The sequence below is a fragment of the Ammodytes marinus genome, assembly GCF_949987685.1.
Source record: "Ammodytes marinus genome assembly, chromosome: 19".
Lineage (NCBI taxonomy): Eukaryota > Metazoa > Chordata > Actinopteri > Uranoscopiformes > Ammodytidae > Ammodytes > Ammodytes marinus.
In genome coordinates this window covers 2,627,326-2,699,414 of record NC_137223.1, presented here as the reverse complement: position 1 = coordinate 2,699,414, position 72,089 = coordinate 2,627,326, and positions in this window count along the sequence as shown.

Sequence of the window (72,089 nt, the reverse complement as noted above, 5' to 3'; positions counted from 1 at the left end):
TCAGAATTCTCAAACCGCCATATTCTGTATTGGAGCCTGGAGCACACAGTTTACTACATGCTTCAAATACTGATTCTCTCTTAATAATGCATCCACACATGGATGCACCTTTGCTTTTCTTTTCTTGGAATGCCACTCAAGACTGAATGAAATATTTATCAACTCTGGCAGTTTGTGCAACTGCAAAGAGAACCAAGCGCTCACTGCCTGGCTGCACTGTGGCTACCTGACCCTGGAACAGTTTCTCAACTATTTTTCTAAATAGTACGCATGTGTACAGTATATTATGAGTGGAGTTCTTTCCTGTCTGTACTTTGTTTAACTAAGGATTATATTATCTTTAAGAGACGTTAGCATACAAGAGCTCATTTGGTAGAAGAGGGTAATAAATCTGTAGCCTGGCACCGCCCGCCTACCTACCTCCACTCAATTTTAATTTCACTTCAGTAGGCAGTCTGGGGCTGCGGTGTATTCATGGGTTCCTGCTCAGCCAGATTTTTGGCGGTCCAATCAGCGACAAAGGGAGTGGCTGAGAGCGATGACGTCGAAGTCGCACCCCAGTTTCAGTTGAAGTCAGAAGCCGGTGCATGACATACGTCACAACCAAACGTTATGCGATTGGTTGACCGATCCAGAGTGGCACTGGGCAGATCCAAAAGTTTTAAACTTCAATAGATACCAGCCTCCAAGTGAGTGAACGTTTGTCAATTGAGCAATTCCAGACCTTCTGTACAAATGAAATGAAGTACAATGGTCTGGTGTTTGCTTCTGCCCTGCCTATGCTCTGAGCCCTACTTAACTTGGACAAAAGGTATAGGTCCCTCTCTTAGGGGGCTTTCACATCTACCATGTTTGGTCGGACTTTTCCGTTTGATCAGAACTTAAATTCCAGGTGTGAAACCTCCTGTGGACCTCGGTCATGACTAAAATGATGGACCTTGATCGACCTAAAGAGGTGGACTCCATCCGGATTGTACTGAACCACTGGTCAGTGTCCAGTGCGAGGGCAGTTCTGGATGGTTCATCCTTTCAGACCAGTTACAGTAAGTCCTGACCGGCTATCTCCAGTCACAGAGAGGAGAAATGAGCCACTGATCGGGGGAACTGTAGGAGAGGGGGCGGGGTGTTACTGACGGGAGACGGGCGATTTTTTATCATTTGTAAATACAACTGCAATCAAAGCGGGAGGTGTGCGTTGTCTAGACGGCCGCCTGAACTATACAGCATTGCAGGAAATGAGACTATTCACAATTTTCTTCTTTCATTCATTCAAACTGATGAAGGCTATAGGCCTATTTATAAAGCACAATTTAGACACAAGGTCATTCAAAGTGCGTTACAGGGGCAATATTAAAATACATAATACACATTATAAAGCAAATGAATAGAAATAGAACATTTAAAGAAAATAAAAATGACAGGTTAAAATGGAAACAGAAAAGTCTTCAGACTTGATTTAAAAGAGCTGAGAGTTGCAGCAGACCTAAAGTTTTCTGGGAGTTTGTTCCAGAGATCAGGGGCCGTATTCACAAAACATTTTAAGGCTAAGAGTAGGTCCTAACGTGCTGATTTAGGAGTAACTCTCAAAAATAAGGGGCGTTTCACTCCTAATTTTAGGACTCCTAACTTTTTAAGATAAGTTTAATTCACAAAGCATTTTAGCGCTAAAACTAGCTCCTAAATCTATAAAAAGCTAAGAGTCCTCGAGAGGACTCCTAAGTCACTAAGAGTAATTCACAGACAACCATTTGATGGCATTTTGGAGAGATTTAATGATAGTGAGCTTAACAAAAGGTACCTTTAATAACTGTGAGGGTTTAATGATCTTAGTGAAGTTATATTTAGAAAGTATAGACACATTTATATGTATTATATTCATATAATTCATATATATATTTATTAAGTTCCTTTTCCTGCAGTTGCTTTGGGTTTACGATGCGCTGAAAGTTACTGTTGGTGTCACGTTTGGGTTTAATTTCGTACTAGAGTAGGCCTATAGCCTATGTGGCGCTTCGCAGCATCTCCTCCGTTCCACAGGTCCGCTGTCTGTATAGGTGCGCGTCTCGCCTTTTTCCTTCCGCATGCACTTTACGATTTCGCCGGCTGTTGTTTCCAAATTGTGAATTTCCTGGTTTGTCGCTGTCTGACTATTGCTGCATAGTCGCCGTTGAGAGAAATACAGTGAGAGTGCATGGCGTGCAGCTGTTCAATGAGGATATTTGTCCCGATTCAAATCATTGTAAAATGTAAAATGAATAGACCTATGTGGCGCTATTGTAGCCTATAGGTTAATAGTGAACGAATGTGTGGGAAACCCTGCAGTATCTTGGTTTCATGTTAAATCAGTGTCACTTGTCATTAATTGTATTAAAAACTCTTAACTTTAATACAGCGACACGATATGGATATCTCCCACAGTGTTTCTATCATAAATTCACTCTTAGCTCTCATTCCCTTTCAGCCAATCACTGTGGGCATAGAAGGTATGAACATGACGTCATCCATAGCAACAGGGTCAACCCCGCCCCCTTATTTTAGCTTAGTAGTCCCTCCCATTCCTTAGTAAAAGTTGGTCTTATCAGCTTTGTGAATAGGTTTTAAGAAATGACTCCTTACTAAGAACTTTTAGTGCTCCTTAGGAGTACTCTTAGCGCTAAGATAAAATGTTTTGTGAATACGGCCCCTGGTGCATAAAAAATAAAAGCTGCTTCGCCTACCACTGAGTAGAAATGCAGACGTCAAACGCACGACCATCAATAAACCAATCAATGTCCAGTATAGGGTGTAGGTGATGAACACAGACGTGGGTATGTCATGGAAAGTTCTTTAGTGCAACTGCAATGTGATGTCAAACCTGCGTGGATCAAATCCATACATGGGATTTAAAAGATAGTCCTTAGGTCAGACCTTGATGCGGACATTTAGGTGTCAAAGCCACCTTTATTAGACCTTCACATGACTAAAGCATTTATTCTAATTGACAATAAGGGAGGGGAGAAGAATACATTTATCTTACGAGGAATACACAAAGAGACGAGTAGTGTTGAAGGAGACATGGTGTCACATTTAAAAGAGGTTCACAAACTTGCATTGGCTGCAGCTGCTCCACACACGGGACCAAATAACCTTTGTACTCTTAAAAAGCCTTCTTGTGGCCCTTACTCAAACACTTCATAGGATTATAATGCACGGGTCGGAAGGGGGAATCCATTTAAAATACTCCAGATAGCACAGAGCTAAACGTTGGTCTAGAGAGGTCTAGACTAGAGTCTCAGAGGAAACAAAGGTGTTAGCTGTGTTATAAATGGGCTCGGTCTGTCTCGCACACGTTTGCCATTTCTGTAATAATGTCACAGAGCAGTGAAGGAGGACGCAATAAAACACAGAGCCTGGAAGCTCCACTTATTACAATTAATAATTCATGGGTCTGCATTAACCAGGCGACGTGGAGTGTGAGTAAGTGTGTGTCAGTGTGTGTGTGTGTGTTTGGGCGCACGCACACACACACACACACACACACACACACACACACACACACAGAACATGGTTCAGCTACATGTAGGCTGGTTTTAATCTCCAAAGTATCACTTAAAATACAGAAGTTTGACACAATGACAGATGCATCACCGCTTCAAAAAAAAACACAACATAGCACATTGTTCCCTTTTTTGTGCTGAATACTGAAATCTCATTATCCTCCCTAGTGATGTAGAGACTATTTGTTCAGACGGGCCAGGGATTCACGAAGCAAACTTGAAAGCGGTTATTTAAAGATCCCCTCCATGACATGTTTTGAGACACAAAAATGCTTTTCTCGGAATAATATTGTCTGTCTGATATGGTTTAAACAAAGAAAAACAGAATAATTTCCATTGTGGAGGTTGAGAATGACAATTCACTCCCTGCGATTCGGAACGAAGGGAGTGAGTAGATATTAGCTGATTTTGACTAAAAGTGTTCTAGATTGGATTACCTAGTATGCCTTATGTATAGTAAGAAACAGAGGAGATGAGAGCTGTCTATACTGGCCCCAGTTCAAAAGAAGCAGCAGCAGTTGAGGTAAATGAGAAAGGCCAACACAGCATCAGCCAGTTTGATGATGCAGTCATGAACACGACGACTACACACCGGACCAGCGTTAAGTGCTGCAAAGTGACACAGAGCACAGCTGGAAATGGGAATTCAAAGCAGCCAGTCTGAGACACGCAGCATCTCTCCAATTTCGACTGTAATCACATTTCAAAGCCACCTGCAGTTTAAAATGTAGCTTTAATCTGATCTGACCAAAAGTGCTTTAAAAGTTTCCTAAGCAAATCAAGTTTTATTTTCCTTCTTGAGAATGTATCAAACCGTTTCAAATGCGTTAAATTGGATTGAAATCATATAATTTCTCAGAAAAATATCTTTTAAAGTTGTAATCCTGCATTTTTGATGGCCGTAAATGTAGTTATAGGCACTTCCAGGGCAGAGTTTCTTTCGAAAGCGAACATTATTGACTCTATGAAGTCAGTAGATTGGCAGTTCTTACCTGCGTAACGCTTTCTCTGTGTGTTCTGATCCAACATTGTGACCCTGAAGTTAAGAGGAGTTCAGACGGAGCGAGTCTGTATCGCTTACAGCAGTTGGAACTGCGCAGTGAGAACACTCGCCCAGACATGTACTGTATGCTGCGTTCGATTGCACATGGAACATCTTTAAGTTCAGACACGGCAGCACAAACAGTGAGCAGAAAGACCTTTCTCACACACACACACACACACACACACACACACACACACACACACACACACACACACACACACACACACACACACACACACACACACACACACACACACACACACTTGTTCAGTGCGCACTGTGATGTTTATGGATGCCAGTGACATAAGTAGCCCACTATGACAGATTACAGTCAACCATGCTCCACCTGTCTTAATGCACCTGATCCTAGAAATAGAGTCAGATCACCATGTGATGCAGAGTGCACAATGCAAACGCAAGGAGAACAAAGATATACTGTCTTTCGCTCTGGGAGCGTGTGAATATTTCGATTAAACTGGGCCTTTTTTTCTCCTAACTACACTATTTTCTCGAGGAGTCATGTTGTCAGCACAACACAGCCTCAAAATCAGCATGGCCCAAAACAATTAATGTTGCTGAAGAATGATGGTTGAGGCGCCGGTAATGTGTCCCCATGCCCGGCAGGTGTTCTGGGGTAATGCAGCAGTTACCCTTCACCAAGCGCACACACACAGCACGAGGTGAGCTTGATGTAATTCCACATTTTACTCTCTCTCTCTCTCTCCTTTGTCCCTGTGAGTACATCTTAAGTGGTGACAATGCCATTATGCCAAAGCACGCAAGTCAAGGGCTTGTGTTGAAGGGTAGTGGTTTATGTGTCTGTTTTGTTCCCTGTCTCGCCCGGGGTAGCAGCAGTTTGTCAAGTGTACAGAGAAGGTGAATGCAGTTCCACCGGTGTGTCATCCAGGCTCAGATGACCCTCTCATGACTTAACGCATCTCTCCTGTCTTTTAATATCAACTTCAATCACGCTCTCTGATTCCAGATGCTTGTCGGTGTTGCCCGGCAGCAATATGCAACAATGAAAAAAAAAGGCCACAGAGCCTGAGGCTATAGCCCTGGATATTGCTTTTGTGTGTGCCTTTGATCACCGTTTTTTTTTCAGCCATTTATTGAACAACTTGTGAATCATCTGTCCTATAATAGCTAGCCTATAAAACCAAATATGAATGAATCATTGGAAAGGATGAAATAGATATATGGATGACAGTTAGTGGTACTATCTAATATAATGTGTGAAGTTAAAGATTGAAAATCATATTGTGTAATATGAAAAGGTGTTACATGGTGCGGGACATCCCCCATAATTATCATCCAACTGGGCAGCTTGCCAGCGCTGTAGGGAGCATTTTTAGCTTCTTCAAAAGCATACATTTGGTTCTACACTCACACATGACTTTGATTCTGAGCTGGTTCAGAACCCACCAACACTGTGGTGTGGCAGCTCTGTGTGTGCCCATTAGAAATCTAACCTTGGACAAAGTGGGTACACTATTTGGAGTGCAGTACTCTTCCACCACTATTATTTAAACTCTATATGCCATATCCACACCAACATATTGTTGACAAAACACAAAATAATTGATGACACCCCAACACGGTGTATTGACGAGATTAACCTCTGGATGTCACATACCATTTAATCACTTACCAAACAGTTGTGGTCGACCCACAACTGCAGGGTCGGTGGTTCGATCGCCCGTCTCCCCGCCACATGTCCAAGTGTCCCTGGGCAAGCCACTGAACCCTAAATTGCTTCCGATAGTTAGCTTGCACCCTGCGTGGTAGCTGCTGCTATCGGTGTACACTGCTCAAGTTGTAGGTCGCTTTGGATAAAAGCGTCTGCTAAATGACATGTAATGTAATGTTAAGTAATGACAAAAGCTGATCTCAGTTTTTAGTCTCTGGAGAGAGAAAGTGACGCCAGAAATCGGGACGTAACCATAGAAAAGCAATCTGACTATTAATCTACACTCAGCACTCTTAAAAGTGTGTAACAAACGTAGTCTTAATTTGTGTTCATCCATAAAGACAGAAGAAACACAAAACAAAATAAAAAAACGATTCTGCTACATTTGGCGCAATCACTTAATACAGTGTCAATGTATTGACACAAAACAACTCCCAAAAAGGACTACTTGATCAGAGATAACTAATCACTGAGCTTAAAACTACAGCACGTTGTGTGGAAAATGACAAGCTTGAGCCAAAGGGTGTGTCAAACTGTGAGAAACACCAACATAAACACATTGCACTAGCTGCAGTCATTCCCGCTATACATCCAGCACTTACAGCACTTTGGGGTCATCGTTAGCCGAGTATACAGGGAATGCACTCCATGCATTAGGACTAAACCAGGGCCAGAAGACACAGCACCCTGCAGCAGAAAAGCACCTCACAGCTGGCAAAACTCAGAGGAAGATAGGCTTACACAAGAAAAACACAGACATAACCTACATTGGGACAGACTCTAACCTATATTCATGCTGGCTGTTACACGTGGTGATATATGTTTAATTACTGAAGCCCTGTATTGGGGGGCTGTTCTCATTGCATCGCACTGGGAGCAAGCTATTGATTTCAGGTTGTCTTTGGCCCTTATTAGACCGTGGCAAAGCTCTGGCCCTGCAAGCTAAAAAGGAACAGCATCAATCCATAAATAAGCCAACAACACGATATATCTTCTATTGTGTTAGGGGCTGTGATAGAAGTGAATATGCAGCCTTTTATAGTTACTCTGGGAACATTCAACCACAACAGGGCAGTCATCTTTGATACCCTGGGACTGATGGAGAGTTGTGGGGTCTGAGGTTGGCAAAGGTGCAACATTTGCATTGAATTAGATGTAATTGTGTCCATTACAGTTATTACAGCTCGCTCATGTGGCCCATACAGTGAAGAGAGACAGCCAGGATGAGAATGATGATTCCTGGGAGGACGGGCGCTATTGATCTGCTTTCAACTGCAGGACTGCTGAGAGAAAGATGCAAAAGTCACTCCTTCACCACACAGCAGAGACCAAAGACCTGGCTGCTCCTGTAGGCTTCATTAGGGATTACTAATATGGCTGAATGAAATGTAAAGGGATAATGACTTCCATTTTTCGCAAAACCCATTTTTTGGCAAACCAGTCATTTTTGTCACAAGACAAGGCACAAATGGAATGTACAATAGATGTGTGACAGTGCTTTGACTTCAATCCGACATTATAATGGAGGTATCAAGGTACTAAAAAGTGAATACTAGTCTGTATACAAGAACATTCAAGTTAAATGATCATGAACCTTCGCTTCACCTGACTACACTAACAGTGAGATGGAACCAAATCCCTGTGATCTCTTAAAAGGGAAATGAGATGATCATTGATGGTTAGGCCATCCTTGCCTGTACTTTACGATGGATGACGGTGAAAGGAAGGGGTGGGTGGTTGATTTCAGTGGCACATCTGAACATTTAAATTCCAGCCCCTTGAGATAGCAGGCAAAATTTGTGCTGACGGGTGATCATTTTAACACAGCTAGTGGAACAGCTGGTCCCAGAGCTGTATCTTCCATTTGAGGTGATGAGTGTCCATGTGTACATGTGTATTATCTCCAGCCCATATGTGTGAAGCTTGTCATATTTCCCTTCAATCAGTTCTATCCGCTCACAACATTTGGCTTCATGCCTTCATGCGAGTCAGTCCCAGAAGCCAGGAGCCGCTGATGGTTTTTCACAGGGATATTTTCTTCTCCCTCACTTACTTTAAAAACCTTCAAAACGTTCTGTGACTTTCAACTAAAGACGTCTATTTCCTTCCAGAGCTCCAGACAGACACCATCCTTGAATTGAATGAATCGTGTCCAGAAGTTGACGCTGTTGTTAAAGTATACCGAAATAAATAAACACATTTTTACATGTGTACTTATTTGGGCCAATTAGTGTGTATTTTTGCATCTGAACATTTGATTGGTGGAATGCTGTATGTGGCCACTTAAAATCACTTAAATTGCAACAGCTGCAACATGCAGTTAGCCAGCTGACAACACCTCATAGTTTACCCAGGGCGTTGATGTATTTTAGTAGTCAACAACAGTTGAATCTTAGCTACTGTATGCTTACACTTACCAGTCAGTCAACTGACTAACTAGTGTACTCAATGGACCATAAACGCCCCATAAATCTTTTGGAGAATGGCTTATTTTACCCTTTTGTGATTTAATCGTGTTAAAATATTTAGCTGATTTAGCTCGTACCACTGAAACGGCAGAGGCTATTGAGATCTAGCGAATGCCTGTGTGTATTTGTGACCTACACTAAAACAAATGATTTATGTGATTTATGAATACACATTTTTCAACCATATCAAAACATCCCAAATATCATCAATAAAACAAGTCGGCAGCTGCAAGAGATGACTAATGTAGAATCAGCTTGAAACAGCTCAACCTCTCAGTGTTACAGGGTCAACAAAGTTTTAATAGGAGAGTGGGGCATCACCCTCCCTTTATGATTCATGGCTTTCCCTGTATATTAGCGTTGTTTACACATGCCGCAGGTCTTAATTTGGTGATATTTCAGAGCGGAATTGTCACTTCATTTCAGTATAAGCCTATAAAGCAGCGAAGGTGCTGACACATGGGAAGAGATCTGGGGAGCTGGGGATTAATCATGTGCCACCCAACGTGTACGAGGAGGGACGTAGCTCAGGCAGAGAGAGAACAGCGACATGGGGGAAGGAATGGAAGAGCGCAACATGGATTTACTGCTCTGCCTACCTTACACTCAACTCACCATCCCAGCAGAGGTTGGTACTAAACTAACGGCACGTGCCAGGCCCAGGCAGCACAGGCACACACATGGGCAAAGTCAAAAGACAGGGTCAGATAGGGAAGAACTTCATTCACCCACTCTTTACCAGCCAGAGACCATGCTAGAACAAATGCATTAGTCTAGAGCTGTCCACCGTTCGATCTGAGGTGCATTTTAGCAGTCTTCCCTGAATATTTCACAAAGTAATATTAAAACGTATTGTTTGCCCAGCTGTTCATTAGCAAGCTTGGTTGTTCATTCATGAAATTGGAAACAGCTGCTGACATGGACATGGCACTATCTCCACTTCCATGGCAACAGTGTAGACCTTGTCACTTGATGTGTCACCTGACAAATCCCGCTTCAAGACATGACAAGAATCATAATAGCCTTGTTTGAGAAGGAGCCGTCTTGCTAAGACCGGCGCAATTATGACACTCGTCTTGCACACAGCATTATGGTTAGACTTTTTGTCCGACTTGCACCTGCGGTGGGCTGCGGCTCGGCTGCATGAGACTTTGAAGTCCCGCGGGATCAAGACGGACACAGACACTGGAGCAAGTCGCTGCAGTTTCTCCCCACGGGCTGCGGGAGCGAAATGTTTCATGGGGAACGGCTTGCTGACAGGCGGAGCTGAGCGCTAATTGGGAGTAGAAACCCCGTGCCTTTGATGCGTTTCCCCAATTGGTTACGCAAAAGTCTGACATCACCGCTCAAAATTTAATTACGATCCATTCTTTTTGATTTTAATTTATGTTTAATCATTAGGCCTACTCCAGTGTATGCATTTAAGCAGAAATATACTTAATCAGAGTTAAACCTCCACTGGTCTGAACCCTTGACAGAGAAATAATTTGGAAAGCAATAATTAGCATGCAGCTTTAACTCTTCTGTATAGATTTATTTAAACGTGAACCCAAACTTGAGTCACATTAATTTGTGGTGAAGTGATATCTTTATACTATTAAGATTAAATCATAGCCTTATTTCCAGTGATCTAAATGGTCTGGGAATTGTTACACATCTTAATAAAGTTCATCATATCTCTACAATAATAATAAGGGATCTTTTATTATTTTATTCTTTAACTTTATTTAGGCCGATCATCTTCGTTATGTGAAGGGAGAAATACTAAACCTCCTTTATTTGGATTTGTAAATAATTTATCACTTTTTTAGTAAAATAACAAGAAAGATAAAGATGTGTGGGGAATGGGGATATATCTCGTTTCTTGTTTTGAAAATGACCCTCGTTTTTAATTATCTGGGCTTGGGCATGGAGACTACAATTAAATCACAAAAAGCCTTGAGTTATAAAGTGCAATACTTAATCACTGGATTAACCTTTTAAATTGGTCACAAAGATGGCGTAACATTTATAGGTTAGATACAAACATTGTGAATAAACAATTATAGAGAAATTGCACAGTGTTTTAAAAAACCCTGCACTCACGTGCTGAGTAATTATATGTGACCTCTAATGTTAAATCATTGGTGTTACATTTGGATATACTCTATATCGACTGAAACACCATTAGTTTCTGATCTCACAGTTAATTGATCAGTTGCTTAAAAGATGCCCATCACAATGGTCCGGAGCAGAGTGCGACATCTTTAGATTGCTCAGTGAAATGCTTGTTTAGCGTAATGTTTCTTCCCTTGTCAAAAGCCACACACAAACAGTACATACAATGTCGTTAAGTGTCCAGAGAGTATACCGCCGGTCAGGACATTTTTACACATCATTCTAGATTCTGATGGCCTTTACATTTTAAAGAGATTGATTGTGATTGATTGATTGATTGATTGATTGATTGATTGATTGATTGATTGATTGATTGATTGATTGATTGATTACATTTATTTCAGACATATCAAAAATACATAAAATGAAAAGCATGAAAATACAATAAACAAAAAAGATGTTTAAATTATTTTACAAAAAAGAAACAACATACCAATTTACATACAGTATATTGATATGATATGCCTGAAAAGGAGTAGGAAGAAGAATGAACTTATTTAATCCTACCCCTATTATTATATTGGTTGTTTACCTCTCAAGCCAGGGGGAAAATGAGTGAGTGGTAATGGTCTTGAGTGAATGCGAGATGACCATACATACCCTCTATTCCTCATGACCGCCAGAGGTGGTGATTTGCACCTGGATTCTTTTTTTTTCATGCACACACGCAGGTCCAGTATCTGTAATAAGACAGGGATTTACATTCAGTCAAGAGCAATCAGATGGACAATCACTCAAATTTTTTCGAAATACATTCTACAAATAATAAGAACTTTGGTGAAGAGTACTAAGAGCGGAAATCTAAATGAAAAAAAAAGTCCCATCTCCGCCGTCTGAACAGACCCCACTGATTGATTCTCAGCTCCCAGCTCATCCAGTTTCTAGTTTGCATGAGAAATGGAATGCAGTGTCTGGCATCTAGTTTGGGAGAGTGCTTCCTCTGTTAAAATATACCCACAGATGAGCATAGCAAGTCATACTCATTGGTGTTTCATTCCGGTAACACTTTAGTTCGATAGTCCACAGTTGACACTCAACAAGCCATCAGTTGATACACAGTTGCATGTCAACAGTGAATGAGTTTACATATCTCAACAGATAAGTAACTTCAACTAACTGTAAGTTAACTATAAGTTGCACTATTAGTAGATGATTAGTTGATATTCAACAGAGCTTGTTCAACAGATAAAAAAACAAGGATTCAACTAACTGTCTGTTAACTATAGGTTGCACTATTAGTAGATGTTTAGTTGATATTCAACAGTGAGTAAGTTGATACATATTTAGAATGCATTCAACTGTCAGTTAACTATAAGTTGCATGTTTAGTAGATGTTGTTTTGTACACGTAGCATGCATTCAACTAACTGTCAGTTAACTATTAGTTGCATTATTAGTAGATGGTTAGTTGATATTAAACAGTGAGTTAGTTGATACTTAACAAAGCTTGTCATCAAATATGTAACATGCATTCAACTAAGTGTTAGTTAACTATACGATCATTTTATTTTGTTAATTTATTTTTACAAATACAGTCTGCAACAGACATTGTACTTTTTATTACATGTTCTTTACAAATATTCAACTATCAGTTGAGTGTCAACTTCTAGTAAGTTGACTATCAACTGCTGTTATCAACCAATTCTCAACTTACGTTTCATATGGATCAACTTTCCCCCACTCACAAGGAACACATCTAATGAATGAACATTCAACCCTCTGTTGATCATATATCTTCATTGTAAAATAAAGATGAGAATGTTTTATCAATCAATAGGCACCCTGTGTAGGTGACTACCTGTTGATTGTCATATGACTGTCGACAAACTATCAGTCAATATTCAACTTAGCATAAGTAGACAGGTCTTGGGACTGTCAAATTAAAGTGAAAACAGTTTAGTGTCTACACACTATTAACAGAGCAAAACAGAGAAAATAGTTGATTCTCAACAAACTATCAGTCGACGTTCAACTAAGCATTAGTAGAGAGGTCTTAGGACTGTCAAATTAAAGTGAAAACAGTTTAGTGTCTGTAGACACTCTACAAACTGGTAACAGTAGAAAATAGAGACAAGTTTTGCTCAACTGATGAGTAACACTGGATGACCCCAAAGTAAAGTTAAAAAATATATAGGCAGCATATCTGAACAGGAAAGAACATTTATTTGAAGTAAATTTAACTTTTTTCAGTAGTTACACAACATGTAGGTACACAGCAAGTACCATCAATACCTCTAAAAAAGACAATAAAACTAATGCATGTATTTATTTAGGTGTCACTTAGGCAATTGTTTAACGACAGATCGTCCAAAAATTGACATTCAAAAAGCTCAGTAAAGTGTACCATAACACCCAGTACCACTAGTTATGATACTGAGCAAACATATGTAATATATAACATCAGTTCTCATGAAACGCTTTGTTATGGTAAGAAAAAGATATATAATTTTGTTATGGACCAGAATATCTGAAGCTCCTAGTAGCTCGGGAGAAAATGGATTAACAGCAATGGTGAAACAAGACACACTGATTCAGCAGTTAGGTTTGACAAGTAAATGTAAAATACTTATTTTCTACTCTCTCTTCCTTGAAGTGTATGTCATTGTTGATTCTCAGTAAAACATAAAAAAAACACAACAGTGTCATTTTTTTCATTATGGACTCAAGATAAAACAACTTAATTATCACTCTCCTGTGACCAACCACTAGTTTAACCTGGTCCTGCCACTGTTATTTGACTGAGCACATTTGAATAATTTTTCGCTCTCTTTAGATCCTGTTGTTGGGTTACTAGCCACTCCAGGCCTGCTGTACTCCTCTTCAATTTAAGCAGTCGGGCTGAAGAATCCAGGAATCTTGTCCTATCACCCAGTTGATGAACATAGAAAGAAATGATCTGAGAATTACCACAAAATAGTTCAAATGCATTTTGATTTCCTTTATCTAAATCATTATAGCATTGTGGTTCCACATTAAAACACATAATGCTTTATATTGCTTTAATAAAATATATTTGGTACCCTAATCAAATAAAATTCTCACTGAACCTTGTCATCATCATCATCATCATCATCATCATCAACCGCTTATCCGAAATCGGGTCGCGGGGGCAGCAGCTTGAGCAGGGAACCCCAAACTTCTCTTTCCCGGGCCACATCAACCAGCTCTGACTGGGGGATCCCGAGGCGTTCCCAGGCCAGTGTGGAGATATAATCTCTCCACCTAGTCCTGGGTCTTCCCCGAGGCCTCCTTCCAGCTGGACGCTCCTGGAACACCTCCCTAGGGAGGCGCCCTGGGGGCATCCTTACCAGATGCCCGAACCACCTCAACTGGCTCCTTTCAACGCAAAGGAGTAGCGGCTCTGCCCCGAGTTCCTCACGAATGACTGAGCTTCTCACCCTATCTCTAAGGGAGACGCCAGCCACTCTCCTGAGAAAGCCCATTTCGGCCGCTTGTACCCGCGATCTCGTTCTTTCGGTCATTACCCAGCCTTCATGACCATAGGTGAGGGTAGGAACAAAGATCGCCCGGTAGATCGAAAGCTTTGCCTTACGACTCAGCTCTCTTTTCGTCACAACAGTGCGGTAAAGCGAGTGCAAAACCGCCCCTGCTGCTCCGATTCTACGGCCAATCTCACGCTCCATTGTTCCCTCACTCGCAAACAAGACCCCGAGGTACTTGAACTCCTTCACTTGGGGTAAGGACTCATTCCCTACCTGTAGTAGACAATCCATCGGTTTCCTGCTGAGCACCATGGCCTCAGATTTAGAGGTACTGATCCTCATCCCAACCGCTTCACACTCGGCTGCAAACCGATCCAATGAGAGCTGAAGGTCACAGGCCGATGATGCCATCAGAACCACATCATCCGCAAACAGCAGAGATGAGATCTTCAGCCCACCAAACTGCAACCCCTCCCCACCACGACTACGCCTTGATATCCTGTCCATGAATATCACAAACAGGATTGGTGATAAAGCGCAGCCCTGGCGGAGGCCAACCCCCACCGGAAACGGGTCTGACTTACTACCGAGAACCCGTACACAGCTCTCGCTTTGAGCGTACAGAGATTGGATGGCCCTCAGAAGAGACACCCTCACCCCATACTCCCGCAGCACCCCCCACAGTATCTCCCGGGGAACCCGGTCATAAGCCTTCTCCAGATCTACAAAACACATGTAGACTGGATGAGCAAACTCCCAAGCTCCCTCTAGGATCCTTGCGAGAGTGAAGAGCTGGTCCGTTGTTCCACGGCCAGGACGGAATCCGCATTGTTCCTCTTCAATCTGAGGTTCGACTATCGGCCGAACCCTCCTTTCCAGCACCTTGGAGTAGACTTTGCCGGGAAGGCTGAGAAGTGTGATACCCCGGTAGTTGGAACACACTCTCTGGTCCCCCTTTTTGAAAATAGGAACCACCACCCCGGTCTGCCACTCCTTCGGCACTGTACCCGACTTCCACGCAATGTTGAAGAGGCGTGTCATCCAAGACAGCCCCTCCACACCCATTGCTTTCAGCATTTCTGGACGGATCTCATCAACCCCCGGGGCTTTGCCACTGTGGAGTTGTTTGACTACCTCAGTGACTTCCACCTGAACCTTGTACAGATTGAAATTATTTTTTAATTAAAGAAACATGTAATCTCTATGACCATTCTACACAACACCACATGCATAGACTCAGTTTTTGCTCACTTTAGACTGAAATAGCAATGTGCACTTTGAATGTGGAACATGCAAACATTTATTCAAATACAGTTTAGTGTCTATAAACACACTTTATTTATACAGATACTTGTGAAGCTAGGCAGCGCTAGGCTCATGCTAACGTTGCTAATATAGCTAGCGCGCTAGGCGCGGCGCTAATGCTAACGTAGCTATGCTAGCGGGAGGCCGCGTCGCTAATATATATGACATTATTGTTACATACACAAAACGATATCTCACAAATACCTCAGTTAACTCACCAATTATTCCCTTTGGCTAATGGCAGCATACTTGTGACCACCACGGGTCTTCAGTGTGAGATGGATTGGTTGGTCAAGCGGTCTTTAGCATATAGCTGCTGCTTTTACTGACCAGACACACAACCTTCTCTATAGCTGCCAGTAAAGAACGAGACCTCTCGCTTAAACAGCCCTTACCAACCAAGCTGGGGGAGTTCAAGTGCTTGAAAAAAGTGGGAAATCGTAATGTCGATACAGTTAGAAATGAAATATGTTTCCTAAATAAAGTCTCTCCAAACATATTTTCACCTTCCCAAAGTTTAAAATACACATTAATAGATCAATATATATTTTTTTCATATAATTTCTGCTCACAATATTATCAATAATGTCCTACAGGTTATAGTTGTTATTTATCAGTAACCACTATACGTTCTCATTGTATTGCACACCACTCTATGTAGGCCTATTTAGGTCCTCTAATCTTGAGAGGTTTATACAGCCATTGCTGATATTAACAATTATATAAAAAAAACTATCTATCTATCTATAAATATGTATTTAAACTTTGGGAAGGTGATAATATGTTTGGAGTCTGGATTTTCGAATATTATCGACATTACGATTACCCACCTTTTTCAAGCACTTGAACTGCCCCAGCGTGGTTAGGGCTTTTTCGAGACAGAGAGGGCTCGTTTTACTGACCTGGGAAGCTAAAAAATGGATGTGTGCCTGGACAATAAAGCTATGTGCTAAAAGCCAGCTTGACCAACCAATCCATCTCACACTGAAGACCCGTGGTGGTCACAAGTATGCTGCCATTAGCCAAAGGGAATAATTGGTGAGTTAACTGAGGTATTTGTGAGATATCGTTTTGTGTATGTAACAATAATGTCATATATATTAGCGACGCGGCCTCCCGCTAGCATAGAGACAGTGCATGAAATAGGCCACGCCCATGGCCACGCCCATCGTGGGGGAAAACATTGAACAGCGTTCCATTCACTTTGTATTGAAGGAGACCTGTCTTCTGCAAACACACGTAATTAAAACTTAATCAAACATCCATTTAACAAAAAAAACTTTACTTTCTTGAAAGCCACGACTCTTGTCTGTCCATACGAGCTGTTTTTGTGAAAAATAATTGAGTAATTTTCAATATTGAGGTGTTTTTGTCCGGTCGGACCCATCGTGGGGGAAACCGTTGAACACCGTTACATTCACTTTGTATTGAAGGAGACCCGTCTTCTGCAAACAAACTTAATTAAAACTTATTCAAACATCCATTTTACAAAAAACGTTACTTTCTTTAAAGCCACGACTCTTGTCTGTCCATACGAGCTGTTTTGTGAAAAATAATTGAGTAATTTTCAATATTGAGGTGTTTTTTCCCGTCCGTGAGGGTTAGCCGACAGCAGAAGGCTAACATTAGCCTAGCATACAGCATACATTAGTTAAGAGTTTTGTCTCGATATTGAAAATTACTCAATACTTTTTCACAAAAACAGCTCGTATAGACAGACAAGAGTCGTGGCTTTAAAGAAAGTAACGTGTATTTGTGAAAGGCATGTCGTATTACGTTTTTATTAAGTTTGTTTGCCGAATACGGGTGTCATTCAATATAAAGTGGATGGAGCGCTGTGTATTGTTTTCCCCCACGATGGGCGTGGCCTCAGATTATGACGCGTTATGCACTGTCTCTATAGCCACGTTAGCATTAGCGCCGCGCCTAGCGCGCTAGCTATATTAGCAACGTTAGCATGAGCCTAGCGCTGCCTAGCTTCACAAGTATCTGTCTAAATAAAGTGTGTTTATAGACACTAAACTGTATATGAATAAATGTTTGCATGTTCCACATTCAAAGTGCACATTGCTATTTCAGTCTAAAGTGAGCAAAAACTGAGTCTATGCATGTGGTGTTGTGTAGAATGGTCATAGAGATTACATGTTTCTTTAATTAAAAAATAATTTCAATCTGTACAAGGTTCAGTGAGAATTTTATTTGATTAGGGTACCAAATATATTTTATTAAAGCAATATAAAGCATTATGTGTTTTAATGTGGAACCACAATGCTATAATGATTTAGATAAAGGAAATCAAAATGCATTTGAACTACTTTGTGGTAATTCTCAGATCATTTCTTTCTATGTTCATCAACTGGGTGATAGGACAAGATTCCTGGATTCTTCAGCCCGACTGCTTAAATTGAAGAGGAGTACAGCAGGCCTGGAGTGGCTAGTAACCCAACAACTGGATCTAAAGAGAGCGAAAAATTATTCAAATGTGCTCATTCAAATAACAGTGGCAGGACCAGGTTAAACTAGTGGTTGGTCACAGGAGAGTGATAATTAAGTTGTTTTATCTTGAGTCCATAATGAAAAAAATGGCACTGTTGTGTTTTTTTTATGTTTTACTGATAATCAACAATGACATACACTTCAAGGAAGAGAGAGTAGAAAATAAGTATTTTACATTTACTTGTCAAACCTAACTGCTGAATCAGTGTGTCTTGTTTCACCATTGCTGTTAATCCATTTTCTCCCGAGCTACTAGGAGCTTCAGATATTCTGGTCCATAACAAAATTATATATCTTTTTCTTACCATAACAAAGCGTTTCATGAGAACTGATGTTATATATTACATATGTTTGCTCAGTATCATAACTAGTGGTACTGGGTGTTATGGTACACTTTACTGAGCTTTTTGAATGTCAATTTTTGGACGATCTGTCGTTAAACAATTGCCTAAGTGACACCTAAATAAATACATGCATTAGTTTTATTGTCTTTTTTAGAGGTATTGATGTTACTTGCTGTGTACCTACATGTTGTGTAACTACTGAAAAAAGTTAAATTTACTTCAAATAAATGTTCTTTCCTGTTCAGATATGCTGCCTATATATTTTTTAACTTTACTTTGGGGTCATCCAGTGTTACTCATCAGTTGAGCAAAACTTGTCTCTATTTTCTACTGTTACCAGTTTGTAGAGTGTCTACAGACACTAAACTGTTTTCACTTTAATTTGACAGTCCTAAGACCTCTCTACTAATGCTTAGTTGAACGTCGACTGATAGTTTGTTGAGAATCAACTATTTTCTCTGTTTTGCTCTGTTAATAGTGTGTAGACACTAAACTGTTTTCACTTTAATTTGACAGTCCCAAGACCTGTCTACTTATGCTAAGTTGAATATTGACTGATAGTTTGTCGACAGTTATATGACAATCAACAGGTAGTCACCTACACAGGGTGCCTATTGATTGATAAAACATTCTCATCTTTATTTTACAATGAAGATATATGATCAACAGAGGGTTGAATGTTCATTCATTAGATGTGTTCCTTGTGAGTGGGGGAAAGTTGATCCATATGAAACGTAAGTTGAGAATTGGTTGATAACAGCAGTTGATAGTCAACTTACTAGAAGTTGACACTCAACTGATAGTTGAATATTTGTAAAGAACATGTAATAAAAAGTACAATGTCTGTTGCAGACTGTATTTGTAAAAATAAATTAACAAAATAAAATGATCGTATAGTTAACTAACACTTAGTTGAATGCATGTTACATATTTGATGACAAGCTTTGTTAAGTATCAACTAACTCATTGTTTAATATCAACTAACCATCTACTAATAATGCAACTAATAGTTAACTGACAGTTAGTTGAATGCATGCTACGTGTACAAAACAACATCTACTAAACATGCAACTTATAGTTAACTGACAGTTGAATGCATTCTAAATATGTATCAACTTACTCACTGTTGAATATCAACTAAACATCTACTAATAGTGCAACCTATAGTTAACAGACAGTTAGTTGAATCCTTGTTTTTTTATCTGTTGAACAAGCTCTGTTGAATATCAACTAATCATCTACTAATAGTGCAACTTATAGTTAACTTACAGTTAGTTGAATTCATGTTACTTATCTGTTGAGATATGTAAACTCATTCACTGTTGACATGCAACTGCGTATCAACTGATGGCTTGTTGAGTGTCAACTGTGGACTATCGAACTAAAGTGTTCCTCTTCTCAGTAAATTAAAACCAGCCCAAGCAAAGTGCATGGACATTTTGCGAGTAGAGCAGTTTCATAATTGTAAGTTATGTAGCCCACCGCTGAAATAAAGGTTAACATGAAAAACACCGACCTCAAATTACGGTCACCTCCAGGTTTGGAAAACGATAGTAGATTCACCTCTGTTATAGAGAATAAAGTGTTCCAAAGAGCTGAATGAGGGCAACTCAACTAGAACTGCAAAGGTTAGGAGGTCAGTTCCCACTGGGGTCGGTGATGCTATAAACTGGCCTCCGCATAGTGCTGCAAACACTGTGCACTTTGCATAATAGAATGCAGCCAGAGACGCGTGCAGACAGGAAGGAAACACCTTCTAGGCATCGAAGCCTAACGGCCTCCACACACATCCTGCGTCTACCTCTAGAGCACGTCGCCTATTGAGTCTAATATTGAGTCTCCACAGTACCCGCACGCCCCATTGCCTTATTTATTTTTTATTTTTTTTACACATTTTCGCTTGTAGGAAGTTTTATTTTGAAAGGGACACACCAGGAAATGGTGAAACTGACTCTCAGCAGAGTATTTCTCTATCAGTTAAAGCAGAGAGACCCGAGAGAGACGCGCGGCTCTCAGAAAAAAAATAGGCGAGCCTCCTGAGGTAAAGTGTAGCGTCGCTGCAGACGTGCCTCAGACGGGCATCAGCAGTGCGTCTAGGGTTGGATGTGTGGTCGCTCTAGGTTGATTACACGGTCGGTGACAAAAAGGCAGACGCAGACGCGCAGTAGAGATAGGAGCTGTATCCCGTTACAGAGACCGCCTCCTTGGTAGGACGCGGTCTATGAAGGCTATAGCCTATGAAGGCCGATTCAAAGGCCGAACCAAGGCCGAACGAGCGTTGTTAAATGAGACGGTCTCCGCAGGTCTCCGTTTACGAGCATTTCCGGTTTGCGTAACAAGCCGTTACCTTGCGTGATGACTCGCCGCTCCTGTGCTGCCTAGCAACCCTGATTGCTGCCAACGTAGACAGCCTTGTCAACGGAGGAAAAAATAAAAAGAAGTTGCCTACCAGACGAAAAGAAAAAAAAGTACAAGAAAAAAAGAAAGGAAGATAAAAGTTAAGAAGATGGAGCAACACGTTGCTGTTTTGTTATTTTTTATTTTATTTTATGCCATCTCTGAAAAAAACGCAATGAATCTTGGGATATGTTGGGCCGCGAAGGAGACATCTGATGCAGCCTTCAAAACCGTGAAACGAAGGCTGCATTTCTCGGCCGCATATGAGGAGCCTTGCAAGGAGCCTTGCAAATGGAACAACCTTTGCGCGCCGCTATGACGCGATCGGTCTTCAAATGCAGCCTTCGTAGACCGCAACCCCTGTATTGAGATCCACCGATGTGTGTGGAGGCCGTTAATGGTGGGCTATTATTTATGGCTCATATTAGCGTATAATACAAATATGAGTGCCCATGTTCATAAATGCCAAAGATATGTTTAAGGTTATTAGACACAGGAAACACTAGAAACCCCTACCCCAACCCTAACCCTAGTGTTTCCACCCAAAGACTATTTTCACACTGTAAAATGTCTCACTCATTTCATATCCTGGGCCACAAATCTTCTTCAACTTCAGCACACATCTTTGCTTTTTCCACAAGTGCTAACACTAGAAATCAGGTGGTACTGATGCTTGGTTATTTGGTGTTATTTGAAGTCAATGCACATAGCAATCAAAAAGAGTTATATTGTGGTTCAGTTCATTTCCTCTGGGCCAGGACGTAGAGCTGAAGATAGCAGCCAGTGTGTGTTGGGGTTATAACGCTGAAGGCTAACCAAATGAGGTCAAAGGCTGCAGGGTCAAATCCCACCGGCTGAGGTGCCCAGGAGGACCATGGAGCACTTTAATCATGTGAAAGAGTGACTGCATTGGGAGGGAATCCAGTAAATCACACTTGATAGGGCCATACATAAGGCAGTGAACCTGTGGAGACTACTGCTTCCTGTAAGACAACAGACTCTGCCAAATCATGGCTTACACATTGCGGTGACGGTGAGTGTGTTTGCCAAGCGTTGCAGTACAAATTATGATGAACCAAATGAATGGAGTCAATTTTAATTATTAAAATGAGACAGCTCTGTGTGCAACAGATTGTTCTGCTGGTGAATCGGTGGCGTCTTACACCTTATTTTCTAATTATTAACAGCAACGTTGTACTTGGATGAAACAAAACAGAAGCGGGAGAGAGAGCAAGATTCCCTGTGGCTGGCACACAATGGAAGTGTACCGGTGTTGATTTCTGGGTCTTTTTCCCATCACTGTCAGTCTTTCTTTATCTAAAACTCCCATTGGTGCACAGGCAAGCTTGAATTTTTTTTATCTTGAGTCTTATTTTGCTAGTTTTTAGCCATAATTTGCATTTGTTATGATATCATTGTACAAATCAACATCATTACTAAATCATGGGAACACAATAACATTTCTGACACAGAATAGAGTTTGGTGAAACTCCTTTTGAGGAGAAGAAACATGTTTAGTAACATAAAAAGATTAATCAATCAATATACCGGCCCAATTTCTGGTGACCTCACTTTAGTTTTTTTCCTAAAATGAGATGATAAAAGTGATTGTCTGTCTTCTCTAGTTGAATTATATTATGACATTACATTCAGTTAGCTGACACTTTTTTCCATAGTGTCTTAGAATAAATTAATTCAAACGTGTGGGTCCTAAACATTTTTTTTTCCAACATTGTGGAGCCTTGATAGCAAATATTTGGGATTTTGACAAGAGGACGCTGGGGCCCATTCATAGGCAGGGAGTAGCACTGCTGGTGCAGGGTGCGAAAGAGCGATGTAGTGTAGGAGATCTATGGCAGATAAAACTGCATTCTGTCTGGATTAGCCTAGACCAGGGGTTCTCAAACTTTTGATAGCTGAGGGCCAATTTAGGAACCCAACATTGGACCGAGGGCCGCCGAAGGAAAAAAAATTATAAAACTGAAATAATTTCAATGGCCAGCGTCTTTGCGTCTTTACAGTTTACATGTATTGGTCAGCATCCAATACTGTGTAATTAACACATTTAAAGTAATAAATGAAGGGCTAGGTCTCATTTCAACATTGGGGAACACACATTAAAAGCGGGGGTCTGGGGGTTGTCCCCCAGAAAAATTTGAGGTTCGAACACTTCATTTTGTGCATTTTGGTTAATTTTTATGCAGTAATTTTATCTATGGTGGAAATGTTAAGGAAAAGACAACTCGCTCCCATTGACACACATCTAATGGAATATAAATCAAGGCACTGAGGCATTCTGTATTGCATTCAAATATTTATTCTACTTTATTGTTCAAAACTTTCTACACATTGAAAACGTATCACCTTTTGGAGTGTTTTTTTGTAGGACTCACTACTCATGATGCAGCAGCAGTGTTAACTATTATGACACTATACATTGGAAATAAACAGGGTGGGCTATCAGTAGTCAACTAGGCAGATAGTTCCATGGCTATCAGCAGCTAGCTAACGTTAGTTTGTTAGCTAAACTTTAGGCAAAAGAGTTAGAAACCAGATAATGTTAGCATCCATCCTTAGACACTTGACCTAATCTAATTCACCTTGAAGGTGAGAAAGTGCATCGTATTGGGCTTAACAAGCTCACTAATTTACAACTTACATTGGGACCACTACACTGCCTGCTGCACTGCGGGAGGCTGACCAGCCGTCTGCAACGAGAGGCAGAGGCCAGCCAAACTTCGCAAGTTTAATAAGTGGGGAATGAATACAAACAATTAGGAGGGATATTCAAGTGTTTCGACCCCTGTACTGTTTTTACTGTTACGGGGGACGCATCCCCTTTTCAATAAAAAAAATAATAAAAAATGATTTTTTTTTTTTTTTTTTTTTTTAATAATTCATAATTCAATGCGGGCCGCGGGCCACACTTTGAGAACCACTGGCCTAGACTGAATGGTCAACCGGCTCATGACAGGAACCTGGAACATATCCCAGACTAGACGGATTCTCTGGATGTTAGGGAGAAGGTATCTGCAGGACAGCTAATCATCCATTGTCACACTTACTGTAGGTGGTCTAAGTAGAGGACACAACTGAGTTTTCGATGATAATGGAGAGTATGTATAAACTAAAGAGCACCTGGGGCCTCATTCATAAAGCTTGCGGCGCACAAAAACCTTGCGTAAACGGGCAGAAATGTGCGGTGGCAAATGTTGGTATTTATAAAAACATTCTTTGCGGAGAAGTGTGCGTATTCCTAAGCCAACTTTCGACCAATGCGTCGAGCTACCGCAAGGTTTTCCTGACTCGGGGAATCAGCAACACTCAATGGCAACACCACGAAATAAAGCTCAGTCATCAGAAAAACACACATACAGCCACGGAAAAAAAATAAGAGACCACTTCAAATGTTCAGTGTCTCTTGTTTTACTCTTTATAGGCATATGTTTGAGTAGAATGGACATTTTGATTTTATAATGCAAACTACTGACAACATTTCTACCAAATTCACAATAAAAATATTGTCATTTAGAAAATTTTCAATAAGGAATGTAGAGATCAAGATTTAAGAAAAATCCAGACTGGTCTCTTAATTTTTTTCGCGGCTGTATAGTATATAAAAACAGTGAAAAAACACAAACATTAACTATAAAATAATTGGCAGCAAATGTATTTCACACTGTATAAAGCCAAGTTGTAGTTGTGGATAGGCTATACTATAGGCCTATAATGTTGTGACACATTTAAGATGCAGTTTGAATTATTTATCAAGTCTACATGTTTTTATTAACACGTTTTATAGAATTTTATAAATGCATATGTCGGCAGGTGTGTCCGCTTGGCCGACTTTGTGAAAAAGTTGTGTCCAAAGATATGGCCAACAATTATGAATTGAAAAGGTGAATTTCGTTATGTCCAATAATTTTTTTAAATTTAGGAAGTGATTACATTCACCTCTCTTCAGTAAGATTTGACCCTGGTGAGTTTTTAAACTAGTTGATGTGTGGATCTCAGGTGTCGCAAATACTGCCTAAAGTAGGCTATCAATATGAGCTAAACTTCCTTACAAATAATAACTACTAATTATAAGATTGCCACCAGCTTGTGTGTGTTAATTTTGGTAGCGCACAGGCTATAAATAGGACTCATGGCAAAGCATGATTGTGCTACAATATGGCAGATTTAGTGTTACTTGAAGATTTGACCAGAAGGCTGAGAAGAGAACGAATATTCAAGGACCACGAGGACCCATTCGCGCATGGAGACGACTGGCTAATAACCCGTTTTCGACTTCCCAGAGCAATTCTCTTGGATTTGTGTGATATAATGGGCCCTGCCTTGGAGCGAACAACTGTGAGGAACCGGTCCATCCCTGTGCAGGTACAGGTATGTGCCACTCTGGGCTTCCTTGCCACTGGGACCTTCCAGCGCGAGATAGCTGATAGGGCAGGTGTATCCCAGTCGTCACTGAGCGCGCTCATGCCAGCCGTCTGGGATAGCCTAATTGACTTAACCCTTGTGTGGTGTTCGGGTCTGTGGGACCCATTTTCTTTTTTATCAAAAGAAAACTGATACTATTTATTATGATTTCAAACTGAGACTCATTGGCCTTGGCTCATTTACTGGGAAGAACATATATCAGAAAAAAAAATGTGGTCAACACACGCTGTACACCCCCTCTACACATTTATATTACATTCAGGATGTTCGGGTCTACTGGACCCAGGGCTAATACAAGTGTAGAAATTGTAGGTTTTGGAAGAGAGAGAAGCTTTTAAAGATGATGTAGAGTTAGAGGGTTCAGAATGTGAGGATCACTCACTCTCTCATGATCATTACTCATCATAAACTGCTTATTAGGGGTTGGGTCTCGGGGCCAGCAGCTTGAGCAGGGGACCCCAAACTTCTCCTTCCCGGGCCACAGTAACTAGCTCGGACTGGGGGATCCAGAGGTGTTCCCAGGTCAGGGTGGAGATATAATCTCTCCACCTAGTCCTGGGTCTTCCCCGAGGCCTCCTTCCAGCTGGATGTGACGGGAACACCTCCCTAGGGAGGCGCCCTGGGGGCATCCTTACCAGATCCCCGAACCACCTCAACTTGCTCCTTTTTACACGTAGGAGTAGCGTCTGTACTACAAAATCTCTCAGGATGACTGAGCTGCTCACCCTATCTCTCAGGGAGATGCCAGACACCATGCTGAGAAAACCCATTTTCTTGGATCATGACCAAGCCTTTATGACCAGGTGAGAGTACGAACCAAGATCGATCTGTAGATCGAGAGCTTTGCCTTCCAACTCAGCTCTCTTTATGTCACAACGTTGCGATAAAGCAAGTGCAATACCATCCCCACTGCTCTGATTCTCCGGCCATACTGAGGCTCCATTGTCCCCTCCCTCGCAAACAAGACTCCAAGGTACTTGAACTCCTTCACTTGGGGTTAGGACTCATTCCCTATATCTGGAGTAGACAATCCATAGGTTTCCTACTGAGAACCATGGCCTCAGATTTAGAGGTACTGATCCTCATCCCAACTGCTTCACACTCGGCTGTGAACCGATCCAGTGAGAGCTGAAGGTCACAGACCGATGATGTCATCAGGACCACATCATCTGCATAAAGCAGTGATGAGCTCACAGTGAGGATCACATTTCTGAAATTTCAGAGTCTGACAGTGACTTTGAAGAGGAGAATGAGATTGAGCATCAGCTAGTTCCAAAACGAAGACACAGGACCAGCCTTCAGCAGCCAGCCCTAGGACCAGCCCATTAGTTTTGTAGTGTAAACTGACCTGAATGGGTTAAATTTCCAATTAAGTTCAAATTAATTAAAATCAAAAGTTGTGAAAAACCCTGCTTCATTTGTAAATTTGTTGAATTTATTCCCCTAATATCTTTTTTATAATTGTTTTTCTTGTTTTATTAAATTTTATTCAAGAACAGACAAAAAACGAGTGGTACTTTAATTCATAAATGGGATCTAACAAAGGTGAAGGGCAAATATTAACCATATATGCTGTTTATATTTCTTGCAAATAGGATGAAGTAAACATCTGTTGAGTATTTTAACATAAAATGTTTGATTGTGTTGAATTAAAGCATCCTAAAATGCAGTGGGTCCACCAGACCCACGAACACTGGCTGTGTAACAACAATATGAACACCACACAAGGGTTAAGCCCTCGTTATGTCAAGTTTCCTTATACAGCGGTTGACCAGGCCAACATTAAAATGCAATTCGCAGCAATGTCCGGTTTTCCTAACGTAATCGGAGCTGTTGACTGCACTCATGTTGCAATAAAGGCACCAAATGAGAATGACTTTGCTTTTGTCAATCCTAAGCATTACCATTCCATCAATGTTCAAATTATTTGCAGTGCCGATATGACGATAACAGATACAGTGGCTCGGTGGCCTGGCTCAACACATGATTCCTTTATTCTGAGGCAAAGCAGTGTGGGGGCACGGCTTCAAGCTGGTGCTGTGCGCGATGGATGGCTGCTGGGTAAGTTCATTCTTTTCAGTAATATCTTACACTGCATTTACTTTGCAAATTTAATTTTTATGGAATACATTAAACTCGTTCTCATTACGCAGGTGATAGTGGGTACACTCTGTCACCGTGGCTCTTGACTCCGTTCGGGAACCCACAGGACGCAGCACAGCGGCATTATAACCACATCCACGGTCGAGCCCGATCGGTGATTGAGCGCACCATCAGGCTCCTGGAATCCCGCTGGAGATGCCTGGACAAATCTGGTGGAATACTGCTTTACAAGCCTGAGAAGGTGAGCAAGTTTATTATACAGTAGATCATGCCTGTCATTTGTCTAAGGCTTTGTAATGCCAAATGACCTTAATTGGTAATTGTCTAGCATTTTCATTGAAACCACGTTGTAACTTTCTCCCAACAGGTTTGCCAGATTGTCCGGGCTTGCGCAGTACTACACAACGTGGCACAGCGCAATGGCGTCCCTGCGCCAGCTGAACTGGTGCCAGAGGACGAGGACATTCATAAAGGGAAAATTGCGTGCAGGTGTGCGCCGCACAGTTTTATAAATCTGAATTTTCTTTTGCGCAGCACATTTTTGGCTTTGAGCGGACGCAATGTTTTAAGATGGTTTCTACGCACACCGTTATAAATGAGGCCCCATGTGATGTGCATACATCCAATGAGAGATGTCAAAAGATGTCAGAGATGTACGGTGCCACCTGGGTTACAGACCAGGGAAAAGACAGTCAGACAAGCTATTGAAAGTAAAGATAAAAACATGTGTGTACCCAGAACATCAGTTAGTTGCCCTGTTCGTGTAGTCCTTGATGCAGTATGTGAGCAAAGAGATTGCAGGGCTTCAGACTCCCAGTGCTCAAAGGTTGGAGAGAGGGATCCGGTGGTGACCGAGACTTTTCAGGATAGAAAATGTTGCTCTGGTGGACATATGAAGGAAGTTGAGTGAAGACAGCACGCTAAAGTGTCTTGGGAAAAAAGTGATTTCCTTAGAAGTCTTTTAAGAGTGTTCAGAAAAAACAACCGGTTGTTTGGGTAAGGAATGGATAGCGTCAGCAAGGCAAGCACTTTGGCGATGGGAGGTAACTAGGGTCACTAACTCATTGGAAGAAAAGTCAAGAGTTGGAGATGAAGAAGTCAACAACGTGGCTTAGAAGAAGAGACATGGGGAGTGGAGGGATCAAGGAGGTTTAAGACAGAAAATAGTTCCTTAACCCATTGATGACTATGGCAATCTAGGATGCATGTCCTTAATGCCTGAGGGTTTTCTGAAAAAATAGTACGAATTGTCAAGTCTACCAAAACCTTAATATCTAAGCCTGTGTAGCACATAGAAACATGAAATAAAATACATTTAAAAGTTAAGGTTCACAGGTTTTATTTAAACATGCTCCCTTAGCGCTTACAAACCAACAAATATTTCTAAAAATCGTCAAAATTAGATGAATTAGAAAATTATTAAATATTGTTAATAAATAGATGCAATGTGTTGTGTGATTTTCGTTAGTAGTCTATAGTACACCTTGATTCTGCGCAACAAACGCCACTAACTGTTCTGTCGCCGACATAGCTGGCGTATTTTTTTTATTATTTTGTTTTATTTTTATTTTTTATTTTTTTTTGATTGACATGATTTTCGGCAAACCACACAACTTTTGGGTGGTCACGTGGTCTTAAAAAAATCAACAAAACCCACCTCATGTGTATTTGAACCAATGACAGTGCATTCTATGCTGGGAATGCCATGAAAATTAGATAAAGTAATAATGCTGCACGATGCAGCATCAGGCAGGAGAGCCAATGTGGCATCGCGCAGCAGCCGTCATCAATGGGTTAAACTGCAAAAAAAATACTGCCTGCAACAACATTTCAAATTTATAATATGAACTATGGCTACAGCGCCACGTAAACAAAGGTGTTCGTTGGGCAAGTTAGATAGGCCGAACAAGCATCTCTCTTTGATTTCAGATATTGTTCTATGCCTCTTTATTTACCATGGCCACAATCCTTTGAAGTAGTTGTTATTCCAACCATGACAATAAGGTTGCCTTAAGCAAAGTGTGTCAACCAAAATATGTTTTTCTCCAAGTAGGAAGAGAAGTATGAATTATAGTATTTGTGCATCACCTAACTTGCGGTTTAAAATATATATATATTAGAAATATAACCGCATGAATTCCATTTAGCTGCTTCAGTTTCAGGGTCTTGGTATTTTTCATGCCGGCTTACAGGAATGGCATTCTGAGACATTTCAACGGAAGAGCGCCATTCTTAATGTTATTTGCCTGCAATTAAATTTCAAGATTTCTTCTGTGAAAAAATAAATCTGCCGGGGTGCAAGATGCCAACAATGGGTTTGTGTGTAAAGGCAATTAGAATAGTTTGTGTAGTTTGGAGGAACTTTTCTCCCTGAGTTAGCGAGGTGGCCAGTAGGACGCAGCCAAAACTACAAAAGGATTCAACTCATGATGAACTCAGAAAAAGTGATAAATACTGTATAATATGTCCGCCCCCACACTTGCTCTCTTCATCTTTTAGTCTGAATGTGCAGTTGTGTTCATTAGAAAATCCTTCTTTCTTGGCTGAATTTCACTGTCTCTGACACTGAAGATAGACGGAGTGACAATGACAAATAGCTATCGTGTCCACAAGCGCTTATCCCACCTCTACAGCTGGGGGTGGGGGGGATATCTCGTTCTGTTGCAACTTTTTTTTTTCGGCCACCAGAGACAACCCCAAAATGTGCTAATGCGTTCATTTATATTATGACAGGCCAAGACAGTGGCACACACACACACACACACACACACACACACACACACACACACACACACACACACACACACACACACACACACACACACACACACCACCAGCACTGTCACAAGACAAGCTGTAGTTTGAGTGAAAAACGGCAGTGTCACCACGAGTCCACTTTTAGCCCTCTTGCATCAAGTTAGTGTGTATGAGTTGATACAGCGCGGGGGAAAACAGATGTCATTGTGCTTTGCTGGATTGTAATTATTAATGTGTGAAACTTGCTGGTTTCATCAGAGCCTGGGCTGCATGGTGCCACATGCAGACTTGAACTCTCAGTGACAGACAACACAGCAACAAAAGTTGTTCATAAAATACAGCTTATTTAGCAAGGGGGGGCACTAATATGAGCGCCGGTACAGACAGGAACCCATTGGGTGAGACAGAATGAGACAGAGGGATGACATGATATAAAAAGGTCATGTTCAAACAAAATGTGTCACTCAGCACCTTGGCCAACTGTACCACGAGGAAGACTTCAGCTAAAGGTGGACAATAAATGGGATCCTTTTTCCTGTCATTAACACCCGCAAACTGAAAGACAATCAAACTTGCTCCTCTGCAAAATCTGCTCTCTATACATATACTGCACCCTACCTGTACTATTGCATCATCTGGTAGCTATTGCACTTCTCTACATGTTGCCGTTCGGCTTGTGCTTCAGCCGTCAAATGACATGTATCCCATGATGCAATTCAGTGCAATGTAACAATTGTTGTCAGCACTTAAAGCGATCTGTAACATCCTTTCCCAAAGATAATGTCCGTATTAAGTAAGCCAGTTGATCAAAAGCATCAGGCCCCCTCCTCACAGCAACATTGCACAATACATACAACAATGAGCAAAAAGATATTTAATTAAAGCTTATGCCTACTTTACACTAGAAGACTCTGATGGACTTTGACAAAGACTGAAGTCTGACACCATCTTACATCTCAAGACAATTTTTCAGAAGTCTCTTAAGTTTTTAGTCACAGATTACAAGATTTTTGCAATGTCAGGGGCAACACCACAACTGGAATCCTTTTGAAATTATGATTATTTCCCATCCAGCTCCGGGGCTATGTTTACAGTCAAATAAAAAGGTATTTTAGCTAGTAAAAGGGACAGGGTGGGCTATATGCTTTAAAAATATATTTCTTTACTATTACCACCGGCATATAGAACCCAGCTGTACACATAACTGGTTGATATAGCTTCTACAGGCTGCGCCCGTGGACTGCAAACGCTCACTTTCTGGCAGTGGCACCACACCAGTCGTGCGGACTGGGAAAGCATTTGGGTCATACTGTAGACCCAGCGGCAGTTGTTGTCAGCCTGGTTCTCAAGAGGAGGCTGCCAGTATAAGGGTGTACACACACCTGCCGTGTTTAGTTCAGTTGAAACAAACTCAGGTGCACTCCCGCCTTTCGGTGTGCATCTTTCAGGCAGGTGTGAATACAGCAATCGCACTCGGGGCGGACCAAAAAAGCGCTCCGAGACCCAGCTGAAGAGGTAGTCTCGGTGCGCTTCCAAACGCACTCAGCTGCAGTTTGTTTGTGGTGTCAATTTGGCCGGAATCGATTCGCCCCAAATGCAGGAAGCACTGTGCCTTTTCTTTCTTTTATTTTTTTTATAAATCGCCGTCAGCTTCACATAATAGGAAAGTGTTGTTGTCGCCATTGTTAGGAAGATTAGTTATGGTTTGACTGGGAGCCCCGAGCGAATATATTGCATTGATAGAGACGCGTACACATGCTGATGTGTTCAGCGATCAGATGAAGGAGAGGGGAGCGTCTCCCACACAGTGCCAACAGGTTCACGCTGCGCTTTGCATGAAGTGTGTGTTTTAATTTATTTTGCTTCCTACCGTCAATACTATCCCCATGTCAGTTTGGAGCTGAGCTGTGCCGAACTGACACCAAGCTGATACCCTGCTAAATCAGCTGAGTGTCGGCATGAGCCTATTCTTCTCACGAGCCGCACGTCCAGCAGCAAAAATACAGTAAAAATTATATTTCACATCGTAGGCTACAAGCCACATAACATGGCATTGACATAGGCCTACATATTATTACCATATGAAACAACAATAATTTGAGGTTTTTCTTCTTTCTTTATAGGCTAGATGAAGGCCCATTTATTTATTATTTTTAACCCTATATCATATATTTCGCAGTGTTCACTTTGTGCTTCCTGCTTCTCTCCACCCCAGAATGTCTGTCCAATGAATGAATTTTATTTATTTTAATGTTTATTTGACAGGGACGATACATACAACATTGCCACAAAAAAATGGGAAAATGTGATGCATATAAGACGTCTAGCTTCAGCTAATTTGCAGTCTTTGTCCCTGGGTCTGTCATGATCCCGCTTGGGCCTCTTGGCCTTGTGTTGTGTTTTCCCTTTTACCCTTGTCTTTGTGCTGGTCTAATTGTAGGGTTGGAGCCAGGTGTGCTGGAGTCAATTACCAGCATTCACAGCTGCCATCAATCATCATCAACTGCTCTTCATATACCCGGGCCTACCTTCCAGACACTGCCAGATTGTAGCTTCTGTTTCTACACAGTCAGTTCTCTCTCTAGCTCACCTGTTTGCAGCTCTGCTTTTTTGCACTTTTTCCTGGCTAACTCCTGTTTTCTCTGCCACAGTTCTCCCGGCCTGACTCCAGCCACCAGCTCCAGCCCTCGCCCACCAGCACTACCCCCCCGGACCCCTCCTGCCTGCCTGCTCTAGCCTGCTCCCACTCAGCCTCCTGGACTTGCCCCGTTGCTCTCTCCCTGGACCCCCATGCCAGCCAGTTTCCCTCCCCGGATCACGGTCCTAACACCCTGCTGGTTTCTCCTCAAATAAATCTTCTTTTTTACTTATACTGTCTCCGCGCCTGTGTCCTCCAGACCCAACCGTTACAGGGTCAGGCTTTAAAATACAATCAAATATACTAAATACAATAAATGCAGTGATAGAGATACAGTGAATAATACAATTAATAGGTACCAATACACACAGCTGAAGTTATACATTTCAGATTAAAACATAATTAAATTTAGCATTAAACATTAGTAAAGTGCTCTATTAAAATAACTTGAGAGACGTTAATGTTCACATTTCTGCTGCTGCTTGAGCCACTGTTTAACTTTCACACTAAAACTCTTTAGTTCTGTTTGAGATTTAATCTCTGATGGTAGAGAATTCCATAGGTGTGTACCTTGCACTGAGAGAGATAATTGGCCAAATGTTGTCCTGCATCTTCGAACTTTACAGTTTTGTTTGGTTATACTCCTTGTCATTGTCCGGCAGTTGTCAGTCTTTTTAAAGATCTGAGACATTGCTTGTGGGGCCAGTCCATTTAGGCACTTAAAAACAACTTTCAAGGAACATAATTTTATAAAGTTGGAAAAAGTCAACAAATTGTATTTCTCAATAATTTTACAATGGTGCCATTTCATGAATGACCTCATACCACGTGCGGGTTTGCTTCGTAATGCTGGTTCACTTGCAAAAGGGGCAATATGAAAGTGGACCACACAAAAAAAATATCAAAATTCTATTTGGTCTTGACCAAAGCAAGTGAACTAGCAGACTTTCCCAGTGTGAATACACCCTGAGTGTCCGGAAAAAAAAGTGTATCATAGGTTGCTGGTTTAAGGTTGGCCTTAGACAATGGAATTATCATTCCTGCAGCTCCCCACGTCGTTGACAGTGAGATTTGGGTAGTACAAAATATTTGAATATTCAGTAATTATTGCATTAGATAACTGCCATCCTACTACTATACAGAAATACATTTCACCTCAAGTCAATCACTTGTAATGTGTGCTTGAGAAACGGGCAGCATAAATTGTAATGACCGTTAAAAACTAGTAGCTTTTTAAGGGTATTAATTCCCTCTTCATATAATTGGATAGGATGCCAAGGTGTCTGGCAATATTTTTTTTATGGGACTGGCCCTGTCAAGGAGGGGCAGATTGTCTTTTGAGCCAGAGTGATGGCTGAGCGCAAAGTGACAGTGAATCTTTGGAATGGGACTACTTAGAACATTATTTGCCATAAATTTCCAGGGAGGGATCTCTACTCAAGGTCAGCTGTTAAAGTGACAGGCTTCAAGCAAAAAGCCTTGTCCAGCACACCATCCGCAGGCAGCAGCCAAGGCTTCCGCAAGAATGCAACTTCCAACCTGATCAGCCTTTGTTCCCCCTGTCTGACCCTCCACTGGCCAGCTTTAATGGGAGCGTGACCCACACCCCATGCAAAAGCCTTTTAAAGTTGGACCATAAAAAGATAGTCAGTCGTCAAGCAGACTTGTAGGGGACTCATAACAGCCAATTACTTGGAAGCTTCCATATTAAGGACTGAACCAGTATAACTTGAGGTTTCATTTGCTCTTGTGAGGCGCCTGGTTAAAAGATGACGCTGGGTTGGGTGTGCTCGTGGTGTAGTGGTTAGAGATCTATAGCAAAGACCATCCATCTTCATTTGGACAATTGATTCAAAGATATTTTTTGGAAGAAACATTTGCAGACACTGTTGGAAACATGGAAGAAATCATAGTGGTTGATAATTTATTGAGCTTGAGCGGCAATGATAAAAAAGGCTGCCAGTGCAATTAGCAAAGATCCACTGCGGTTTTTATGTGTGCCTTGTAACTGAGGTTAATGGTTGGAATCTTTTTTTACAAGCTGTTCCTATCAGGTATGTGACCCCAGTGATCAGTGTGACTGGTCTCAAAGCATTAGCCCAACTTAAGCATCATCCAATCGGATTCATGGAGCAGAGAATATGAGTGGTAGTTAACCACAAAGCTGGCTGTTGCTCTTCAAGCATGACCTCCATGTGCATGCTGCTGACAACCACCAACACGTTACAATGTAATGGTGCAAGATCTTACTTATGCATTCACGTCAGGTATCGTTGTTATTGAAGGTCAAAACTGTTGAAAATGAATGGCAGTCGGTGGCGCTGTAGGATTATAATAAGCACGGCACTTTGATTGGCATGAGGAAAAAAGGGAGGTGACCGTCCGCAAATAGAGCAACTGAGAAGGCTGTAACTGGCACACACACACAAGTGCACTGATTACAATATCATGATTGGCACAGTCATTAAAGCCCTCGTAAAGCAGTTTTGCCCATAGTTGTACCGTATGAAATATCAGGTATTATCCTACCTGTATAGGCCTATATAAAATAGGTTGTGAGAAGCGAAATAATGCATTATAGCATGTTCCAGAGCGTTGCTTCCTCACGTGAGATCCACACATTTCCAACAACGTCAGATTATAGTTTAAACTTTCAGGCTGAAATGTTATGGACAAGAGATGCATGTAATCATTTGCTAAATTCATAACATGATTTTTATCTAACTGAATATACAGTTTTAATTCATATGTGTTGGCCTTAACTTTGTAGAAAACTACTATTTACACACCATTTAAAATATATTTGCTCTCCCGCTGGCCACACACGGAAACACCTCCCGACGTATATTATTATAGAGTAGCGCTATAGGATTCAATTAAAAATGTAACCAAAACATGTATAGACCTACTTGATAAGTAATTCAACCTACTTCATAACTGCATGCGATAGGCTACAATAGCCTTTATTTGCAACTAAAAGTAAGCCTATATAAATTATTAAATATATTGGGTGCCAAGTGTTTCATTGTAATATGCATTTTTCTGATGACTGAGCTTTGTGATTCCCCGAGTCAGGAAAACCAAGCGGTTGTGGGAATACGCACACTTCTCCGCATAGAAGCCTTTTCATTTGATTAATTAAACAAATACTATGTACAGATCTTAAACATGCATTTTGAGCATGTTTATAAGTAGAACATGTCTCATAAATCAGACAATTTACAACATATGAACAAATCCATCTGTAAATAACCCTTCAGGATAGTGCTAAGACTGATTATGGAAAGTTTAGTTGATGTACTGTATGACGTGCTTTAGAAGTTGAGATTTTTGGTTCAGAGTATTGGAAGAAACAAATGTTGAGATAGAGGCCGTTAAAGATATAGAAGAAATATTTCACGCAAACAGACAAAGGTTTAGTCAAATAAACACCGAAATGCACATTTTAGACCTTTTACTAGAAAGAAGACAGGTTATGGAAGCAAAATAGACTTAGAATTTTTGCTCGCAGTACTGTCTCACCTTAAATGACTTCTTATCAATGTGCCTTCCCCACATTTTTTTGCTGTGTAAATGTGAGCATGCAGTGTGTAGTTTACTGACACTACACTACATGATGTGACCTCCCACTGATGTGCAGAGCTGCAAAAGGGCTTTAATGAAAAATGTAATCCCTGGCTATCTCAGAGGGCAGCGCTATAGACAGTCCGTCAGACTTGGGTTCCATGCATATTTATCTGTACAGGGGACGTGACATGTGACATGGCACAGGGTTTTAATCTGCCCCCCCCCCCAAAGGGTGTGCAGTCAATCACCCACCAGCCAAGGCTTCCAGTCCCAATGCATGGAGAATAAACACTTCCCTGCTCTCTGTCTACACGCTCCTCTGATGACTGGCAACAGCTTGTCTTGTGACAGTGCTGGTGGTGTGTGTGTGTGTGTGTGTGTGTGCCAGAGATAGGCCCCCTCTCTGAGAAGATTCCATGTTATCAAACCCGCGGAGGCTAAGCCTTTTTTTCTGTCTGTCTCTCTGTCTTTCATTGTGCTGTGTCAGCCTGCCCTATACCAACACTGATTCATGCTAATGATCATCAGCTGATGCAATTCCTAAGGCACATAGATGCGAAACCGGTCAAAGCAGGAGTTATGCAAATGTATTTTCCCCCCATTTTGGCTCCCTTGTTAATTTGTTGAGCCTCTATTCTGGAGTGTCTGGTATGCTGATAGGGGTTGGTGGGTTTAAAACTTTAAAGGGAAATAAAGAATCATTGTTAGCGGCTGTGTATGCATAGACAGGCATAATCAGGATGTGGTGGATGAATAAATGAACAAAAGGCACTGTGTTAGAAATCAATACCTTGTCTACCATTCAGAAGATGAGACAGACGACCGTATTAAACTGTGAATATGTCTTAATTATATATGTGTTCTTTACAAGACACCATATATTCTCCCTCATCTCTAGTGGTATCTGGTGTCAGGGTAAGACACTGCAGGCACAAACATTGTTTTTCAAGCCCTGGATGATTTTTTTTAATCTATTTTGCTTCCATAACATGTCTTATTTCATACTAGTATAGATTAGGGGTCCAGAATGTACATGTAGTGGGCCCAGGGGACAGCAAACCGGGATGAGGGGGCATACATGCTGTCCCACACCTGGGATGCAGTTCTCCTTAAACAAACAGACAGACCGCGACCCATTTTAAAATAACTTATTATTACGAAAGTGAGACTTGCTAGCCACAGCTACTTCTTGTAGCTAGCAGGAAGAGGCAGAGTTACGTGATCTTCTAACATGCTTGGTAGCTTTAATTTAAGTAGTCAATTTAAGGAGTGTGTGATTGTGTGTGTGTGTGTGTGTGTGTGTGTCAATGAGAAAAAGTTATAGATGAAGTCTTGATGCTGTACTGAAAGGGGGTTGGCTGTACAGCGGCACCTTTGAACAATCCAAGATTATTGAACTGAAAGCCCGTCATGTCAGACAGCAGCTTGGACCTTCAAACTTCAGTCGTCCCCACCACACACACACACACACACACACACACACACACACACACTCACACTCACACTCACACTCACACTCACACTCACACTCACACTCACACACACACACACACACACACACTCCACAACAGAGAGACATATGTGAAAGCAAGTGTTCATTAAAGATAAGGGAGTTTGTCTGCCCACGTAATTGGCCGTCTCTTGTGTGTATGTGCTGTATGTGCCAACTATGCAGATGCACTTGTTCCTCTACATTAAGACCCATTTAGGCTCATTACAGCTCCAGCTACCTTCTTGTTTGCCTTCTTTTGCTCACACAGAAAAAAAATTAGAATGCAACTTCAAATGTTTTATTTTTTTTTAAATGCATAGCTGTGTTCAACACATCTGGAGTGGTAGGAGTGGCATCTGCCCATATGTGTCTATAAATGTTTTGATACATACATTTCACTTCTCTTTCTAATTTCTTTAAAGCCACTACGAATAACATTGTCCGTTGGCGGCCCCTTTGAACAAAAGCGGTAGTATTTTTACGACGCCAGCTGTCGTGAAGCTGTTTTCTAGCTTGTGCCGGGCGTGCAAGATTCAAATGATCAGGAAGCAATATAGTGCATGTCCGTGTGTTGAAAGTGTGAGGGCACCGGACTCTTTTAGGCTCCGTGAGAGTGGTTAGTGACACAGCATCAACTAATGCCAGTCAGTGCTACACACACCTGATTGCAATGAGTTGATGCAGTGTCACCTAACTACTCTCTCTCACGGAGCTGAAAGCATAGCCTACGTGTCCTCACAGAAAGCGAATGAACGAGAGACGGAAGTTAGTATGGATCACGATGAGGTAATGTGTTATGTTGTTGTAAATAATTACTATTTCAGATGAATAATGGTCATCTGATGATGCCGAGGCAAAGTAAACTTTGTTTTAGTAGGCTACCGCTCATTCATTTAGGAGTAAACATTGCAGTCTAGTTCGCTCCCGCAAAATTGTGTATACGTTGCTTGGCAACGCCCTCCCGCCTGTCTACCACTCTCCCTTTTAGCTTTTCTTCATTGCATTTTCTCTTTTTTTCTTTGATGGTTCAGCCCCGTTATCAGTCATTATGACGACAAATAACTGTCTCAAACAAGGCTCCCGCTCCCCTTCCCTCACCTGGAGGGATAGGCTTCTCAAATCGCGTTGCTGCGCCACACTGAAATCTGCGACCAATACGGATATGTGACCATAGAGCATGCACGCGTGAACCGAAAATCGGACTGGGTGTGCGACCAGACCAAACGCAGTAATAAAAACTATATAAAAACTTCTTTCTTTGCACTGATGGTCTTGTTTGCTGTTAAAGGTAATTTATGATTATCAGAGGAAACATGATGCTGTTTAAAAGATATTTAAATGTTACTCGTAGCTGCTTTAACCTTTATTTATACAGGTAAATCCCATTGAGACCAGGGACTCTTTTTTAAGACCTGTTCCAATTCCCACGTTACCATTCACACACCCATTCATACACTGATAGCAGGCTAACTATCGCCATTCAAACGAGGCAAGGTGGGTGAAGTTTCTTGCCCAAGGACACAACAACCATGACACAAGTGGAAGGGCGGGAATCGAACCGCCAACTCTTCGATCATTGGCCGACCCGCTCTACCACCTGTAGTCGCCCCACATACTCATACTAGAAACTCTTCCAGACAGTGTTAGCAAACTGAGAAATCTGAGCAGTAACCGGAACCTCTCCATCGATTCAGAAGCTGCAGCTCTTTATTTTTAATTTTTTAAGATATTTTTTTGGCATTCTTCATGCTTTATTGATTGTGTGAAGAGACAGAGGTGAAATGGGGCAGAGAAGGGAGTGGCATGCAGAGAACGATCACGGGCGGGAATCAAACCCGGGTCTGCTGCTGGGCCCGGCCCGGGGGGGGGGCGCCCTACCAACTGAGCTAAGGGCGCCCCCTCAGAAGCTTCAGCTTTGTAGTTGATGGATGTTAGAGTAAAATAAGGCAACAAGGTACTGCACAGTGCTTCAGTCACTGTCACCAATGGATAGAACCTGACACTGTTAAATGGTAAAAACTAGGTTTGATATTAGAACAATAACTCTTTAATGACAAGGAACGTCTACAGCAATATTCATTGTGGATCTGGCCCTGAATATTTACTCTGATGGATGACTAAGGCTGGGCTTTCAACTAACCAAAGTGTACACAGGTCAGGGGAACCCCCAGGTTTTACTGTAAAGGGAGTTTGTAATGATTGGTTCCATTTCCTGATCATTTGTGGATATTGGAATGTGCACTTCTAAAGTCTGCAAGCCCCGTGTCAAAATCTAGAGTAAAGGACCCTTATTATTTCAGCTGATATTATGCTAAAATGGTGCATTTTGTCCCATTTAAATTGGTGTGTAATTACAATGTGGAACTAGGCTCATGTTGTATTCCAGCACAGAAATGCTGGAACAGGGGCTTGCTCACTGACTTTCAAAAAAATAAAAAATGTGAAAGCGTATACTCTTGCAAATGGTCAGCAGTATTGTGAAGATGTGCGGACTTTCTATAACAGAAAGCAAAGTTTGATTTGGGCACACAGGACCAAGCCTTGGGGAGGCTGCACATTCTTTTCTATTACTGCCTCACTTCGTCATTTCCACCTAACAAAGACAGCTGTAGTTTATGTCCAGAAATCCTGCTGGCTGAGTGCAACTTTTTAATTCTGTAACTCTGGCAATTTTTTGCTAGTTCAGTAAAAAACTTTAAGAGGGAGTTAAGGGAGTGTTTTATTACGATTTCGACTATACAGGTCTAATCTAAATGAAAAGCTATTATCAAAAGTCTATGAGTTATGTCCTCTCAAACTCCTGGTAACCAACTTGTGGCACAATGCTTTAATTGTCTATCATTCCTCTATAAAGAAAACTCTCCGCTCACCATAGTCCCCTGTAAGAGACGCGAACCCCGGCCTCCTTGTTTAAAAACGCGGCATTTACCCTCTAGACTAACCTGAATTTTACGTCTAAATAAAGTACAATGTCCAATATATAACACTGTGTTTAAAAATCCCTATTTTATCAGAGTCACCTCTGCTTATAATAAGGTCGACCTCCGCTAAACTATAAACTTTTTCTAATATTGTTATCAGAAAATCCTTCTCCCGTGTTCACGGAAGGTTTCAATATTGTGTATAAGTTATTAGAAACTTATTTTGTAACCCACCCTCCTAATAAAATAGAACAAATATACTATTTTCAGAATATAAACATCTAGTTTAATCTGGGAAGGTATTTATGACCTATTCTTTTAGTTTAAAGATTAGGTGTATCAACATATTCTCTCTTTACAGAGAAGTTAGTTGTATGAAGTTGTGTGTGTTTTAAATCAGTAATGTGCCGTCGTGTAGAATCATACTGAACTTACCTCCCCGGGGACAAACCATCTCTTTGAAGAAAAAACACTATACCTAAGGTCCTGCTGTTCCAGTTATAAACTAATTCACAACTGAGGCTTTCAACATTTAAGGGATTTTATTTACAAAATACAAGAGAGTATAGATAATACATAAAATGGACCAGAAAGGAAAAGAAAAGAGGGTGTATGCCTATAACTCATTTAATAGAGTTAGTTTGACTTGGTTCTCGTTTCTAAATTTGTTGTAACTCTTGAAACAATATCCAAACACTTACGTGCCTGTACATATCGTTCACCGCGCTACAAAACTTAATGAATTACAAGGAGTTAGACAGATATTGTACAACATGGCGGTACGCACTAGCGCGTACAAGTCCCAGTGCTACGGGCTCCATATGACCATCAATATCAGTCTATCCCTTTGCAGAAATGTTACAGTGAGTTAAACAGACACTATACACATGGCGGTACGCACTAGCGCGTACAAGTCCCAGTGCTACGGGCCCCATATAACCATTAGTGTCCATCTAACCCCCTGCATCTCAGTCCGTTTTTCTAGTTCTAAAAAATTCTTGATCAAGTCATTCTTAGTGTCAAGAGGTTCACAGATGTGTTTTTAAAAGACTTTGCCTCTAAGTACTTTGGAGTATTTTGGACTCACAAAGTTTTTCTAAGTTTTTCTTCTGCCTCCATGGTTAAAGAGACAGATAGAGTCTGCTGGAACAGAGAGTAACACACAAAAAGCGGCCCCAAAAAGCCTCAAAAAAGCATCAAAAAGCCCTATCATCTCCCAAAAAGCCTTGTCCTGCTTCAAAACAGGCTCTTATATAGTGAACTGAAAACCAATGAGACTTGGGGGAAGGAGGAGTGAAAAGGACACAACTGCATGGGGGAAGCCCGGTAGCCCCTCCCTCTACTCCTTACTACCGTATGGCCATATAAGGTCCTTCCCCCTACTCACTTCCTATGGCCCTATGGTCCTCCTCCTTCCTCTGGTCAGAGGAGCATTTTACATTCTATTCTGTTTCATTAAACATTTCCTACTTTTACGTATGACAAAAAGAAATACAAATGTCACAATATATGCACAAGTAAAAAGTTACATCACGTTCAATTATCACTTCACCCTCTCATGAAACTTATTACTTGTAAATATTCAACCATCATCCGGACATCAAACACCCTCATAATACAAATCAAAAAAGAAATAACAAAAAAAAACTTTTTTTTCTTTTTCTAAACTGATCCATAGAAAATTGCCTTAAATCACAAGCATAAAATAGAATACACTATCCAGAAAAAGGATCTACAAAGAAGAAAAGCATAAACGTAATAATATAGTAATTATAATATTCATAACGGTAAAACCCAATTCAGAGAGCATAAACACAACACCAGATCAAAAAATTAAAATAAGTAAGTGACGGATTACCAAAAACCTATTCAAATAAAAAAACTAAAGATAATATAAGCAACCTCAAAGGATATAGGCCTACACAATACTAAAAAACTCCCCTCAGTTACATAGGCTAATACAACCATGACACAACCGTACAGATGAAGAAACATTTAGCAGAACACATTAGAGTATCTGTAAGAAAACCATGACATCCTGACACCATTCAGAGTAAAGAGTTCATCAGACAGTACCATCAAAAGTTCATAAGTTTGTAATGTCCAAAAAATTTAAAAAACACAGTCCCACGACGATCTTAACTTTAAAAAGAGTCTTTTAGGCCTTTTGAGCCCTTTCTTCAATCACAGAGTATGTAGATTAGTCAGTTTTTGAGCTTCTGCTCAATATGCAAGATGGCAACCCTTGTCTCCAGGTTTACACACTTTGGTATCTTCTCCAAGCTTAGCATAAAGGACATCTTCCCAACAGTCCCCAGAACTTCTGATCTTAGAATACACCTGCCCCTGGCCCACATCATAGAAGACTTGTTGCTCCCAGTTTGAGAGTGCAGGAAGACAGGCAGATGCAGAAAGGCCCACTGCATGACAAGAATGATGCCACAGCAGGATAGAGTTGATGGCCCCCACCGACTGTTAGGAGTGCCATGGAACACAGCACTCAGCAAGCGAAGGATTCTTCCCCTCCAGGAGATATGGTGTAGTTCACCCAGATGGAACAGGAGATGGTCAGGTTGGAGGTGTCACAGCCTGAGACGTAGCTATCAGGTCACGCCTATGTGTCAGAGGTCTAGTAGGCCCAGAAGTCTCCCAACTTCTTCTGCAGACTAAGAGTCTATGGTTGTGATATAATTGACTACTCAATGTAAGAGGAAAATGCAGTTCACCAACTATGGCTGCTGATAAAGTTGTATTTAGGACTTTTAGAAAGGATCCTACGGATTCGTATTGGAATATAGAGATAGCCTAATGCTTAATGAAGAGGCACTACAGCCATCTGTCATAAGGAGAGTGAGAATGTCTCACCATTGAAACTAAAAAGAAAAGTAACAAATCAAACTTAAGTAATCCATCAATAAAATAAAGATAAAAATAAAGATAGAAACTGGTGTTATGCTCGTATGCTATATTCATAGGGTACTCACATAATATCAGGTAGCAAAACTAAAATCTTCTATAATAGAGAACAATAGAAATTAGCAAATCACTCACAATTTCAGTAGTAAATAAAATGAAGATGAAAAATAAAAGTAACAGTGAAACTAATATCACTGGTATAACCCTTTTATCATTTATTTCTTCATCTAATTCAAAAAATAAAAACATCTAGGTAAAAAGCACTTAGACAAACAAGCCCTCAGATTGTATTTCAAAAGCTGAGATTTGCAGTAGATTTCAGGTTTTTGGGTATCTTTTCCAGACATGCAATGAAATAAAAACTAAAAGCTGATACTCCATACTCATGTTTTTAGCCACTAAGGTAAAACAAACATAATAACTTATTCTCCCAAAGGCACACATCTTTAATTAAGGCGAATCACCCCAAGTGAATAGGGATTTTCCCCTGTCTTTTAAACCAAAGAATCCAGATGTTGGATGAAGCCAGATTTAGGACTTTATTTTATGTTTACCACATATTAGTCTTTAAAGATTTTACACCACAGATTTCGGACACAATTTCCTTGTATTTAATAAATCAAAAAATACTATGTAAAAGCTTACGTTTTAGAAATGCACCGTTGGCATGTTTTTAGGAGGAAAATGTCTCATAAATCAAACTAACAATATATAAACAAATGTTTGTGTAAAAACCTCTTAAAATAGGGCAATGAATGACACTGGGAAGTCTAGTAGATGCCAGTGGTTTGGAAGCCGAGACATTTTATTCAGACTCGGAATATTGAGAAAACTTGATCAGAGAAAACTGCCGTGAAAAAAAATAAAAAATAAAAATAAAAACGTGAATTCTACTGGTAATCACCGATTTTATCTACAATAATTTAGTGAATTAGGACCAAACCCCTCAACACCGCTGCTTAACATATAAACTATGCTATGGCATAACAAACATTTTCATCCACACGCTAATTAAAACGTGATACATTCCTTATGAGCCACTGTGGCTGTAGCCGCAGCACTCTCCCCTCTCTCTCCCCCTCTCATGCTCTATTAGACTGTATCTCTCCGCCGTGATCGATCAGAATAATTTACATGTCTTTAACACTTCTCCCCTTCAAAAGGCAATCATCTAATGTCCGTATCCACATAAATCAGTCTTTATTTTGTGTTAGTTTGGAATATTTTCGGCGTTTTTTACCATTTTATTTTGTGATTTTGAAACTACCCGCGGCAACCAAAGCAGGTCACGTGATGCCTTCTGGCGAATCAAATCAATACGCGCACCAGCCAAACAGGTTGCGCTCACCGTACCAAATCACTCCTCACACTTTCACTATTTGTTGCTAATCAAAAGCAAATGTCCATATTATGATTCGATAAGATTATACTTGAGATACAGAGCTTTCTAACAGTACCATGGTTATTAAGAGTCAGACAGCGGTCGCGCTGCTGTATGTTACGTTAACATGCTCACTTTTGGCAAAACCTTGGAGCAAAACTCAGACGCCAGGAAATAGAATAAAATTAAAACATATAGTAAGAAATAAACATTTAAAACGCTTATTTTTGGTCCCTTCTTTCACATTAATATGAAAGAATACATTCCGTGGAAGCCAGAATAGACACAAATCTCAAAATTGACCCGTGCTAAACAATAACCCTCTACGTTTTTTCCTGTCGTATCTTGAATTAAACAAAAGAGAAAGGTTGGACTGACAAAAATAAAGATTAACAGGTGCTCCAGCCAACCTCACAATGGGCTGTCGGACCGGAGACAAACTGCCTATACGTTTTCTAAACTCAAACCAAAGCCGCGAAAACAAGTTAACCAGTCCCATCCTTTCTAAGAAACAAAAAATAGCTGAGTAAAAAAACTTTCTACGATAGAAAAGACTGTGATTATATAAACAGACTAAGATATAAAGAAAGAACACACTAGACACTAAAGTAAAGGCAACTTGTTAAAGTTAAAGTTTTAAACTCAAAGAGCACACGCACCAGCTGTGTCTTCAAAGGTAAGCTCAGTGTGTAGAAGGAAGGAAGGATAGATGCCATAAAATAGGGCCACTACCGTTAATGCCAATATGGTCTTCCTGTTTTTCCTCTAAGGTGTGAATTCCCAGGCACGGTCTGTGGGAACCTGTAACAGTTTTTATACCCACGGTCTACTTCTCCTCTTTACACTCCGAGACCAGAACAAATGTACAAATGTATTAAACATCTAGATAAAATAAAAATAAGAAATCGGTCCCCGGAGCAGACAATATTCCACACGGCATTGTGTAATGTATATTGAGCTAAAAAGGGTTCAACACTGAATCAAGGAAGAATGAGATAAGGTGTCTCCACTTTATTTAATTTCTCAAAGGAGTATTCTCAGTTGTATCTTTAACTCATCAACCAAACACAGTGTTGACTCTTTTCACTCTGGTGTTGTATGTGCATTTCGGAATGAGAACAAAGTTCTCTTTTAAAATGAACCACATGTTATATGTGTCCAGTAAGTTCTACAAAGTTTGTGCACCAGAGTAACTTATCGAGGCCATTTCAATGGTCACTCAGGTGTGTGCATTTTCTTACTCTTGATGTAAATCAAAAGTTTTCTAGCCATATTTAGGCCTTTCTATTCCTATTTCTCGGTTACCAATAGACTATCCTGTCTGACTGCTTTAACAATCATTTTTAGAACATCTATTTCTCTCATTGAAAACCCAAACCATAAAACCTTACACCTATATTAAATAGATTACTTCACCTTTGTAGGCTAAATGACAAAGATTGTCTGTGAATATTTTGCGAGTAGTTCTACTGCGCTAATTTCAAACTGTTTCTATAGCCTACTGCTGACTTGTTGCGTCTCTTCTCTTTGCTCTGAAATACCATTTTCCTTTCTCTACGAATGTTTAATGAAAATAAATGCCTGAAAGACTCCCACTAACGTTCATGAGGTTTTTAGTGTGAGCGCAGCAAGTAGTAGTGTAAATGGAAAGCTTTGTCTATTTTTACCATTTTTAAATCCACTAAAACAGAAGACATGCCTATAGTGCGCTTCATGTGAAAAACTATATTCCTGTTTTTATCTGCTTCAAAATAAAAGCCTACTGACGTCTGCTATTAATCATGCTTTTTAATGTGAAGGCGCAAAGGAAATACCCCGTTTGCACAAACGCGAACTTTACTGTGGTAACGTAGAGCGCACTATTTAAAGTGAGAGCCGTGGCTGTCCCGTTTACAAAATGTAAGAGTTTGTTAAATGTTAAAACACAGCGAGCACCTGTTTCCCCATCTTATCACCGGATGGACTCAATAACTTACTCGTATAAGACTATTTTACCCCATATTTGTCGAAAGTTGATTTTGAGCTCTCAAAGCTTTCTCACTGTAGTCTAGAATTGCTTTTTTTTCTGACAATTTAGAAAACCCTGGTGAAATGGCTGTCACCTCTGCTCCCCCATTTTATGACTCCCTGGATGCAGACTCCATTTTGGTTTCCCAAAGTGCTGCACTCACAGCCTTTTTTCACACCAAGACGTGAAATGGACGCGAAATGGAGGAGAAAAGGAAGAATTACCCTCTCAAAAGTCCCTATTTAGAAAATAAATTAGGCTACTATACCACAATGGTTTTCATCGGGCATTGGTCCTAATAGTTTAACATGTAAATCTATGTGTACCATTAAAATAGTGAGAAACTTTAAAATCTACTATTGTTTTGTGTAAGAAAAAATTCTTAAAGAGATTGCTCTCTCCTCTTGTGGAAGCCGTATAGGCTCTCTCTATCTGTTCCTGTATACAACAGAGTTAAACCGCATCCATCCTTAATTGTAAAGTAAGCTACAATCTAGCCACTAAACCAACAAAAACAAATGACAGGTGAGTAAAAGTGAAACACTTTTACTATATATGGTGGTAACAAGCCTTTTATTTCCTTTCTTGGATTTCTTGGTCGTGCACTAACTGATCAGATTAGCTGGACCGTCACCGCGTTCTGGATATTGCCTATCTCAATTCCAGTGAGAAAAGGGAGTTATTATATTCTTATCTATTTAAAAATATCCTAACGCCTGGCTTCGATTATTACAAACTAATAACCACAAGTACTTGTAACACCTAAACTTAGTACGCAGAACTAATTGAACTATCTACTAAATCCCTTTCTGTCTACTTTGAGTTTTATCTCAATCAGAAAGCGCTTTTTTACTGAACCTAGTCTATAACATCTTACCTAAACAGTTTTAATCTCCCCATTTTAAACAGACGATTCCTACTTTACATAAGAAAGCCGGCCGAGTTTTTAGAGGAAGACCAAATAGCCTCCTGTCCAGTGTATTAGTTACTAGATTTAAGTAAAGCAGAAGAAACAAAAAACGTAATCTCCAATGGTGCTGGTTCGTGCGTTATATTTTTATTAAAGGAAATTAAACGCAAATTGGAGACACGTCGTATTTTTATTCCTTCTGGCAGACTTCAATTATTTCCTCGGCTTGTTTTCGCCGGTTGAAAAAGACTCTATCCCTCACGGGAGTTTCAGGTCCTTGTATTTTAAGCTCGGAAGAAAGTTATTTCTCTATCCCTTGTATATTTATATATACACAGTTATATGAAACTAAACTATCTTACTCGAGCCCCACCACGGGCGCCATATTACGATTTCGACTATACAGGTCTAATCTAAATGAAAAGCTATTATCAAAAGTCTATGAGTTATGTCCTCTCAAACTCCTGGTAACCAACTTGTGGCACAATGCTTTAATTGTCTATCATTCCTCTATAAAGAAAACTCTCCGCTCACCATAGTCCCCTGTAAGAGACGCGAACCCCGGCCTCCTTGTTTAAAAACGCGGCATTTACCCTCTAGACTAACCTGAATTTTACGTCTAAATAAAGTACAATGTCCAATATATAACACTGTGTTTAAAAATCCCTATTTTATCAGAGTCACCTCTGCTTATAATAAGGTCGACCTCCGCTAAACTATAAACTTTTTCTAATATTGTTATCAGAAAATCCTTCTCCCGTGTTCACGGAAGGTTTCAATATTGTGTATAAGTTATTAGAAACTTATTTTGTAACCCACCCTCCTAATAAAATAGAACAAATATACTATTTTCAGAATATAAACATCTAGTTTAATCTGGGAAGGTATTTATGACCTATTCTTTTAGTTTAAAGATTAGGTGTATCAACATATTCTCTCTTTACAGAGAAGTTAGTTGTATGAAGTTGTGTGTGTTTTAAATCAGTAATGTGCCGTCGTGTAGAATCATACTGAACTTACCTCCCCGGGGACAAACCATCTCTTTGAAGAAAAAACACTATACCTAAGGTCCTGCTGTTCCAGTTATAAACTAATTCACAACTGAGGCTTTCAACATTTAAGGGATTTTATTTACAAAATACAAGAGAGTATAGATAATACATAAAATGGACCAGAAAGGAAAAGAAAAGAGGGTGTATGCCTATAACTCATTTAATAGAGTTAGTTTGACTTGGTTCTCGTTTCTAAATTTGTTGTAACTCTTGAAACAATATCCAAACACTTACGTGCCTGTACATATCGTTCACCGCGCTACAAAACTTAATGAATTACAAGGAGTTAGACAGATATTGTACAACATGGCGGTACGCACTAGCGCGTACAAGTCCCAGTGCTACGGGCTCCATATGACCATCAATATCAGTCTATCCCTTTGCAGAAATGTTACAGTGAGTTAAACAGACACTATACACATGGCGGTACGCACTAGCGCGTACAAGTCCCAGTGCTACGGGCCCCATATAACCATTAGTGTCCATCTAACCCCCTGCATCTCAGTCCGTTTTTCTAGTTCTAAAAAATTCTTGATCAAGTCATTCTTAGTGTCAAGAGGTTCACAGATGTGTTTTTAAAAGACTTTGCCTCTAAGTACTTTGGAGTATTTTGGACTCACAAAGTTTTTCTAAGTTTTTCTTCTGCCTCCATGGTTAAAGAGACAGATAGAGTCTGCTGGAACAGAGAGTAACACACAAAAAGCGGCCCCAAAAAGCCTCAAAAAAGCATCAAAAAGCCCTATCATCTCCCAAAAAGCCTTGTCCTGCTTCAAAACAGGCTCTTATATAGTGAACTGAAAACCAATGAGACTTGGGGGAAGGAGGAGTGAAAAGGACACAACTGCATGGGGGAAGCCCGGTAGCCCCTCCCTCTACTCCTTACTACCGTATGGCCATATAAGGTCCTTCCCCCTACTCACTTCCTATGGCCCTATGGTCCTCCTCCTTCCTCTGGTCAGAGGAGCATTTTACATTCTATTCTGTTTCATTAAACATTTCCTACTTTTACGTATGACAAAAAGAAATACAAATGTCACAATATATGCACAAGTAAAAAGTTACATCACGTTCAATTATCACTTCAGTTTCAGAATCCTCCCATCTGTCGTCATGTTTAAATTGCCTGTTTAAATGACAAAACTGCGTGCAGCATTCCAAACTTTATACATTGCATAATTTTCAAAGAGAATATTTTTCAGTAAATTGTTAGACGGACTGGATCTATCCTGAGGGCTCGGGAATCTCCGGGGAATGCCAATTATTTTGTTTTTCATCGTGTTTGATGGTGTGAGCTGAGATGGTGCAACATCATGCCCATACTCAGGTGATGAGGAAGATAATCTCCTTGGTAAGAAGCAGCCACTGAGAAACTGATCACATCTGTTCTGCTGTTACATGTCCACGTGACGCATCCACACTTTGCCAAGATGACCATACAATTAACAATAAGGGTGCATTAATTTACTGTCTGTAAGCTATTAACGGTTAGTTAATGCGTTTTAACTATTGTTAGTTAACTATTATTATTAGTTCTGTTATGAACTAAACATACCAGTTAGTTAATGCGTATTAAACAAAAAAATGCCTAACTCTTTTCAGATGCTTATTATTAGGCCTCTTATTCCCCAATTGACATAGTTAGGAAGAATTTGTAGATGTGGGTTTACAGGGGCTTTAAGTGACATCCGTAAAGATGAAGGGGACACGGGAGGAGAGGCCCTGCCCTGAAATAACCAAGCTGTCCGTGGGTTGACTACAGCGCAGGAGTGATACGAAGTGGCAGGGGGGTATAGCTGTGGTCCTGTTGGCAGGCACCGGGCCCATTTGGCATTAACTGCACTTGCTGCTGGTGAGGTGGTGATAACTTTAGATTGCTGGAATCATCAAGCGTGAAGCTCTGTAAATGGACAGCAACGGGAAAGATAAATGATTATGAGTAAGAGGAGCCAATGCCGATGCTCTGCCTGCCTGCCTGCCTGCCTGCCTGACTGACGGATGCAAACACACCTCTTAAGTAACACAGTCTCCTTTAAGATGCCCGGCTCACATCAGTCAGCTCCATGACATAAAGGAATAGCTCAAAATCTTTCATTTTGAACTATGCGTGCACTATGCGTGCATTTTTTTATATTGAAAGTGTAAAACTATTTAGCCAACATGGATGAGCGGCCTTTACCCATTGCTATATAAAAAAATGCCATTACATGAATCAACATTAATTTTGCAGAATTACCTCAAATGATCTACTTACGTATGTACAGTACTTTAGTTAATGCACTTAGTTACTTTCCACCAATTGCCTAGAATGTATCACTGCCATTGCTAGTTCATTATTACCAGTACAACCAATGAAAGAATGCTGCTGTAGCCTCCCACATTTTAAACACACATTAACCCAGTTTGGATATGAATATTCTTTTCCGTCAATATTACAGATACCTTTTTGTCAACAGAGATAAGCAAAGAATCATTGCATTCATTTTCCTAAACTGTAAAAGCTACTATTGTGACTAAAAGTCCATGAGCACACACACACACACACACACACACACACACACACACACACACACACACGCACACACACACACATGCCTGAGCTCTTATCCACTCTCTGTGAGTCAGTAATCCAGGCTGATTCAGCACCATGGACAGCAGCTACAGCCCCAACAACATTCTTCTACTGCTCTCACAAATAAAAAAAACCTTAGCATGGGCAGCCTGTGTAAACTGCAGCCACTTCAGGACTGTCTGGCTGTGTTCGGAAAGCCGTACTAACGTCCTTCGTCCTTCATACTCAACATCTTTATACTACATGCTGTCTACTTAAAGATCGATTGTGTATGCGAGGTGCATCAAAACATTCACACTGAAGTATACTCAAGCGATAAAGAATTTCTTCTTCTTCTTATAAGACTCCGGCCGTTTAGACACTGTTTAGCATATTACCGCCCTCCACGGGTTATATATAGAACTAGATTTTTACATACAGTCCTGTGTTGTGCAGGAAATGCAGAATTGTAAATAAAGAATTTAAAAAAATCCTTCCTTACATTGTTAGGCGGTTGATGAAGGAAAAGTATCCAATCGATCCATACCCAAAATCTTCCCGGAAGTTACCCAAACTCGCATACCCAAACCGTCACATACTCAAATTGAAGTCAAAATGAGTATGAGTAGGATGTTAGTATGGCTTTCCGAACACAGCCCCAGTGAGTCAGTCATCCTGGGGAACAGGCTGATTCAGCACCATGGACAGCAGCTACAGCCCCAACAACATTCTGCTACTGCTCTCACAAATAAAAAAAAACCTTAGCATGGGCAGCCTGTGTAAACTGCAGCCACTTCAAGACTGTCTGTGTCTCATTCTGGTCTCAGTTTAGATTGTTTAGACTTTTTCAAAATGTTTGACTCGAGAAGTGAGTAAAGTTTTTAGGTGAAGGTTTTTAAATGTGCTATAGAAATAATTTTGACTTTGACTTTTATGAGAGAGGGCTGAAAAGGCAGGAGTACTTACATACAATACAGTACATCCCTGGGTAGTGTCTTCATATTGCATGATGCCAACTACCTCCATACATAAGGAAGCAGAGGCTGTACTGAGCTACTGCAGCTACTAGTTAAGCTTACGGAGCAATTTGAATGTGAATGGAAACAGTATGAAAAACCAAAGATGGACGGTGGTGATAAAAGGATTTTGAGATGAATTGTGTTGACGATTGATTCGGAGACGTAATGAATTGCCTGCCAAAGTATTATGTGAACTCTATGTCTATGTTTAAATTAGTTTTGCCATTGAGGTCAGATTCGGCAGAAGCTATTGGTAAAATAAGTGTTTTCTTGAAAAAATGTCCTCCCATTGTTTAAAGAGGAAGTAAGCGATATACAGTATTTACGTTAATATACGTGTTAAATCGCTCTTTATTCATACAGTGATCACTTATATAATGTGCGTGCTTCATAACACAGGTCTCTCAGTCACCCGCTCTGCATGTAATGGGCAGATAAACTTTTCCGGTGTTCCACAACCTGATGTCCAATCAGAAGAGAGAACGCAACAAACGGGCATGGCTCATCATATTTTATAGCATGAGATGACGCTAGATAGCTCGCTGCTTGAAGACTGCTGTGTGTTAAATGTGGTGACGAGGGAGGGGACTGCTAAGTGCAGTCACTGACAGGAAGTTAGCTAAAAGACCCATTCCGCTTACTGAACCTTTAAGTATATTTGTTGAATTGAGACAATGCCCTTTAATTATCTCTTAATAATCATAATTGTTGGTGCTAACAACACACATTAACTTTATTCTATTCATTCCAAACACAATGCACCATGGTCTTTTTTTTCTGCTTGCATTAATGTAAAACTTTCTTTGAACTTGTGAAAGATTGGGGTTGTGATTGTTTGTTTGTTTAAAAAAAATAAGAAAATAAAAATAGTTTATGGAAAAAAAGGAGTTGTGATAGATTGAATGCCTGTTGTGCTTCATCAACAGTGCAGAGCAGTGGTTGTGTATTGTGAAGATGTTCTCTATAAAGGAACAAGGTTCAGCAGAGAACATGTATTATTCAACACAGAGACGTGCCAGCTGCCTGCTTAGAAAACTTTGCTCTTCACTATCTTGTCAGTATAGCTGACTGTGGGCCAAAGGCTGATAGCACTCTCACCTAAAAAAGAGTGTTTTTCATATACATACACATACACTGACACTAGCATAGAGGGGAAACAGATACAGTGAAAATAAGCCAGACACAAACTGACTCATAGAGGCAACCCCCCTTAGGACTTATCCCTATCCCTCTGAGGCTGAACATCTTCCCTTTAATAGCTGCTGTAAACAAAAACAAAGTTATAATTAACATGCTCAGTTGCATGAGAGAGCATGCTGTAATCAGAGTAAGTGATGATGCAACACAGGGGCACATATCTCCATCCCTACATGTACAGACGGAGGCTGCGTTAGTATAGCTAGGTCACAGGTGGGTTCATTATGTGGAGCGTGAAGGTGTCAGCTTCATTAAACACAAGTCGGTTCAGTGGAGAATGATGGCACCTTTGGGACGTGTAGGCTGTGAAACATCTTAACCATGGTTATCAAAACAAGTGATGTCAGAGAAAACGAAAATCTGATTGCAAGTTTAACATTCCTTTCGTATTGTATACACAATTATACACAGCAAAATGTCTCTAGAAATCTCAAATGAAGTTACTTTTAGCCCCCTTTCAAAAAACATCATCTGCCCGTAATGCCCGTTACCAGAATTTAATTTGGGGAAATGAGTGCAAAACATAAAGCAATTCTATAGAATAGAATGGGGTCTATTTCGACCAACATATCTTGCCTAGTGCCTCGCCTTAAGGACATGTTGTGAAAGACAGCGATGTGCAGGGGCAGTGGTCTCTGCTGAAGATAACCACTGAAGGTTGAGACATTCATCCACATATTGGATGTAGCCAGGCAGGCTCCTCAGAATGGATGGCCATGCAGCGCTCATCTCCGATCCAATTCAATCCAATCCCTGCTCGAGCCGCTCTCCCTCCCCCCCCCTCCGTCTCCCCACTTTCATCCCATGCTGGTCTCTCCCCTCATTTCCATTGTGCTTGTGAGGCAGAAGCAGCGAGCTAATCATGGGAAATGCCTGTGTCCTCAGCTCCAAAGGAGGGTATAGCCGGCTGATAGAGGACAGCTCACTACCCCACGGACGCATTTGTTAACCCTGAGGTCAGTCGCTATACTTCCAACACAAACTGATATTTCAAGGAGCTGTTTTTTTCCCTTCTCTATCTGCCCTGCCTCCACCTCCTATCCCAGCATCCAAACAAGCACCCCCAAACCTCATTGCCACATTTCTACACTTTGCATGCCTTCCAGGGCACAACTATAGCCCAGCTGGTAGAGTGTGTACCATAAAAAACCCAAGTCCTAGACGCAGCAGAGACTAAGGGTGTATTCACACTGGGAAAGTCCGCTAGTGCACTTGCTTTGGTCCAGACCAAATAGAGTTTTGATTTTTTTTGTTTGGTGTGGTCCACTTTCATATTGCCCCTTTTGCAAGTGAACCAGCATTACGAAGCAAAACCACACGTGATCTGAGGTCATTCATTCATTGGACAGACATTCTGGGGTGGAGAGAAACAGGAAGCACGAAGTTTAAACTGCGAAATATATATCATTGATATAATATGGGGCTAAAAATAATAAAAGGGCCTACATCTAACCTATAAATAAAGAGGAAAAACATCAAATTATTGTTGTTTCATATGGTCATAATGTGTAGCCTTATGTCAATGCCACGTTATGTGGCTTGTAGCCTACGATGTGAAACATCATTTTTACTGTATTTGTGGTGCTGGATGCGCGTCACGAGAAGAATAGGCTCAAGCTGACACTCAGCTGATTAAGCTGTGTATCAGCTGGGTCGGCGCAGTTCAGCTCCAAACTGACACGGGGATAGTATTGACGGTCCCGTACATTGGAAGCAAAATAAAAACACACACTTCTTGCGCAGCGTGAACCTGTTGGCACTGTGCGAGAGACGCCCCTCTCCTTCATCTGATCGCTGATCGCTGAACACATTCAGCATTTATATTGTTCTGGGCTCCCGGTCAAACCACAACTAATCTTCCTAACAATGGCGACAACAACACTTTCCCATAATGTGAAGCTGACGGCTATTTATTAAAAAAGAAAAGAAAGAAAAGGCACAGTGCCTCCTGCATTTGGGTCGGATCGAGTCCGAACGAATTCACACCACAAATGAACTGCAGCAGAGTGCGTTTGGAAACGCATCGAGACTACCTCTTCAGCTGGGTCTCGGAGCGTTTGTTTGGTCCGCACCCGAGTGCGATTGCTGTATTCACACCTGCCTGAAAGATGCGCACCGAAGGCAGAAGTGCATCTGAGTTCGTTTCAACCGAACTAAACACGGCATGTGTGAATACACCCTAATACAGCTTTGAAAAAATGCCAAGAGCAATAACCTTACATTTTTATTTTATTCATTAATTTAATTTCTATTTTTTTCCCCTCTCATTTACAAAGGTTTAACGGCCTGCCAGAGCAGTGCAATGCTTCAGTGGATCTGGCCCTTAGCAGTAGCTTAATGCATTAACATTAGCTCACTGTTGCGAGTGAACAGAGCACAACAGAAAAGCATGTTCGCTCCTGCTGTGAGGATGCCGTGACATTAAGACTACTGCTGCCATATCATAACAAGCAACATTTTTGCTCCAATGCAAAAACTGTGCAGTTTATTAACATTCAACTTCAAACTAACTTCTTAAAGGGGCGGCTCCACCAATGTGACATCACAAGTTTAGTTGAGTCATCACTATTCAACCGGTGGAAGAACTTTTAGTAACATGGGCTTATTAAAGTGTGAACAAGCTAATCATTCCAAATGATATAAACAATGATGTATTATATATTACACAGTTGTGTGACATAATTAGTTTGAATTGGTGGATGGATCAGATTCCAAAGCACCAATGTTAAAAATAATCTGAACAAAGTGATCATTTGTAAACAATGAATGCAAATAATGTGTCACAGCTCTCCATACAAATCACCATTAAGCTGTTCTACAACACAAAGTTAACGGTGCTACGAGGAACTTTGAAACATTTTCTGAAACAGTCCTATTTTTCCCTATGATGATCATACATAACATGTAACAGCAAACGAGACCATCAATGCAAAGATAAAAGATTTAGTTTTTCTTAATGCCTTTAGTCCGGGTACGCTTACCCAGGAACAACAGCTGGCATTGTAAAAACACTACCGCTTTTGTCCAAAGGGGGTGTAAGTATTCAAACAAACTAAAAGTTCCTTGGACCTTTTTAAATAAATTAGCTGGTTAGCTTGTAAACTAGCTGTAAGCGGGGTAACGCCATAAGTGACTTGACCAAAGATGGACCGTTTTGATTTCATTGGTTATAAAGTGTGTGTGTGTGTGTGTGTGTGTGTGTGTGTGTGTGTGTGTGTGTGTGTGTGTGTGTGTGTGTGTGTGTGTGTGTGTGTGTGTGTGTGTGTGTGTGTGTGTGTGTGTGTGTGTGTGTGTGTTGAAGTGGAAGGCTCATTGCTGGACTTTTGTGCAGGTGTAGGTAAACGTGAAAGAGGAGAGTCAGCAGAGAATGCACAGGAATGACAACTCTGGCCCCTCATGTTTCTATTTCAGCACTAAATAATAGCAGCCTCAGAGACTTTAGAGTGTCTAGCATATACCACTAACAGCTTCCCCCAAGAGGAGCATGGCCCTGGCACAAAAAGTGTGTCCAAGTGTAACAAATATACAAGCAGAAACAAACTGAGCTCACTGGAATTTCATTTTTTGCTGTCTAATGATATATCCCATCTTCCTCTGGTTCCCCCCAAGGTCAACACAGCAACATTATTGAGTCGGGATATATGGCAGCAGATCCGTAGCAGATAAAAACATCTAGGTTATATCCCAGTGGATGTCCTGTACCCTGGCTTCAACAACACATGTTTCCACCTCATTATATCCCGTGACAGAGACTCTTGATGTATTGTATGTGATTCTAAGGAGAAATTATTATCCTGACGGGAGGCTGAAAACATGTCCCACCTGTTTCTCTATTCTGAATGTTAACCGGTGGCATAATGTTGAATCTTTTTTTCACTACTGGAAGGTTTTATGGTTTTATGGCTGGAAACTTGACAGCTTGTTATGGCGGATACTGCCAGCCGAAGACATTATCGTGTTTTTTTTTTGCTTTTGCCTTTTCAATACATACATTAACTGGAATTCAGTGAAAGACGGCGGTGTTTCTGAAAAAAAAGTCATTTCAATGTCACCAACTGTTTTTCCCCCCAAAAAAGCACTCAGTAAAGAGACGAACTGTGATTTGAAAATGCACTGCGAAAACAGACTTCTGTAAATACTCAAATTTGAAGTGAGAAACTGTCCAAATGTGAAGAATGGGACACGTTCATCGAGTGACTCAACCCATAGCAAAGTGTAAGAGTAGCAGCTATTAGGTGAACACTTGGTTGATCATATGTATGTGTTGGGAGAAGAATAGCCATTCAGGGACAAGGATTACTTTACGTCGGCCCTGTATTTCATACTTTAAAAAAATATATTTCGTCTATGTAGGATACAACCCCAATTCCGAAAAAGTTGGGACGTTATGTAAAAAGTGAATAAAACTGCATGTGTCCATTTCATAATCCTTTTTGACATTAATTCAAAAATGAAACAGAACAAACACATCATATGTATTTGTTTAACCTGATAAATGTCATTGTTTTTTGTAAATATACACACATTTTAAATGTGGTGCTTTATTGATTGTGAAGACTGAATCTTTACGGGATGCCCCTTTATATCCATCCATGATAATATCACCTGTTACCAGTTAACATGTTTATGTGAGTAATGTTCCCTACAGTTTTTTTTTCTTTTACAGTATACCATTCTACAGCTTTCCCAATCTTTGTATGCCCCTGTCCCAACTTTTTTGAAATGTGTTGCTGGCATCAAATTCACATTACGAAAAACAATGAAACAGATAGGGTAAAATATATATATTCCTTTGTATTGATTTTCAACTTGATTGTATGTGAAACAGGATTAACAAATGATCACATTCTGTTTTATAAATGTTTTACATAACGTCCCAACTTTTTCAGAATTTCGGGGTTGTAGTATGCTGTCTTGTAGAACCCCATATCAATTACTTCTAGCTGTATTGCCAGTAGAAACGATTACTTCACAACAGACATGCAACCAAATATAAATAGGGAGGACATTATGGGATATTGGTTGAAATAGAAACAAAACCAAACTGTAACAGGATCCTCGGTTCTGTAAACTAATATGTAAGCAAAGGGACCCACCGTAGCTAACAACATTCCCGTTTACAGAGTGTATGTGTATTAACCCTGGATTCACGGACAGGTAGCCGGATCATGAGGAGATATTCACTGATTTTGATGACAAGCGTTCTCCAGAATCGCTGAATCCAACCTTTCACTCACCAACGTAAAACTATCGTTTATCTGGTTAACATCTTTGAAAAACAAAGACCAATATAGACCAATAATAAAATGCTTCCTTCCATCAGTATATAGGTCTAGCTCATGACAACAGATGACGCAGCTCGTTGTCAAAAGAATGACAAACTGTCTCAACACAGCCTCAGTCACTGTGGAACACAGGAATTTTTTCATATTTTGACTATATTGCAGGATATTTCCGTCTCATTCCAGCCTGTGTGGCCTTTTTGACCCGTACTTTATTAAATCCCTTTGAGCATTTAGAAGCTGACCTGAATGCAGAGGACTGACCGGAGACTGCAATAAAAAAAACCTGGCAAAAACTGCTGCCTTTCTTCTTTTGGAAAAAAAACTGCATGCTTGGAAATGAATCCCAGAGCAAAGACAAAAAGTCATGAAATATTTCTTCCCTTCACAAACTGTGCATCCACGGCACGTCAAGTATGGTTATTATCAATGAGGATCTTGCAATACGAAATATGTGTTTGACTGTTGTTGTTTTTTTGGTTGATGGATGCAGCAGTCCTACAATGCAATGCACATGTGAAAATGGCGAATGGGGGATGGTTGTAGATTGAACTTAGTGACCCTAAATATATTTTTTTAATAGAAGCAATGACATCATAGCAGCGGGAACAAATAAATAAGCTGAGTGTTCCATATGTACAGTGATGTCGGGCAACTTCTATTACTTCATGACAAAAAACAAGTGAAGGGACATGGATTTCTTGCAAACTGACAACCAAAACAGCACAGTATGAGTAACAGTAGCACCAATGCACCATGCAGTCCAGTATGTTGCATTCACTGTGAATTTTGGATTTTCCATACTTTTGCAATCAAGTCAAATATATTTTTTAAATTTCATCTACAGTAGACAATGTGTTTTTGTTAACGAGTATAAATACACTACGGAGGCAAATGAAAAGGACAGTGTTCTTCAGACAAAAAAGGTCTATTAGTTACTAAAAACTTCACAATCTTTCTTCCGCCAGGAAGAAAGATTGTAACACCAGGACCAGTAGCCATGACAGCAGTCCTTAACAAACATGATGTAGGACTGCATAGGGGCTATAAAGAGTTTACATCCCGATGGGAACACACACTGAACAGACAGACATCACTAACTCTAATCAACGTGCTCATGTGCATAATTCCGCTGGGCTTTGAAATGGATGGCCCTGGGCCACATGAGCAGCGTCCTATTATCCTCCCCCTGTGGCTAGACCTTCTCTAGGGGATCACCCAGCGTTGACGTCCAGCTGATCAAAGTCAAGAAAGATCACACGTCTACTCCGTCCGTTACCTTTTTAGTACTCTTTTGACAGTTTCAAACCAGAGCGCTAAATAGCAACATAGCATTTCGCCTTTAGTGATGTAACACTGTCCTATGCTCACAATCCATTATTAATGAGGGAAAAAAAGCCCCTGAATAGAGACCTCTGCATCACATATTCCCCATAGAACAACATGGAAAACTGTCCCTGCGTTCCAAATCACACACTCTTTCTTTTTACTACACTACATACTAAAGTACAGAAGAGCCTATGGGCCACAGGAGAGAAAAAAATCAGATAAGGAAGTTTTTTTTTTCATTATATTGAGAAATAAAGAATAAAGACGAATACTCCTAAAATGCTTTTGGAGTTAGTGGGGCATTTATGTATTTTCAGCGTACTACAATTGACGTGCATGTATTGGGACATCTTAATTTTTTTTGGTATACTAAATAGTAGGGAAGTATGGGAATTGGAACGCAGGGTGTGTGAATAAAAAAGAGGCAGGTACTGCTGGTTAATATCACTAGATAATAATCCCGCCGGTGGTAGAGTGGTATTTTATATGAGCATCAGTTTAAAGAAAACATTCATCTCGTCAGGCGACAGAAAGCAATAAAACATTCAAACTTTTATAAATCGTGCTCCACATTTCTTCGCCGGTGGCGTTGCAAGCACAGGCTGTTTTTTAATTGAGTTTTGGCTCCCCTTGCTGCATCTACTTGAACCTTAATTACAAGGTTTTTTTTTGCCTGTGCAAGAGAGCAAGGTAATCCAATACGACCCAATACAGGTCATCACATTTAATAGTATGACTCATCATTAACACTTTGGCAACGCGGCCATCGATCGGGTGTAAGTGAAAAGAATACATGAAAACAAGGCTGGTGGCATGGAGACTGTAAGTGCTCCATCAGATAAAGAAGAGCCATAACTCACAGTTGGGTTAGAAGGAGGCTGCTGCTGGTGTTTTTCTCAGCGCTAAGACGGTTCACATTACCGCTCATCAGCGTCACTCTGCACTGACAGGCAAGCCACTATTGCTTCCTGCCTCTAAAAGCATGGCTTGTGTTGGCTCACTTTTTAAAATCGTATTATCGCTGACAGATCATAAGCCAGCCAACATGAAAAAAGAAGTCACATTTTTGTTTCCACTGTATTTTATGATAATTTTATCTCCCAACATGGATCTAAAAATACCACAATCAGCTGTGTCAAAGATGGTCCTTATTATCTCCCCCTGTATTGGTCCAGCCAAATGTCTGCCACATCAGTTGTCTTTTAAAGGTGTGTCACAACCACTGATCAATCACCTGATCAATTGACGGCATGGCTCTCAGAACCACTGGATGGATTTATGAATTGAGGGTCGCCTGTGTGAAGTTTGAGCAGAAGAGTCCAATTTTCCAAATGGCTGCTAGTCGAACGGTTGAAGCTAGTTGTTTTAATGGTGTTAAAAATAGTTTAATATCTATTTGATATTTCAAAATTCAAACCAGCCTTGAGCTTCTTTAGTTACATCAACAGGCGCCCATATACTGTAGCATTGTTGAAAAAAAACATTTAGATGGATGACACTGACAATAGGAACTGAGAGAAACAATTCACAATTAAGCCTCCTTGAGGACTTGTTAATAGTTCACCCAGTGCATGCCTGTTTCTACAATTGACGACACCGAGGTCATGACCAAATAGAAAGAATAGGTGAAAATAGAGCTGACGGGACAAGTAGTTGCAGATACATCTGACTTCTCCAAACAAGACGAGAGCGCAGTCATGATCTTCGAAAATTCCACTGTAGTCGATTTATAAAACCGACATATCGTGCGCCAATTTATACATGGTGTAGTTGCTAAGATTGCTGTTAAGGTTTGGGAGACTTGGTTTAAAATCCCGGTCCAAGCCTAATTTCACCCAACCTCAATTTGGAAGATGCCCAAATAAATATGTCAAACAAAATGAAGGCTTGGGAAGGTAACAGAGGTGGAGCCGCAGGCAAGGAAAAAGAGGGAAGGTGAGAAAGTGGAATAGTTCAATAGGCTTCAGGCTAGTACATATAAAGTAGTGCTACTGCTGACAAAAATGAGATTCTAACTTTACAATTCCGATGAAATGCTCAAATTCAATGGAGTGCTAACATTACAATTCTGATAGGATGATGGATGGATAATAAATGTTCTGATGGATATATTATATTTTTCATAAACATGACCATAACATTATCAAATAATATAAAAGATGGATCAGTTATTTAGGAGAGCAGTCCTTTAGGGGGTTGGCCATTGTTGACATCGGTATTTGAAAAATCCTGGTTGACAACTTGATCACTCCACATGTTAACTATTGCTTGCACAATTGTCTGGGGTATTTGATACATCGTTTGAAATAAAAACTGATGAAATGTCTCTTTTTTGTTAATTAAATGGCTTTATAGTGATAGATTTTAACTTACAAACAAGTTAAAATGCCAAATTAATTTGAGTCATACTTAAATGAATGACAGCTGGATTGGAGAGTATTCTATTGTATCAAATGTAACTGTATCATCTTTATATCACATCATGGAGCATGTGCAGTATCTTCTGTACCTATAGTCTGAGAGAAAGAGATACCTCAAGTCTTAAGGTTGTCTAAGGCTTTGCCACTGTGCAAAGAACTCTTCTATTAAAAAACCAAACCAAAGATTCTTGAACCGTCCTGTAAAATATCCACCATGTTTAAGTTTTGATCGCAGAACATCAATTATTTCTAGTCCCTAAAACCAAACACAAAACATGCCACCCTGATCTCAGAGTCAACATTTCTCAACATTTCAATTTAACACTGGGTGCTAAAATCAAATGTATTAAAGAAAAACAGTGCACGGCTGTTCATAAAGTGTGTTGTAGAAGAATAGTAAGTTGTTAACTCAGACATTTTTTATGTGACAGAACCCTGAAAAGCAGCTTTTAAAAAGTGTGCAAGCCGGTAATTCCTAAGTATACGCTGTATAACTCTGGGCTCCCTTCCAGTAAATGAGTAAATTCTGCCTGCTGGATCATTTTTCACAATTTTCCTGAAATAGTCAAAGCCATCCGTTTCAGATTCAAAATAGCCTCAGCAACGTGTACAATGCAATGAAGCTGAGGGAATAGTGTGTCTACCAACACCACTAAATATTTCTATGTTTATTGTTTCTGTCCCTGGGCGACCAAGATTCTGAATCTTTAAAAAAAATTGAGTAGAGAGAGAGAAAAGAGTGTGCAGTTAAACTTGCACAAACTCCATCCACAGCCCTGCAGGGAAGATGCAACACGCTGCCAAATACATTGGTTGGCATGGTAACTCTGACAGCCTCCTCATAAAAAGCTCTAAATGATAGCAGGAGATAGCTTCAGAGATTTAAGCATCATGCCTGGTACCATAGTGTTACATGCAGACAAAGGCACTACAGTTTATATATTTTAAAAAAACAAACAATGTGCAGTCCCATGTGGCCAGTGCAGGCTTAGCTATAATGCATTTTATTTTTTTTCATTGGTGTGATACATTAGTGTTAGAAAACTTCATGTCTAATTATCTCATCCTTCTGCTTCTTCAGCACAGAAAAAAATTAAAATAAATGTCCAACTCTGTCTTTTTTTATCACCAATTCTGAATGGCCCCTAGGGGGAAACCACTTCCCGCCAAATTTGATGAACCTGCCTCTCATTTAGTTAGAGATGCCATTGATCTGCCAGAGCCACTTGGAGTAAATCAGCTCCCTGCTAGGAATATAATTAAAATTTTTTTTTTTTGCATTTAGTATTGCAACTTTAAGTCCACGCATGTCAATAAAGCTTGAGTGCTAAGTCTTTTTCAGCGGCGGCAGGACTTATGAGACAGCACGCATCAAGTTATTATTCGACTGATAACAACGTTTGGAGAGAATAAAAACTATGGGCCACAATCACATCCACTATAGGACTGCACTGCATTTGCGGCCGCTAAACGGGTGCAACAGAATTTGTCTTCCTTCCCCTACATTTCACAAATGAACGTTCTGTGTAAATATCAAGTAATCATTTTGAAATAGTATATCCAAAGTCAAGAATGAAACTTTTGGCTCAACTAGTCTCTGTCTGCTTCAACTCTCAGCTCTTTTAAATCAAGTATGAAGACTTTTCTGTTTCCATTTTAAGCTGTCATTTTTATGTTCTGTTTCTAGTCATTCGCTTTTCTAATGTGTATTGTGTATTTTAATTTTGTCCCTGTAAAGCACTTTGAATGGCCTTGTGTCTGAATTGTGCTATAGAAATTGCCTTGCCTTGCCTCCATTATGGTGTCGACCTGCTCTATTTGACAGGTGACATGAGAAAACGTCCTTTGTGATCTGGCACTTTAAACATTTATTTTTTTGACTTAATTTAAATGACTGGATCTCAAATGTATTGTTTAAATCCGACAAACATTCTCTGATACCAGCTCCTCCAAATGGGCAACTTTTTTCCTGTTTTATAACATTGTTGATTGAATACTGTACTATCTTGGACTCTCGTTCGGGAAACAAATAATTTGAGGAAAAATTCATTTTGTCCTCTTAACGACAGACAGTAACGTAAATCATTCCCAGGTGAAGTTTGTCTTTTTACCACCGGATATATATTAAATGCGCAAGCAAGCCTTTTGAGAAAGGTGTAGAAAAAAGCAGAAGAATAATAAACAGTCATCTAATGAAATGAACCCAGGCGTGCACTGGGGGGCTCCGCTGTGGGAGAGGACACCCAAATTGCATCAAGCAAATGTGGGGGGAATGGAACCCATATGGCTAATGGATGTGGGCTGTGATATTGTTTTGGAAGGCAACAGAAACGCGCCGTCCTTCAAATGCTACGACAACCATGGTCCTCCACAAATCATACAGGGGAACAGACTTGATCAGACCCAGGAGGAAGGCACATGTGCCAGGGGGGACAGGAACGGAGAAGAACCAGCCTGTGAATAATGATTACGGTCACCTTAGTCATATATCACCATCCAGAAGAGAAGATGACTTGGATAAAGGGTGACAGTTTGTGGAGGCCTGACAAATTCCTGCTACCCAACCATATCCATCACCCTTCAACCCCTTCCAATGTCTGCCTCTCCCTGCCTCCATAATTTGCTTGCTAAGCCAGAAATTATTCCGCAATTGCAGCTACTACCCCAAACAAGTCTTGGTAAAAATTGGATGAAGCAGCAGGTTGACCTGATCATGAATCGTGGAGTGATGACACAGCACACTGCTTACTGGACGGTCTGGCTTTTGCTATAAAGTTATCAGGATCCCGGGCTTACCAAGGTCATGTTGGTACAGTGCCGGTATAGGTCTTTGCCCCTGAATATTGGATGCATTCAATTAGCGGCTTCTGCAAAAAAGGCGAACGTGAGTGAAATGTAATAACTGGCTCGTGCGTGTGAGGGAGGGAGCGGCATGGATTGACGCACTTGCAAGGGGGTGCTGTAAAATCCCACTGGTAGATTAACTCACCTCTCCCCCCACCCCCCACGCTCTATTCTCTTCTTACAGTTTTTACTGGAGTTGGCAGCCTCTTGGTGCAGGAGCTCGGTTTGAAGTTTTGTCTGCACTCTTTTTGTTACTCCCAGGAGGTCAGTGGAGAGCATTGAGAGAACATTAGAGGCCCTTTCCTCAATGTCCATTTCCCTGTGTGTCCTGCCCACAGTCACTCATTAAGATGAATAGGACAATATGCCGGCCTGGCACACTGCTCACTGCCTGCCATCATGACCTCCGCTAGTAGCTAGGACTGGACATCCAAGAACACTATCTACTTTGAGCCTTTGATGAGATCCATACTCCATACTAATGCATTGTGCGATGATGTGGAAGCCGCCTTAAGGTTGAGGTGAGATATTAGGAACTGGGACTAAATATGATAAATATGAAGGATGACAACAGTGTTTCATACATAAGACATACAGTATATTCAAATTTGACAGGTTTAAGGCGAGACACCAGAGGCAAAAACATCGATTTTTTTCAAGCACCGGTTGATTTTCTAGATTTTTCCCTATTTATCTTCCATAACATGTCTCTCTCATACTAGTATAAATCAAAGGTCCAAAATGTATATTGAGGTGTTTATTTGACTAAACCTTGTCTGTTAGAGTCTGTGTATTTCTACCATACAACCATATTCAACGGCAATTAGCTCAAAATAATTTTTTCTTTCAATACTCTGAACCAAACATCTCAACTTCTAAAGCACTCACATCAGCTAAACTTTCCATTATCATTCTTAGCATTATTTTGAAGGTTAACATTTAGAACAATAGAACACTATATAAAACCCTGATAGATGTAAAATCACAACTTTAATCTGAAATAGGGGGTTTCAGAGAATATGAATACATGTATCATATATTTGAGACATCGAGGTCGAAGGCTAACAAACACAGCAGGTACACGCTTTCTTTCGATCGATTGACACCACATTAGCTCTGAAGTGTGGAATACAGCTTGACTGATGCTACACAGGTGCTTCTTCGACACTATGATCCAATACTGAAGACAATATTGACAGTAGATCATGCAGCATATGACACGCTGGAGTGAGGCACTGTCCCAGTTCCCCGGATGGTAAAGATTGGACAAGGGAGTGTTTCAGATTTTGGTCAATAGCCTCTTTAAAAATGTACTTTTCAAACTGTTTGTTGTTGTTGTTGAAATTGATCCCCACACACACACACACACTTGAACTTGTTTTCTATTTTTGAAAGTAGGGGTTCTAAAAGATCTTATATTTTATTATTTGGTCACTTCAGGTAAATAGTTCAAATATGACATTATTTTGTTGGCAGTTGGAAAACAAATATTATGTACAGGAGGGATATAAATAGCAGTAGAAAAAAACGGTTGAATGCAGACCATAAAATGTAAAACAACTTCCCAGTAGCCTACTGTATTTGTGACGCGTACTTCCGGTACAATTTGAATAAAGATTAGAATACTGATGATTTTGTAAAATAAAGGGATACCAATAGAGAGAGTAGCTTCGCATTAAAGTTCTAATCTGAAACCTGCACAATCGCATCTGTAATTATCTTCACATCTTATCATTTAAATGTTAATGTCAGGTTACTGTTAGTTGTAATTAATGCTTAATAAGTTATTGCGCTGTGCTCATGGGAAGAAAGGGCAAGAAAAGGTGACCTGCGGTTTAATACACACACATTGTGGTCTCACTCTCACCACTCGACACTGTGTCCCCCTAACAATGGATAACATTTGTTTTTGGGACTATAAATATCTATAAAATAATATACAAAACCATTTTCCGTTGTTTATACTTGAACCGCAGCAACCACAAAATGTTAAAAATCCTTCTAAAAAATCCCGTACCATCTAAAAAATTAAGATGTTATTTCCCACTGCCTCCTAACAGCTGCTACTAGGGGTCCAGTTGTGCATTATCAGTGCAGGTTCATATGGAGGACTATATCAGCCATTATGATAGATAGATAGATAGATAGATAGATAGATAGATAGATAGATAGATAGATAGATAGATAGATAGATAGATAGATAGATAGATAGATAGATAGATAGATAGATAGATAGATAGATAGATAGATAGATAGATAGATAGATAGATAGATGACCCACAAAATAAATAAATGCAAAAATAAGGAAATAAATGTTGAAATAAAAGGCTCAATTATAATTTAAATCTAGCGTTTAAGTGGAAAATAAATAAATATGCACAGAAATGCTGTCTGAAATGAGGTAGGTCAACAGTGCAGAACTTGGATTACCAGGTGTCTTAAAGACGGCTCACATTAGCAGCAGTATCATGCTGTTTGTTATTAAAACCAAAGCAGTCAAAATAGGTTACACAACTAATGTGGCTCATTACTCTACACTCTGGTCTATTCATCTGTATTCTTCTCACTGGCTGCCGAGCTGTAGGCACTTAACTAATAACAAAAGCCCTTATTAGAGTTAATGCAGAGCGATGAGGACAAGCAAGCAGCACCTGTCGCCTAACACACACTACTGATGGTGCACCCACACAAACACAAGGCAATGTTAAACGCCAAACCAATTGAATTAATCCTATCCACATTCTGAAACACACAGGGAAAGGCAATCTGAGAGAAACAGTGAGAAAAGACCCAGTGCCCAGATAAAAAAAACATTCACTTTGCACGTGGAGGAAAGTTTGTGATTTTGGGGTGAAAACAATTCAACTGTATGAAGATTTTGTTTTTTGCACTGTAGATGCAAGGTGATCATTCATGTGAAAAAAAAGATAATCACTTAATAAAAACTCAAATTAGCCTAAGCAGCAGACCCGGGTTTCGAATCCGGCTTGGGTCATTTCTGCATGTCATTCCCCCCATTTCATCTCTGTGTCTCCTCACTGTCATTTAAAAGCATGAAGAAAATCCCCAAAAAGTACCTGAAAAGACAACAGTGGACATAACATGTATGATTCCGCTTCCGTATGGGAACGTGCGCAAATAGCACAGCAGGACGACTCTGAATGTCATGCTGGTTAAATAAAGAAAACACAAAGTGCCATTATGTCAACATTGTGTGGCTATGAAGGGAATTTTTCGTTATTTTTTAATTGCTCTGCCTTCTACATGCACAGCCTGTATAGGCAGAAAGAGAGGAATAAACAAAACTCTCCAGAAAGATGAGTGGGGGTTGTGAATACCTGTTCTGCATTCCTCCTCGGGACTCGCTGCTACCCTTCCGTCCAGGATGGAGCTCCTCTCCACATGTCCCCGGGAGGCAGCGTGTGGCTCAGAGGTAAAGGACCAGTAGCGGCAGGTGTTTGAAATGAAGCGGGGCTCCGGTTCGGGATGTTCCGCTCCGCGTTGCAGAGTGCGCGTTCGGTCAGTCAGGTGCGCAAAGGACCGAAGGACAAGCAGACACAAGCGCTCAATAAGCGTCCTGTCGCGGGCAAATGTGTTGCCCTTTGCTCAGCGTTTGACGGGACCGCTGAGGTAAACAGGCAGTGTGGGTGAAGAAGTCCAAACAGTCACACCAGTGCGCCCTGCAGCAGCGCCCCGCCGTACAGTGTGGAGAGAGCCGCTGACTGAAGGAGGAGACGGCACGCGGAGAGCTGGGGCGTGTTCCTGAAGGAGGAGGGCGGATGCGCAAAGATGCTCTCCTCACTGTGAAAGCGTTCAAAAGTTTCTCAAAGTAGAGCAGGGATAACAGTTATACAGTGGAGAGTGATTTATTTTGAGAATTTGCGGGTGAACTGTCAGTGATTTTATGGGGCAGATTACGTTTTTCAAATAATGTTTTTTTTTTTTTTTAAATAGGGATTTCATGTCTGCCTTTAAAATCAATTGTAAAAGGGGGAGTCTCAGCAGGGCCGTTTACCACTTTTTTGGGGCCCTATGCAAAATACTGTTTGGGGCCCCTATTTTGTCAAACTATGATGGGAGGGGGGATTCCAATCCCTTTTAATCTGATCCAAGGAGATGCATCAATCTGTTACATTTTAAGAGGAAATTTCATTTCAAGGTGAGCCAAGCTATTTCAACCTATTGGGAAAAAATACAGTGAACGATAAGAAAGGTTGTGTTTGAATAAGGTTCTGGTATCAATACCATAAGTTCCAATCTTTTCATCTTTCCCGCAGCCTTTACTTCTTGAGTTTATTAACAACATTGTATTTTGTCTTTATTCATGGAATAGTATATCCACTTTATTCTCAACATTTCGTCTTTATTCTCAAAGCGCATAAAGAAAAAAAAACTTTGAACTCCCATTTCTTCATCACTACCGTGGCCCTTTATTATTTGAAAAAATATATATTTTTTTTATGATCATTAATGAACCGTTATTAAAATGGGAATACAGGAAAGCTGAACAATCAACCACGGGTTTGTGTGACAGAAAATTGTAGCCTTTGCTTACCTGAAATGTCCCACGTTATGTCATTTTAGAATAAAATACATATGCGACCGTCACGGGCACTTCCTGGTTTCCTTCCAGTATGTATTTCATTTTTAAATGATATGAAAAGAAAAGAAAAGATGACGTGCAACATAACATGTTAAATAAACCAAGCACACAGGAGCGTAATGTGATGTTGTAAAGTTTTATTTTGACCTGCTACCCCTTGTAACCATTTCTTGAGCTGGAGAGGAAGGCAAAAAAGCTAAAAATGTAGAATGTTGAACTATTCCTTTGACACTTCAATAATGAGTAACTTAATACCAGGTTGGAAACTAACCCTTACTCTATACACTGTGTGCAAAAATGTTAGGCAAGTTGTATTTTTGAGGATTAATTTTATTATAGAACAACTACAGAGCTCTCGGTCAATCCAAAATGTTAAAGAACCTTAACTTGAATATTTACGAAAGTAAAAGTGAGGTTTTGTCTTTCTTATGAGAATATATATATATATATATATATATATATATATATATATATATATATATATATATATATATATATATATATATATATATATATATATATATATATATATATATATATATATATTTATATATATATGTTTTGCTATTATTAGGCAGCTATTAGTATGCAGAACTATTATGCAACTAAATAAAAAAACAAAACATTTCCCATCTCACTTGTTTATTTTCATCTGTTAAAGTGAGAATAATAAAACAACTAAACTATAAAAGCCACCCTTCTTTTCAATAACTGTCACAAGCCTTCCATTCATGGAGTCCGTCAGTTTCTTTATCTGTTGACGATCAACTTTTTGTGCAGCAGCAACCACAGCCCCCCAGACACTGTTCCGAGAGGTGTACTGATTTCCTTCACTGTAAATATCCCGTTTAAGCAGGGCCCACAGGTTCTCAATAGGGTTTAAGTCAGGTGAGGAAGGGGGTCATGTCATTATTTTTCATCCTTAAGGCCTTTACTGGCTAGTCATGCAATTGAGTACTTCAATGCATGTGATGGAGCATTGTCCTGCATAAAAATCATGGTCTTCTTGAAAGATGCAGACTTTTTCCTGTACCACTGTTTGAAGAAAATATCTTCTAGAAATTGTCAGTAGGTTTGGGAGTTGATTTTGAGGCCATCTTCAACCCGAAAAGGTCCAACTAGCTCATCTTTAAAGATACTAACAGTTGCCTTTAAAGATGAGCTAGGTGGACCTTTTCGGCAAATTATTTATGTTAATATAAGTGTTAAATCGCTCTTTATTCATACAGTGATCACTTACATAGTGTGCGCGTTTCATAAAGCCGATATCTCAGTCAGCTGCTCTGCATGTAATCGGCAAATAAACTTTTCGGGGATCCCAAAATTAATATCCAATCACAAGAGAGAACGCTACAAACCGACACCCGTTTCAATGCCGGTGCACGAGCAGAGCAACAGACGGGTGAATGTGTATGCGCCTACAATGGCGGAGCAGGTAAAAATCCTTCCCAATGTCTGTTTTGATGGTTTTTATCATGTTTTATCACACTTACTTATCTGAGATGGTTCTAGATAACTGTTTGAAGACCGCAGTGGCAGGTCTGGAAATGCCAGGCTACTTAATACACGCTTCATGCTTTATTTGTGTCTCCAGAGTCCTGTCTGTGTCTAACTTTGTGTTACAGTTCCGTGGGACTAGGTATGAGCTCGACTACACATTCTATTGACCGTCTAGTTGCTAACTTGTTTTGGTGGTGAGCAGGTAGTGTCTAGCAGGGTTCACCAGAGATATTTCCCTAGAAACCTGCTGGTAAGGAGGTGGACGAGAGCCGTGGTAGTGAA